The 72,089-nt window shown below is 43.7% G+C and overlaps 2 protein-coding genes across 2 annotated transcripts; one reads left to right on the plus strand and one right to left on the minus strand.

Moving 5' to 3' along the window:
* The first annotated feature begins 17,029 nt into the window (after positions 1–17,029).
* On the plus strand, positions 17,030–18,639 carry LOC124669297 (coniferyl alcohol acyltransferase-like). Its single transcript, XM_047205936.1, has 2 exons — positions 17,030–17,467; positions 17,728–18,639. Exons 1-2 carry the CDS (start codon positions 17,030–17,032, stop codon positions 18,637–18,639), a joined length of 1,350 nt encoding a protein of 449 aa, XP_047061892.1.
* A 16,673-nt stretch (positions 18,640–35,312) lies between these two features.
* LOC124674990 (50S ribosomal protein L22-like) lies at positions 35,313–38,044 on the minus strand. Its single transcript, XM_047211045.1, has 7 exons — positions 37,911–38,044; positions 37,671–37,823; positions 37,192–37,268; positions 36,768–36,926; positions 36,075–36,185; positions 35,900–35,966; positions 35,313–35,812 (listed from the first exon to the last, which is right to left on the minus strand). Exons 2-7 carry the CDS (start codon positions 37,810–37,812, stop codon positions 35,544–35,546), a joined length of 825 nt encoding a protein of 274 aa, XP_047067001.1. The 5' UTR covers positions 37,813–37,823; positions 37,911–38,044; the 3' UTR covers positions 35,313–35,543.
* Between the last annotated feature and the right edge of the window lie 34,045 nt (positions 38,045–72,089).

Raw genomic sequence — 72,089 nt, forward strand, 5'->3', positions numbered from 1 at the left:
TCATGGCATCCGTATTTGCGTTGTGATTTGGGGGTGCCATCTGATTATGTAGATATATCATGAGGTAAGAGGGAATTTTCTATGGCTTATTTTGAGTTAAGTTTAAACTTAAACTTAAGATATTTTCAGGATAAATATAACACATATTTTATTTATTCACAACAAACATCACACATTACAAGCTAAAGCACTAAGGGTTTTAAGAACCCTTTTTCCATATACTACGATACATGGTGAGGGATACAACTCACTCTAGTGCTCTCTTCCGTAGGTGTGAGTCCTACCAAAGTGATCAAGTGTGCAAAATTTTAGGTAGAATTTCAAGAAAAAGTAGAGCATAGATTTCTCATGTTTTAAAAGATCTCAAAGATAAGGGTGAGAATATATTTTCATAAATATTCCCTTAATTTGTTTTGGAAACTAAGTTTTTCAGACGTCCATTCTAACTAGGGTCTCCTAAGGTCAACAATGGCTCTGATACCAACTTGTCAACACCCGGATTTTTAAGTCCAGGTGCCTATTATGCCATTCATCGCAATCCCAGGAATATTGTTTTTGCGAGACATAATAGCTTGATATCACAACACATCATTTATTACAACACGAAATCGTCTTACAACAAAGGATCACATGATCCAGTCTTAATACAACATAGTGGATCTAGAGATCCTATTACAAAACACATAGCGGAAGCGAAGTAACGGTCGTGGTCCATCTCGTTCCACGAGCAGCTGTTGACGTCGGGAGCGGTCCTAGTTGTCGTAGACGTTCTGCTGTCCATCTTCCTCGTACAACTGTTCACCTTCATAGTCTGGCCATTTGAATAGCCAGGGACAAAGCCATGAGTACTTTTAAAGTACTCGCAAACTAATACTAGTGTAAGCATTATCAATTGTGGTAAAGGGAGACTAAGCTCTAAGTTTATTTGCATAAAGCCAAGTTTATTTCATAAGCATTTATTAAAGATGCTTGAATTAAAATAGACTAACTCAAGTGGGAACATTAGTGTCATTCCCACAATTCCGTTGTGGTCCAACTCAAAGTCACCATTCACCGGTCAACTTCAAGTCACCGATCACATGTCACATTTTTGAAAATGGTCCGATGACGGAACAATGATGGCCTTTCCAATCGTCCGTAACCGTGGACACGGCTATTCGAATAGTTCTACACTCTGCGAGAGGTCGTACACTTGTGCCACAATATTTGCAATAATCCGTCGGGGTTAGTCGGCCCCGATTTATCATACTCCGTATGCGGACTACCAACCATAACCTTTCACTTATATACTCTAGTACAGGCACCTCTCCCCATGAGCTTGGCCTCCCGGTGAGAACCAACCTGTTAACCCGGGAACTGCACAGGGCTTGGGCCGGACAATTCACCTCGTTCACGTCATTCCGCAATATCTCATATTGCTTCGGAGGCAGCCCTTGGCATAACCCCTATGACGCTTGTTTAGAGGGAACCCATACTAAAGCACATAAATTTCTAGTTAAGCCCGTACCCATTTTGGGTATTGTGGGGGTACTTTCAAAATTGGAATGGTATCGCATTCGAACCCAACCATCAGTTTTATATCAAAAATCACCATCTTCTCATGGTCATATTCACCTTCAAAGTCATTCAATGGAATGAACCATCATTCCAAGGTTTCAACTTCATTTCAAAGTCACAAGTTCCCATCTAGAGTAATCCAATTTTTTTCGTTGATTAGCAAATAGCAACTATATGAGGGGTGCTATCTAGCTTTGAGGAGTGCCAATCTAAATCAAGTATTGTTCTACTCTAGACCAAGTGAATCATAAATCAAAGGTTAAGCTTTGATAAACCAAAGTCAAAAACTTGTAAAGTAAAAACTTGGGATAGGATCATTAAGCATGAATTAAATGGGGATGAGGCCTTGCTCTTGTAGAGCTTTGCCTTAGGGTATCTTGCAAGAATATTAGCTTGCGGTAGACTAGCTTGCAAGAATGTTATCTTGCTTGTAGGAGTAATATCAATATTAGCTTGCAAGAATACTAGCTTGCAAAGGTATTAGCTTGCCTTGATTGGTGAAGTGATCAAAGTATTCTTCTTCTTCCTCTTGGTAGAATACTTCCTCCTCTTGATAGTCTCCGGTACTAGCGTCTATAAACGAATACGAGGATACAATCACCAAACAATACTTAAACACTCTTAATTAGCCTTAGTGGCTCACACAATGATCTAGCATCACTACTTAATATTTATTACAAGATTATGCTAGGGTTTCCTTATTTAGTAATAGAAAAATAATTTCCTCTCATTGAATCTTCTTAAGATTTAATTTCTCTTATGAATAATATATGACCTAGGTTGACTAAAGTCAACCTCTTCATACTTACCATTTGAGAAAATGATTTAAATGAGGTTCCATACCTCATGCAATTTAATGTTAACATGGTAATGTTTTAAGGCCACTCAATAATTCAAGATGAGGTTACTTGAATTATGATTACTACCTCATATTGTATTACTTGAGAACAAGATTTAAATGAGAGGAGTATCTCTCATATGTTTTAACACATATTTGTAACTAATTTAAAGGACTATTATTGAGTTGATTTAATATTCTTAAAATAAACAGGGGTGATCCCATGTTGACCAAGGTCAACACTTCACACTTAGTATTTGAGAAAATGAGTTAAATGAGATTCATCATCTCATGTGATTTAATTAATCTAAATATTATTTCGGTTTAGGATTTATAAGAGAGCAAGTATGAGCTTAGGAAAATAGAGGTCAACACATTACTTCCTATTATTTGAGAAAGATAATTTAAATGAGGTGAGCACCTCATACTATTTTAGTAACACCTTGTAATGGTTTACTATTATTCATTCATTAAAAGTGAATTTTACTTGATCATGGGATCTACTTCATATTACTTTGGTTGAGGTAAGATTTAAATGAGCCCAAAGTTTATTATATGATTTAATAAATGGGTTTGAAATATTTAAATACTACTTATGAGAAGGATTAAGTATTTTCAAATATAAACCTATGGGTCATTACTTATGTGTTATTAATCCTTATTGAACTATTTGGACTAATGGTTTATGTGAGAGGCTACACCTCAAATAAGTTAAACTATCATCTAAATGATTAACCTCTCTAATTAACCAAGCTTGAGACTTATTTGATCTAGGTCAGTACCTCTATTGGAATTACTTAAGATCACAATTTAAATGAGAGAGAAGCCCTCATACTATTTAAATAATTCTATGTGTATGTATTAAAATGATCTAGAAATGGTTCCATAGCTATTATTTAACTCTAGTCCATGATCATGCAAAACAACTATGCTATATTTTTGCATAAACAATTATATTATGTCAAATGTGATTTATTAGAGTTGGAATCAACTTAAAATCATTTCTAGATAATTTCTAATATTTATTCGAAGTCAGAAAAGTCCCTGCCTTGTTATTTTTATCATTTAAATTTAATTTCGAATTTGGACATGAGGCCAGTGCCATTATTTAGGCAATTTCATGAGGTTTCCAAATATATAAAATTTGTTAAATTTGGTTCAGTAGAATTTAAACTATTTAAATTTGAAGTTGGCACCAGTATTGAATTTGGACTGAATAGATTAAATGGAATTTGAATTACTGGGCCACGCGGGAAAATTTAACGGGCTAAACAGAATAAGTGCACTGGGCCGGCCCAGCTACGCTACGGGCTGGTTTGAACTGCGGACAGTTGGCGGGAGCGACGTGGCCTAATCTGGAGCGTCCAAGTGATCGGGTGGCTCACCTCCTCCGGCGAGGTTCTAACCCTACCGGCGACAGCGAGGTAGCGAGGGGAGTACCTGGGGCTCCGGCGAGGCTCGGCGAGGCGGGCGTTCGACGTGGGAGACGACGGCGAGGCAGAGGGTGGTCGCAGGAGGTGCTGCGGTGGTCGGAGTCGGCGTCCCCGTCAAGCTATGGCAGCGGCGGGCTCCGGCCAAATTCCGGCGATGAAGTGGACAATGTTGGGAGGGGAGAGGTCGAGGAGTCTCAGAGAAGAGAGGGGAAGCGAATGGTGTGAAGCAATCGTCCGGGAGTGGTCTCCTTTTATAGGGGCTCGAGGTGCTGCGGGGGTGCCGTGGAGTTCGTCGACGGCCATGGCGCTCCAGGGCGCGAAGGGGCAAGCTAGAGGGCGTAGGGCGTAGGCGTCGTCTAGGCGGAGCTGGCGCGCGTGCTGTCGCAGCAAGGAGAGGACGATGGCAGGCTGGCGTCGCTCGAGTGCGGGCAGTACGTGCGCGGCAGGGTGGCGATCATGGCGACGGCTAGGGTGTACGCGCGGGCTATCGAGCATGTCCGGGGGTAGAGGTAGGGGTGGTGATGGTGTGTGCAAGAGGGCAAGACAAGGGGAGGACGAGAGGCGCCGGGCAAGGACGTGTACTCGCGGCGTCCGGGGCGCGGTCACCGCGCTCACCGCGTGTCTGCTGGCACGGTTCGGGCGCGTCTGGGCGCGCTCCGTTTGGCCAGCACCGTGCCCGTTTCGATCCAGGGAGGGTACAAGCGTGCTTAGGGAAGTATCTAGATGCTCGATGACAAGGGGAGAGAGAGAGGGGAGGGCCAGAGAGAGAAATGCCAAAGGTGGCCGGCATGGGTACTCGGCATGCATAGTCTAGGGTTTTTCTTCTCCCTCCTCTCACTTCACTTGATCAGGGCTAGCACTAGGGTGAAGCAGGGGTCGTAGGGGAGTGCAATGATCAAAGCTAAAAGAGGTTTAGTGAAGAAACCAGTGGGTAATAGGGTGACACACAAGTCTGGATTATTGCATGAAAGGTGTTCGATGATATGGCCGCATGAACTTTTATTTGGATTTTTGCAATTCTTTTTGGTGGAGCTTAATTATATATTAATTGTGATTGAATGGTGGTGGTGGTGGTCAATTTGGTCAAGGTTTACAAGAATTCCAAAATGTGCTCATCTTCACATAGTTTCAAAGTCTCCACTTGTCAATCTTATTCTGGTCAACCTAGTCAACATTATCCATGATGGTCAACATGAAAGTTGTTGACCTTCATGTGTTCTTGGATGACATGGTCATAGTTGACCAAGTTTAGTTGAAGAAAAGTCAAAGCCGAGAGGGGTAAAGAGGGGAACATTTTATAAAGTGACAAAATGACCATTATCACATGTATGTTGAATTTGAGTTTTGCTTTGATTTAATTCATGATCCAAAGATGCAATTGTGTTAGTTTATCATATTGAAGTATTTTAGAAGCCATGGGGCAAGCAAATTTGGCCTTGGTGAAGGATTTGCATTTTGGCATATGTGTATGTGAGTGAATTTTGGGAATTCTCTCCCTATTTGATTTCTATCCATTTGATTTGACTTTGGTTGACTCTAATGTGGTTATTATGAGTTTAGAAACATTTTAAGAGCATTGAAACTAAATCAAATGGTCTTGTTCAAAGATTTGCAAATTTGGCCTTAACACATAAGGAATGAGGTGTCTAATTTTCATAACTTGTACTAGGGTTGTTCTTGCTTCACTTGAACATGGGTTAGGGTCCATTTTGTGTTATAATAGGTTTAGATAGGGTTTCACACCATTTGGTCAAGGTTTGAAGACATAGGTCAATGTTTGGTGAATTGGCTATGTGGCACATAGGCTTATATGCATATGGGGCATTTTATTTTTACTTTGACTTGGTTTGGCCCAATTGGTTTTGTTGAATGTTGAAATGATATATGGAGGTGATCCAACCATTCACAACAAGTCCTAGGGTTAGTTTTCTTAAATTCCCTTATTTACTATTTTACTCTCATATGCCTCTATGGCATTTTTAGTTTTCTTTTTATTCTTTTTGGTTTCAACCTAGAGATGACTTATGAAGTACTATATAAGGTTTGTAAAGCTTTTCCAATCCTTTAAGTAAAGTGAAAAGGTCTAGGATAAATATTTATAATTATAGCCATAGGCACGTATGCCTTTTTCTCATTTAATTTCCTTTTATTTTATTTTCACTAGAATGATGAGAGGAGGGGTGAGTCTTTAGGTTTTACTATTATTTCAAATACTAATAACAAGCAATCATGGCAAGAGCACAAGAATTATACAAGCTTATTATGTATCAATCTTAATTTAATAAAAGTTTTTTGTTGGTTCCAAAATTTGGAACTAGGGAAACTCATTTGTTTTGTTTTGAAATTTTTGGGATGTTACAATTACGCACCATACTTAATGCAATTGTCTGTTGCTTTGCAACTTAATACTGGAGGGGGTTCGGATGATAACCTGAAGGTGGACTTTTTAGGCATAGATGCAGTTGGATGGCGGTCTATGTACTTTGTCGTAATGCCCAATTAAATCTCACTATATTTATCATATCATGTATATGCATTGTTATGCCTTTCTCTATTTGTCAATTGCCCGACTGTAATTTGTTCACCCAACATGCTTTTATCTTATGGGAGAGACACCTCTAGTGAGCTGTGGACCCCGGTCCTATTCTTTACATAGCATACAATCTACGCAATTGTGTTTACTCGTTTTCTTTGCAAACATCTTCCACTCGATACGTTTAATCCTTTGTTACGAGCAAGCCGGTGAGATTGACAACCTCACTGTTTCGTTGGGGCAAAGTACTTGGGTTGTGTTGTGCAGGTTCCGCGTTGGCGCCGGAATCCCGGTGTTGCGCCGCATCACATTTCGCGACCATCAACCTTCAACGTGCTTCTTGGCTCCTACCGGTTCGATTAAACCTTGGTTTCATACTGAGGAAAACTTGCCACCGTGCGCATCATACCTTCCTCTTGGGGTTCCCAACGGACGTGTACATCTACGCGCATCGAGCAGCGAGCATCATCGATACTAACACCGGAAAATTGCTCTCTCATAACAAGATTCAGTAAAGCGAGGTTTAATTTCAAAGAATTCTGCTGTAGTAGCGAGGTGGAGCAATAGGTGTGCATAGGAAATCATTATTATTTGTGTTTGTGAAGTCACACAACTTAGTATTTTCAGGGGTATTCATTTTAGCAACGGTAAATAAAACAAACTAGATAAAGTAAATGCAAGTAACTAATTTTTTTTGTGTTTTCGATATAGAGAGCAAGACAATAAATAAAGTAAAACTAGCAACCAATTTTTTTGTGTTTTGTTTAGGTGCAGCAAACAAAGTAGTAAATAAAATAAAGCAAGACAAAAACAAAGTAAAGAGATTGAGAAGTGGAGACTCCCCTTGCAGCGTGTCTTGATCTCCCCGGCAACGGCGCCGGAAAAAGAGCTTGATGGCGTGTAACTCACACGTTCGTTGGGAACCCCAAGAGGAAGGTATGATGCGCACAGCAGCAAGTTTTCCCTCGGAAAGAAACCAAGGTTTAATCGAACCAGGAGGAGCCAAGAAGCACGTTGAAGGTTGATGGTGGCGAAATGTGATGCGGCGCAACACCGGGGATTCCGGCGCCAACGTGGAACCTGCACAACACAACCAAAGTACTTTGCCCCAACGAAACGGTGAGGTTGTCAATCTCACCGGCTTGTTGTAACAAAGGATTAACCGTATTGTGTGGAAGATGATTGTTTGCGAAGAAAACGAGTAAAGAAAGTATTGCGATAGATTGTATGCGATGTAAAGAATAGGACCGGGGTCCACAGTTCACTAGAGGTGTCTCTCCCATAAGATAAAAGCATGTTGGGTGAACAAATTACAGTCGGGCAATTGACAAATAGAAAAGGGCATAACAATGCATATACATGATATGATAAATATAGTGAGATTTAATCGGGGCATTACGACAAAGTACATAGACCGCCATCCAAGCATGCATCTATGCCTAAAAAGTCCACCTTCAGGTTATCATCCGAACCCCTTCCAGTATTAAGTTGCAAGCAACAGTACAATTGCATTAAGTATGGTGCGTAATGTAATCAACAACTACATCCTTAGACATAGCATCAATGTTTTATCCCTAGTGGCAACAACACATCCACAACCTTAGAACTTTCGTCACTCGTCCCGGATTTAATGGAGGCATGAACCCACTATCGAGCATAAATACTCCCTCTTGGAGTTAAGAGCAAAAACTTGGCCGAGCCTCTACTAATAACGGAGAGCATGCAAGATCATAAACAACACATAAGTAATAGATTGATAATCACCATAACATAGTATTCTCTATCCATCGGATCCCGACAAACACAACATATAGTATTATAGATAGATGATCTTGATCATGTTAGGCAGCTCACAAGATCCGACAATGAAGCACATGAGGAGAAGACGACCATCTAGCTACTGCTATGGACCCATAGTCCAGGGGTGAACTACTCACTCATCACTCCGGAGGCGATCATGGCGATGAAGAGTCCTCCGGGAGATGATTACCCTCTCCGGCAGGGTGCCGGAGGCGATCTCTCGAATCTCCCGAGATGGGATTCGCGGCGGTGGCGTCTCCGGAAGGTTTTCCGTATCGTGGCTCTCGGTACAGAAGGTTTCGCGACGAAGACTTTAAGTAGGCGGAAGGGCAACGCGGGGGCCACACGAGGGCCCCACACGCTAGGGCCGCGCGGCCAGGGCCTGGGCCGCGCCGCCCTAGTGTGGCGGCGCCTCGTGGCCCCACTTCCTTTCCCCCTCGGTCTTCTGGAAGCTTCGTGCAAAAATAGGACCCTGGGCGTTGATTTCGTCCAATTCCGAGAATATTTCCTTACTAGGATTTCTGAAACCAAAAACAAGCGAGAAAACAACAACTGGCTCTTCGGCATCTTGTTAATAGGTTAGTTCCAGAAAATGCATAAATACGACATATAATGTGTATAAAACATGTAGATATCATCAATAATGTAGCATGGAACATAAGAAATTATCGATACGTCGGAGACGTATCAGCAGGTGAAACCTTAACCCGACCTATTTCCATCATCGAACACAACCCCCTTAAAAGTAAACTAGATTGGTCTGATAAACTGAAGATAAAATACACTAGCAAGTCTTGTAGACGTTTCCTTCACACCATTTAGTCATGCTTACCAAGGTTCAATTAAACCTTGATCTTCTAGGAAAAAGCTTATCATACTACAATTCGTAATCCGGATAGAAAGTATCAGGTACCTCGACACTTATCCTCGGAGTTTAATCTAACCTCTACACTTATCCTCGGCATTTAATCTAAACCTCGAGGCTTATTCTCAGCATTTTATCTAAACCTTGACACTTATCCTCGGCATTTAATCTAAACCTCGACACTTATCCTCGACATTTAATCTAAACCTCGACACTTATCTTGGGCATTTAATCTAAACCTCGACACTTATCCTCGGAGTTTAATCTAAACCTTGGCACTTATCCGAGGAGTTTACTAATTAAAGCTATCAACAAGGTCTCCTTAATGCAATCAACCAAATATTTCCAAACTGTCCTCAAAGATACTGTCTTAGACACATTTATACAAACTTTCAAACTGCTGGGTTCAAATGTGAAGAGCTGAATAAATTTATGGATGCAACCAACTACTCTTACACTCAGCATGGCTTTGATGTTGCCATGGCTAACATGAAAGAGGAGTGCCTAGAGGCTTGGGAGTGGCTAATGAAGATCCCTGTTGCAACATGGGAAAGATATGCCATGGATTAAAACTGCAAGACTAATTTGGTTATCAATAATCTAAGGGAGGTTTTTAACATAATGATTTTAGATGTCAGAGGAAAACCAGTTAGAACAATGTTTGATGGCATCAGAAAGAAGGTGATGGTCAGAAATGATGACAAGAGAACTGGAGCAGCAAAGGCAAGATGTGTGATCTGCCCAACATATGCAGAGATACTTGAAGAGAACAAGAAGTGGTCAAGAATGTACATATCAAAGAAATATATTGATGGTTTGTGGGAAGTTACCGATGGAACTGACAAAACCTATGATGTGAATTTGACAGCATGGACATGTGGTTGCAAGAGATGAGACCTAGGTGGAATCCCATGCAGTCATGCTGTCAGTGCCATCTACAAGGCATTCCTACACCCTGAAGACTTTGTCAATGATTTCTTCAAGAAACCAATGTACATGGAGGCATACAATCCAATGGTTTACCCTCTACACGGTGAAGATAGCTGGACCAAAACAGAAACACCTGACATTGATCCACCAGTTTTCAAGGTGTCATTGGGTAGAAGTCAAACAAAGAGGAGAAAGGGAAACTTTGAAGTGCCAGAGCCAAAACAAACCTCTAGAATGACAAGAATCACATGTGGCAACTGTGGGAAAGTTGGGCACAAATACACCAACTGTGGTGTCCCACTTAATCCTTCCTTACAAATGAGGAAAAATAAACATCAGGTACCTTGATTATACCTTACAGAGCCAAAACAAACACCGGACAAAGTTTGATATGCTTCATCCCTTGATTATTACCTTACAGTAATATATTTCTTTATTTGAGACAAAAACAGAGAGGCGGCAAGTGCTGCACCAACAAGTGCTACACCAGGACCTGCTCCAGCTGCTACTCAATCTTCTTTAGCACATGCTCCACCTGCTACCCAAGCTTTTTCTGCTACTGCTCCTGCAGCACCATGGAAGAAGAAGACAGCTCAAGCTCCAGCAACACCTTGGAAGAAGAACACATCTCAAGCTCAGCTGCACCTAAGAGGAAAGAAATTTCTTCTTTAGCAGCAGCACCTCCTAAGAAGAAAGCAGCATCTACTGAAGCATCAACAACTACTGGAGCACATGCTCCTGATGCAACTCCTAGAGCATCTACTCCTACTACAGCTGCTAGAGCACCTGCTCCCGCTGCAGCTGCTAGAGCACCTACTGGAGCACCTGCTTCATTCAGAGCCCCCAGGCCAGCAAGAGAGAAGAAGGAGAGCACTAGGATGAAAGGATACCTGATAGCAAGCAACATTGACAACCTTACCCTCGCAGATAAAAAAAAGGTGTTCTGTGATCTCCTACTATGTTTAATGAACAAGTCACTCTATTTTGTGGACCTGTCAGTTTGTGTAATGCCTGAACAACTTATGTAATGTGTGAACCATGTTTGTAGTGTCTGAACCAGCTTATGTAATGTGTGAACCATGTTTGTAGTGTCTGAACCAGCTTATGTAATGTGTGAACCATGTTTGTAGTGTCTGAACCAAGTTATGTAGTTTCTGAACCATGTGCTACTGGTTATCTTTTCTTTGCCCTGGTACTATGTTGTCTTCTCTATCAGTTATTGTTAACTGGACAAAGAGTGGTGGTTCTCTGTCATTTACATCCACAAAAGTGGTTGCTTTCTGTAAAAAAGCTGGAAGATAACTTCCATGTCCAGTTAACTGGGAAGTACATCAGATATTCCATCAATGTTGCTACATATACAGCAGAAATATTGATAAATAAGACAAGGTTCAAATTGCACAGAGTTCTCACAGGTTGACAAATAAAACAAGGTTCACATAATGGTTCAAATTAATCTGTACCCTAACACATGGTGGGTACAGAACACATACATGCCAACCTACATCACCTGAGTTCACTGACATAGTAATTTAGTAGCACAATTAACCATTAGAAACTACCATTAGCACAATTAATCATTACAAACTACCATTAGCACATCAAATGATCACATAGAGATCACTCCTCCTCACACACTTCCCTAATCCTCTTGAGCTTGTCCTTGTTTCCATTGCTAACCTTCAACAGGTCAAAGAGCATATACTCTAGCTTTGTCTTCTCATCCTTCAATGTATCCTTCCCTTTCTTCAAAGCCTCACTTTCTATCTTCTAGGCCTCTCTTTGTGCCTCCATTTCCTCCTTCTTTGCCCTAATGACCTCAGCCCGGGTTTCCTGCAACTGTTTCAACTCACCAACTTTCTTTTTTAGATCATGAATTTCATCAGTAGCTCCTGAAGTTATCATCTTATAATTTCACTTCACCACACTTTTCTCAGTCTCTTCTGCAAATTTCTTCACATCAACTAGCAGGCTTGCATATTTCTTCTCAATCTTGTTTTTCTCTACAACAAACTCCTCAACGAACCTGACATGCTCTAACTTGTCATCAATTTTACTAGAATTGCTAGAGTAGTACATTCCTCATATTTTCTTCAGAGCATTTTGTAGTGGCTCTGGCCACTCACTATCTACCCATGCATGGAATGCTGCAGTAAAGTAGGCACAATTAGAGCAAATTTGTAAATTATGCTGCAGTAAATAAATATCAGTCCATTTACTCAATCTAGTATTACACAGACAAAATCATGTATATTATGTAAATTATGCAACATTAAATTTATATCACTCCATGTACTCAATCTACAATTACACAGATAGAATTACACATTAAAATTAGCTATGGCTGAGGCATAAAGAAAATGGTTGAACAACTGCAAAGAAATAACACTCACATTTTCAATTGAGCATAGATAGAAACGACGCCCAGTGTTCGTCCCTTCAAAGGCCACACATTTCACGGCCTCAAGGTTGTGGAGACGGCAACGTTCGTCAGATCCCATGGCTTTTCCGCGAAATGTCGGATCTTCAATTGTGTCAGGAGCATAGTCGATGTCGGTGAACTCCTATTGAGCAAGAAATGCAAACAGATTCGAATTAAATCTACCAATCCAAAGAAATCCCCAAATTGGAAACCCTAGAAATTCAAATCCGACACTTAAAGGGAGCCTCTCTGAGCTCGTCGACCCGTCGTGCCAGCGCGGCATCGCATCCCTCCCCGGCGGCTCGCGAGAATAGCGACAACTCTCCAGGAGGCGGCGATGCTCCAGTGTGTCGGCGAGGAGCAAAAGCTCACTGGCTAGGGAGGAGAGTGAAGTGGTCAACGCCATGTGGGAGATCCCTCCATAAAGAACGACCCAGCGGTGGGCCCCACTGCGCCGTTAATGGTCGTCGATGGCGCTCCGACCGCACCGTCTAAGTGGTGCCACGTAAGCCTGACAGTGGGCCCAGAACGTCAATTTCCTTATTAAAAACGGATCGAACGTGAATTAGTGCATCTTGCAATGTGTTAACCGTATAGTGGTGGGGTTTTTAACTTTTTCGAATAGTGGTGGTCTTCTGAAACATCTGCTTGATTTGTGGTTGTTTTTTGTAATTTTCTCGTCTTTCGTATAAAAGCTAGGGGCCATGCTATATTTTTCTTATACTTTAGAGTCTCTGATGTAACTTGTACTCGCACCGTTTAATATAGCATCCAGGCCCTTCTGGGGCTCTCCATGTAAAAGAAAAAAAATCAGTTCTTGCTCTTTCTGGTGAGACAAATCACACGCAGGCGTACGGATATTGCATCATCAACGTAAGCCTGACATCTCTGAGTTTTCATATAGTTTCTTACCTGCTAGCTTCTGAGATCTTGCCACGTGATCACACAAATATGGCCCATGTGGATGACGATTGTCGACCGACGCATGCTTTACACGGTCACGCCTAAACTCACTGCCACTTAGCGCGCACGTACGGATAAAAGTTGGTCGCTGCAAGCTAGACTAATGCATCATGCATGCTTATGTTACTGCACACTGAGTCACTGACACTGAATAGAGTGTAGCACTGGCTTCTAAGTTGTAGATCGATCCTTCGCACCAGTTCCGACCAAATTAATGGTTAGATTAAATTAGTGTATTGGTGTTGGTCAGCTAGCCCAATTCCGTGGCGGTGCTCACCTAACACTTGCGTGACATGTACTACTTGCTACATATGTTAGTGTGTTGCTCTCATGCGTTACTTGTATACACCCCTTCTGTTGCAACCAGAGAGATTATCGATTTCACTACCACTAATAGAACCCAATTCTTAACTAGCTAGCCAGATGAGAGTTGCTAGTGTGTGTGTGGTTGCTTGTAATTGACTTCGGCTCCTTGGCTTGCACCGATCGATCTTGCCTTGTGAAAAGAAGAAGTCTTAATCGCGATGTGCGTACGTGTAGTTAGGTGAGGGATTAGCTGCAGCAGAGCATCGCGTCGCTGCATGCAGATACATTAGGTAGGGTGTCCACGATTATCTAGACACGCATGGATCGGTTCGAGAGCTAGCGGGCCTTGGCGAGAAAGTAAACCCTTCTGTCTAAAGAAATTGAACAAAGGCTTTGTGAATTTGGAGTTTTGAGTGACTAGATCTTATGAAGGTATATCACGCTGAATTGCTGATAGAATCTGAGAAACACACAACAAAACCCTACTCCATCCGTTTTGTAAAAGATATCTCAGATTTTTCTAAATTTAAATATATCTAAATATATTTAATAAATTTAGAAAAAATTAAGATACTTTTTGTGGGACGGATGGAGTAGATATAATGCATGGCAGAAACATACTCTCGTATAGTAAAGCGCTTAACCACCATAAGTTTGTTGTTGTCAAACTTTTTTTACTTGAACTATATATTACCCTAATAAACTAGTACAGAGGAGGGGTACATCGATTGCATCTATGACCTCATAGAACATGTACATTGTACTCTCTCCGTCCCATTTTAGTATAATACATCTTAGAAAAAGATGGGCAAACTAATACTGAATTTATTGGAGTGGTTTTTTGGAACATGGAAGCATATGCTCCCTCTATTTCAAAATGCATTTTACATATATTTTGAAATTTGAAAAAATTTGAAATAAAATTTGCACGTACATCTTCACGTGCTACGCACTCACAAAGTTGTTTCATAAAAAATCGACTTGTCACGTGACATGTGTAAAAAAGACAAAATTCAGTACTAAAAATAATGCTCTTCACAAAATAATTTTTTTCTTTTTTACATAGACTACAAAAAATATTGTTTTTTCGTGAAACTTGACAAAATCACATATATTATGAAGATGTACATGTAGAATTTTTTGTCAAATTTTTTTCGACACTTAGAAATATGATTTTTTGGTAGAGGGAGCATATTCACCTGGGAGCCGAATTAAATTTCTGAATTTACTAGTATTATTTAGGTGAATCATAGTGGGAGTAATTAACACAGCGTACTAACATGCACATGTTACTAGTTTATGTCACTATCTTCATAGTGAGTAGTATGATATGCGTAGTATAATGGAAAATCATATTTATTAGATTGTACCGACTCATCTAGTATTGGAATGTGTGATGTTATGGTAACTAGTTACCGCAAGTACCTCTCTCCTTATTCGATCACATGTCATGTCAGCTAAGAGTAAGAGCAAGTACAACAAGATCTAGTCAGTTGGCTATAAGAGATTAAATGTTATACTTTTGCTTAGTTGGAGGAGTGGGAATAGGAGAGAGAAGGTAAGTAGACTCTCATGCAAGATCCAACTCTAGCACGTGCTCCTAGGCACTTTATAAGAGTGAAAGGTGAGCCATGTATAGATAAAATAGTATATTTTTATAGCCAACTATTGTACTTGCTAACTACTACTGTACTACATATAGGTTAGCTGTTGATGATATGACAGACCGCTATAGCCGGCTGCTGACTATACTATTGTTCTTGCTCAGGCATATGTGGCATTGCATGTAGTTGCAAGTTACTAGCTATATTATTCCCACTATGACTAGTCTTGTAAACAACCAATTCAAACTATATTGAAAGTAATGACATCCAATAAAGCGGGCATGATCGCTTCGTTTTCTTATGTTCTTGTTGACTAACAGATAGAATATAGATTAATATGTTTACTAATAGATAGAATGTATAATATGGGACAACAATTTAATCTAGAATGTAGATTAATATTCTCCTTTATGTTACTGCACCCGGGGCTTTAGTTCGACTGATGCCCACAATCATTTTATTTTTAATTTTATACATGACAAAATATAGCAAATAAGTATATATTTGCCAATAGGGTTATACGTAGCGCAATGCGAATATTGCTGAAGCGCTATCCGCACCAGTTGAATGCAAGATTCGTTAGTTTTATGGATAACCTGTAAAAAAAACTTTTGGTGGCTCTAGCATCGTTATACACAATATCATAGGGGTAGCCGAACATAGGATGCTCAGCACCACCAGATTTAGACTTGAGTTGCTTATTAAGCATCGTCAACCAAATTCTATAAAACTCGTCTTAACGTTGTTCAATTTTTGGGTATGTCACACCCACTTTTTTTTTAATAAGGGGACATATATTGAAAGCTATATGGGAGGAAGTGTTCAAATATTGTATGTGTTTCTGGGTTATGCTAGAGCAATTTAGGTAAAATAGTTGGTGCATGTGATTCAATACTTAAGCTAGCTTTTACAATTGAAGATGTTTGATATGAATTTTCTTGATTATCACCTACATGCATGGTATAGTTTAATCTCATGCATTCATGGATGTACATATGTATGTAAATCGATTTTCGATAAAAGGAATATGTTAATATCAGTATGATATATAGTAAGTACATCGTTATGTCAAGCAAAGTAGAAGAAAAAGGAGAAAGAACATGGCTCTGCCAAGACTATCGTGGCTCAACACTACAAAATTAACATCCACCACGAACGATAACACTTGAACCGCGAAATAGGTTCTCTAACACGACGCTTCAGGGAAAGGAATATTTCACAAGTGCCATCGTCCGATCTAACTGCCAACGTTAGATTCTCCACTCAATGCCTTAAACAAGAAAATGACTAGATGTGTGGCATCACGAGGTACAGCCAAATAATGTCAGACATAGGTTTCATCCTGGAAATGGGAAGTTTGTATATACAAATAATAAACAGGCAAAAAAACACGCTTACAACATGGAATATGTGCACAATGCAACCGTGGGTTTTTACGTATCCGCACATGTAGCCAACGAAGAATATTCATCCATAATGTAACATTTATACATAAGGAGATGCGGCATTCTGGCATAATAGTACTGCTAGCCTTGAAGTTGCATGTGACAAAAGGGCCAACTTGAAATAAAATTATGTCAATGCTGCTAGACTACTGTTGAATAAGTGTCATTTTTGTTGAACTAAATTAGCTTTGACATGTGTGACATAGCTTGAAACCTTCTATAAATACCTACCGTCACCCCTTGATCACTCACTCACTCACTAACTCCAGGGAAGTACACGCAGCTCCCTCGGCAGCTCGCACAAAGCCACAACCTACACGCGCAGCGCGCATTATGGTGCAGTATCTCGAGACCACCGGCGCCAAATGCGACGGCAGCGACGAGATCGAGGTGACCGCCACGTTCGCTCGGACCGTGGCGCCGGCGCTGCCGCTGCAGGAGCACTCCATGCCTCTTTCCAACCTCGACCTCATCCTGCCCCCCATTGACGTCGGCGTCTTCTTCTGCTATGCTGCAGCCGGCGACGGCGCGGCGGCCGCGTCGACCCTGAAGGCGGCGCTGGCCAAGGTGCTGGTGACGTACTACCCGCTTGCCGGGGAGGTCGTGGCCAACGCCGCGGGGGAACCGGAACTGCTGTGCTCCGGCCGCGGCGTAGACTTCGCGGAGGCGGCCGCGGACGGTGTCGAGCTCCGGGACGTGCGGCTCGGCCTGCCGGACGAGAGCGTGGAGAAGCTGGTGCCCAAGAAGAAGGCCGGGGTCATGAGCGTGCAGGTTCGCATCCTTACAAAACGAAACAAACGCGTCTGCATCCTATCCATGTGCTGGTTAACTGCTTCCATTAATTATATATGCATCAAACTGCATGATTATTAGTTATCTAATCTAGAGATTCCCAGATCATGAACAGTGTTTTTTGTTTTGTTTCAAAGAAAGTACACGAAAGACACGCAGATCTTAGATCACTTCTAGCTTTTTTAATACAGTAACAACTTTCACATTTAACGTGTTACACCTTACACGAATGCACGCAGGTGACCAAGTTCAAGTGCGGCGGCGCCGTCGTGGGGTGCACGTTCGACCACCGCGTCTGCGACGCCTACTCCTTCAACATGTTCCTCGTCGCGTGGGCAGCGGCAGCCAGAGGTGCACCCGCTCCGCCATCTCCATCCTTCAACCGCTCTCTCCTCGCGCCACGTAGTGTGTCGTGCACAGCCGGCACCCTCGCCGACCGCCTCTTCATCCCCGTCAGCTGCGTTCCGCCCCCTCCACCCACGGCGGAACCACCCACAGCAGTCAACCGCATCTACCACGTCGCCGCCGCCGACGTCGCGGCGCTGCAGGCCTCGGCGGGGCCCGGGCGCACCAAGCTCGAGTCCTTCACGGCCCTCCTGTGGCGGCTCTACGCCAGGGCGTTCCCGGCCTACTCGTGCAGCATGGGTGTGGTCGTGGACGGGCGTGCCCGCGTGTCCCCCGACGGCGCCATGAAGCCCTACTTCGGCAACGTGCTAACAATCCCCTACGGCGTGATCGGCGCCGGCAAGCTGCGTGGCATGGCGCTCGCGGACGTGGCTGAGGACGTGCACCGGTGGGTGGCGGAGGCTGCGACAGGGGAGCACTTCGAGGAGCTCGTGGACTGGGTGGAGGCGCAGCGGCCGGAGCCGACGGTGGCGAGGGCCTACTTGGGGGTCGGTGATGGCGAGGACGCGGCTGTGGCGTGCGTGGTGTCGTCGGGGATGAGGCTGCCGGTGGCCGAGGTGGACTTCGGGTGGGGCGTGCCGGCGTTCGCGTCGTACCACTTCCCGTGGCCCGGGGGCGCCGGGTACGTGATGCCGATGCCAAGCGCGCGCGGCGGCGGGGACTGGGTGGTGTACGTCCACGCGGCGCCGGAGCTGGTGAGGATCATGGAGGAGGAGCCCACGGTGTTCAGAGCCCCGGAGATGTGACTGAACATGCACCTAAGTATTCGATCGGGCGATCGATCAAGTGTGCCAACGTGAACGAGCCGACATGTGTGCGTACTCCAATAATTTGGTTGTCTGGTCTACGATTTCCACTGTCCGTCATGTACAAGGCGTACATGTCTACGTGCCCAGAATACATCACGTGTAATGTATACTGTTCTGTAGTGATGTAACTGGGGGCTAATTGTGTGATGACATAGCAATGGACGTGTCTGTTAGAGCATCTCAAGCCTTTGAGGCCCCGAGCGAAAATCCGGACATAACAAACATCGAATTGGATGTAAAAAGGGCGTGGGGCAACATTTTTCCAGTCGCACCCCGACGTTCGCCTATCAGCGGCGATAGTTTCAAAAAATCGTCTTCCCGCTACACAAAAGCATCGCCAAAGTTCGGCGATCGGATCAGCCACATTCCGGCGATCGAAACAGAAACTAGAGGATAACAGGCTTATCGGCGGTCCCTTCCTGAGCCTCGTCTGGCGCGGCATCGGCCGGCGAAGTATTTTGGAGGAAAAACGAAATAAATGGAGGGAACTACCTTTTCTGTCGCCGACACCGCGGGCCCGCTCGACGTTTCACGCGTTTTGTTTCGTCCGGAGTCCCGACCGGGCCTCGGGAAGTCCCGGGGATGGCCTGGGCTCTCCGGATGTATTAAAAGGCCAAATCCGGGGGAAAACAAGGAGCCGGGGGCGCGGCTGGATCGAATAACGCCGTCCAGATGAAAAAAAGGGTTGTCGGGGGCCTCATCGGGGAGACGGCTGGAGATGCTCTTACGTCACCGATGGGTAGTGTTGTGGTATCCACTATTCCAGTTGAGTCAGGGAAAGCGGGTTGGCCGATCGATCAGAATCTCTAATGCCGCTGCAATTTGATCCAACCTTATTCATAAGTAAAGATCAGACTATGAACTTCTAAATGTTAAAACAAAAGTTTTTTTTTAAACGAGGCCAAAAGCTTTGGCCCATTCGTTAATTTAAAAGAGTATTTTACATGGAAGTAAAGGCAAAATACAACGGGATTACTCTTCCAGCATCAAATCACTCAAACTTTTTGCTCTTCCGGTTACCCAAATCCGGGCCTCTTTCTTGATCTTGTCGAGGATGATCAAAGGAGGGGCATGCTTGTTATGAAAAACTCTGGCGTTACGCTCGTTTCAAATTTCCCGAGAGGTGAGGTCGGAGAAGCCAATGCTTTGCGGTTCATAGTTGAGTCACCCGTCATCTTGAACCAACTTTCAGTAGAGAGGCATATCAATTGTTGAACATCAATAGTATGTAGTCCGACCTAATCCTTGATGAAGCCCCAAAGGTGTGTGGTGTATCGGCAATTGACAAGTAAGTGGGTGATGGTTCTGGTGCTCTCTTGCAAAGGGGGCAAACTCCACAATTAGGCCAATCACGTTTTGCTAGCCAGTCAGCCGTCCACACTCTATTTTGAATTGCAAGCCAAGCGAAGAATTTTATCTTCGTGGGTGCCCAAACCTTCCAAACCATAAGGTTGATGTTAGTAGATGCCGCTCCTATGAATTGCGCTATATAATAAGCGCAATTAATAGGAGCAATTCATAACAAAGCGTGGTTGGTCTAATTGCGGAGTTTGCTCCCGTTTGAAAGAGAGCACCGAAAACCATCACTCACGTGTCAATTGCCGCGAGGCCACCGTGTATTTCCCATTGGAAGTAAATTTCCAAACAATGTCACCGTCCACTCCATGCTCAACTTGGACATGGGAAAGTTGCCTCCAAAGCTCCACATATTGGGTGGGGTGATTAATGGAGAAAACTTCACTCATATGTATCTAACTGATCCAAGCATTGTTTTCCATGGCTTTCTTAGTGCTCCATTTATTCTTCTTAGATGCCAAAAGAATTAAGGGTGCAATTTCTTTTGGTTTCTTCCAATCAAGCCACGGTGTCTCCCAAAAGGATGCATTTTGCCTACTCCCAACCGTGATTGTGGTGGCGACGTAAAAAAATTCCATGTCCTTGGCAGTGCACAAGTTACCCGAACCAGCCCAAAATTTCTCTTTGTCCTTCCATTTTAATCATGGCCACCGCAAACGGATGGCCCTTGCAAACTTATCAATATTTTGGACCCCAAGCCCACCAAGCGCTTTGGGGCAACTCACCTTTTCCCAATTTACTTTGCATTGAGCAATCGTAGTTTTGTCCGCTGACCAAAGGAAAGCCCTCTAGCGTTCTAGGGTTCCACCTTTCCTCTTGCGGCCGCCGCAAGAGTACCCAGATTTCCGTCCCGATCGACGTGAGATCGTGACTCGCGACTTCTGCAAGGATTATTGGCGGGTTGGATTTCATCTGAGTTCTCTCTGAGGCTTTTGCATGGATCAAGGTTTGGAGAAGACGGCGGAGCCGGTTGCTAATCCGAGGCCGGAACATTTTCCGTAGGCACTGTTAGAAGGATCGAAGGATGATGGCGATGCTAACGAATCAGAAAAGGCTGAAGTTGATAATGATCTCACAGATCGTTTTGAGGGTATCAATCTATGTGGGGAAGAGGAGATTGATCTGGATTTCTCGGAGGAAATTGAAGATCTGGTAGGGGAGGTTCGTTGGATTGCTATTTTTAGGGTTCATACAACTAAACCCTTTAGTCATGCGGCGATGTTTAAACAGATGCGTAATGCATGGGCAGCAGCGCAGGATGTTACTTTCAAAACTAAAGCAGCAAATCTGTTCCTAGCCCAATTTCATTGTTTGGGTGATTGGAATAGGGTGATGGAGGGAGGACCATGGATTTTCCGTGGAGCAGCGATAGTTCTAGCTGAATATGATGGGTTCTCAAATGTTGAAGACTATAAGCTAGATAAGATCCTCGTATGGGCTCGTATACAGGGAGTGCCGGAGGGTCTGATGAAGAAAAAGGTGTTAGCGGAAAAAGTAGCAAAGAAGGTGGGTGAGGAACCTATTACAGTGATTGTTACTGAAGGAAGGTTAAACCCGTCTAAATATCTTCGGGCAAGAGTGTTTCTGGACCTTAGTAAGCCTCTAGTACGGTTTGTACCTATAACCTTGAGGGAGTCAAAAAAATATCCTGTGCAATATGAAAGGTTTCCTGAATTTTGTAACTTTTGTGGCATGTTGGGTCATGTTGTGACAGAATGTGGTGATGGTATTCATGAAGATGATAAATGTGATTGGGGAGATTTTCTGAGAGTGTTGTTTGAACCAAATATACCGCCAGGTCCTGCTAGACCGGGAGGAAACCGCGGGGGATTTACAGGAAGAGGTAGAGGACGTATGAGATATCCAGGTGAAGCTAATGAAGCTGAGTTGGTAGATATGGATGTTGAGACTGATGGAGACCCACCAGGGAACAGAGGTACCAGAAAGAGGATTATTAGAAGTGATGGTACTGTTAATACAAGGGAGGATGTACCTCCTATAATTCCCAGGAAGGGGATAGTGGCAAATCAAGTACATTTATTGGAGAATGGTACAGGAAGTCACAGAGAGGAGGGACCGTTAAGTACCCCTCAAAAATTTCAACAACCAAAGAGACAGAGACAGGTAACTGATGGATTAGAAGCAACTACAGATTTAGGATCGGGGAGGAATGAAACTCTGTGGGCTAAACTGCCGCGGTTTGAAAAACCGCCGGGCAGTTCGTGCGCTCCAGGACCTGGAGAGGCAAATAAAACCAGATGTGTTTTTCCTGTCTGAAACGCATCTTGGAAGAGCTAAGGCAGATAACCTTCGTAGGAAATTGAGTTTTGATTCTCTCAGTTTGTTTGAGAGTGATGGTCAGAGTGGGGGTTTGCTAATGATGTGGAGGAATAATGTTAAGGTGATAGAGAAAAGTGTTACAAAAAATTATATTGATGTGATTATTGAAGATGATATATCTTGGCGTTTTACAGGAATATATGGAGAGCCAAAATGGGACCAAAAGTATCTGACTTGGGACGCTCTCCGTATGCTTCATGGTCAGATGAGTTTACCTTGGTTAGTTTTGGGGGATTTTAATGAAATATTATTCAATTATGAAAAGGAAGGGGGTAGACCAAGATCACAGCAAGCGATGCAAGCATTCCATGTTGCTCTAACGGACTGTGAATTAGAGGACATGGGTTATATTGGATATATATTCACTTGGAGAAGAGGGAACCTGAGAGAAAGACTAGACAGAGGTGCTGTTAACCAAGCATGGAATAACTTATTTCCAAATGCAAATCTTATAAATAGTGAGACAACCCGGTCCGACCACCGGCCTCTTTTGGTTGATACAGAATATCTAGTTGGCACACACGATCAGCATGTACATCAAAAACGTTTTGAAGCAAGATGGCTGAGTGAGGATTCGGTGGAGGAGATGGTGAAAGCGGCATGGGAGAGAGCAAAACTGAGAGGGGAGGATCCTACCCTGATGCAGAAAACTAGTGATGTGCACTCTGAACTTCATGAATGGGATAGGAAAATCCTCAAAGGACCGGCTAGAAAATTAAAGGAACTAAAAGCGGATTTGGAGCGTCTAAGAAGGGGCCCGATGACTGATGCAACTTTGGCGGCACAAAAGGAGATTCAATTACAAATTGAACTTACACTGGAAAAAGAGGAGATGTATTGGGTTCAGAGGGCCAGAGCAAATTGGCTAACACATGGAGATAGAAATACTAATTTCTTTCACAATTTTGCAGCAAAAAGGAAAAAGCAAAATACTGTTAAAAAAGACTGATTGATGATAATGGAAATATTCATGAGGATAAACAGTCTATGTGCTCTACTGTATACAACTACTTTGTGGAGTTATTCACAAATGAGATTTGGAGAACCAGAGGACTCAGCGTTTGAGGATGTTTAGGATGTTCAGAGGAAGGTTACTGATGATATGAACCGAGACTTGCTTGTGGATTTCACCGAAGAGGAAGTAAAAAAGGCTCTGTTCAGTATTGGCGATCTTAAGGCGCCTGGACCAGATGGTCTACACTGTGTTTTATAAAAGGTTTTGGGATTTACTTGGGATGATCTTATCAAGGAGGTTTTGATGGCTGTCAATAATATAAATATACCAGATGGGTGGAATAGCACCACAATTGTTATGATACCCAAGGTGGATAATCCTGATAAGGTATCTCAATTCAGGCCTATTAGTTTATGTAATGTCGTGTACAAGGTTATATCTAAAATGTTGGCTGCTAGGTTGAAGAATTATTTATCAGAGATTATCAGTGATCACCAAAGTGCATTTGTTCCTGGTAGGTTGATTAGTGATAATATTCTTCTGGCTTATGAAAGTATGCATACAATGAAGAATAAGAAAGGAAAGAAGGGATTATGTGCAGTAAAATTAGATATGCACAAGGCCTATGATAGGGTGGAATGGAGGTATCTTGAGAAGATCATGTTGAAATTGGGTTTTGCTAGAAGATGGGTAGATATGATTATGGCCTGTGTTTCTTCGGTTGAATATAATATCAGATTTAATTCTATGGAAACTGAATGGTTCAAACCATCTAGGGGGCTTCGGCAAGGGGATCCTCTGTCCCCTTACCTTTTCTTACTGGTGGTCGAGGGCCTTTCTTGCATGCTGAGAGGTGCAGAGGCGCGGGAAGAGATTGTTGGGGTGAGGGTGTGCCGTGATGCACCGATGATATCACATCTGTTGTTTGCAGATGACTCATTAATTCTAATGCAAGCTGATAATGATAATGCAACAAAATTGAAGGAGATTCTTGATACTTACTGCCTGAACTCGGGCCAAAAAATTAGTGAAGGAAAATCCTCCATATTTTTCAGCGGCAACACAAGAGTGGAGGTGCGTGCTGATGTTTGCCAAGTTCTAAATATTTTGACAGAGTCCTTATCAGACAGATATCTAGGCCTGCCGGCTATGATTGGCATAGATAAGAGTGATTGTTTCCGTCACCTGATAGATAGGGTTCTGGCCAGAATTAATGGTTGGAAGGAGAAGTTGTTAAGTATGGGAGGAAAAGAGATATTAATTAAAGCTATTGCTCAAGCCATTCCAGTTTTTGCTATGATGGTGTTCAAGATTCCAAAAAACATTTGCAAAGGAATATCTGACGCTATCTCTCAATTCTGGTGGGGTGATGAGGAAGAGCAAAGACATATGCACTAGAAGGCATGGTGGAAGATGTGCATACCAAAGAAAAGGGGTGGTATGGGTTTTCGGGATCTTCATTCCTTTAATATGGCAATGCTAGCTAAGCAGGTTTGGAGATTGTTAAGTGAACCAGATTCATTATGTGCAAGGGTTCTTAGAGCAAAATATTATCCAGATGGAAAATTACTGGAAGCAAAGATGAAGAGTGGTTCTTCTTATACTTGGCAGAGCATCCTGGCAGGTTTGGCGTGTTTCAAAAAAGGATGCATTTGGAGAGTAGGAGATGGGACGCAAATAAATATTTGGAGTGATAATTGGATTCCATCAAGTCACAATATGAAGGTGATGACTCCTAGAGGGGCGGTTTTACTGAATAATGTGAGCGATTTGATAAACCCCATAGATGGCCAATGGGATGTGGAGTTGATCAATGATATTTTCTGGCCTATTGATGCGCATAGGATTTTGCAAATACCTTTGACCCCGGATAGAGAAGACTTTGTTGCATGGAATTGTACAAAAACGGGCCTATATACGGTCAGGTCAGGATATCACTGTCAATGGGAGCACAAGTTTTTTAGACACAATCAATCTTCAGGTTTGGCTGAGACAGCTGAAAATCAAGTATGGTACAAATTATGGAAGCTAGAAATTCCGAGCAAGATTAAAATATTCGGATGGAGGGTGTTACATGGTATGATCCCATGTCGTGGAGTTCTGGCCAATCGGCATATTGGAAATATAGGGGGCTGTCCTATATGCTTTTCGAGTTGTGAAGATATCAAACATGTTCTTTTTTCTTGTGAGAGAGCTATAGAGGTCTGGAAGGGAATAGGTGTTTGGGACAAGATTGATGAAGTAAGGCAGTTGGACAGGTCGGGGTCAGTGATCGTTGAAGAAATAATTAAACAAGGGGGAAGACTAACCCACCTTGACAATGTTGGCTTTGCTGAATTGGTCTTAACTGCAGGTTGGTTTATTTGGTGGGAAAGGAGGAAAAAAGTGCATGATGAAATTGTGCAATCACTGGGCACTATCTATAATTGTTCTATCCAAGAATTATATGATATGAGCAAGAAAGCCAAAGGCAAAACAGAGAGAAGGATGGAAAAAACCAGAAGAAGGTAAACTGAAGATTAACGTTGATGCGGCTTTTGATGAAAATAATGGAAAAGGAGCTACAGGAGTGATTATAAGAGATTGTAATGGTCAGTTTGTAGCAGGATCCCAAAGATTTATTGCTCATATTGTGGATGCGCCAATGGCTGAAGCTTATGCTCTCAGAGAAGGATTGAGTCTGGCGCAACATATTGGATGCAATAATTTCATTATGCAAACGGATTGTATGCAAGTAGTTGAGACCATGAAAGACAGAGGGTTTTCGGCGACGTCCTCTGCTGCTATTTATGATGATTGTATGATTCTTTGTAGTGGTTTCAACTCGGTGATTTTTGACCATTGTAATAGGGAAGCTAATCAGGTAGCTCATGAGCTTGCTAAGGATGCCTGTAGTTTTAGTAAATCTTGTATTTGGGTCGATGAACCCCCTAGGTTTATCCTTAGCAAGCTTGCAAATGATGTAATAGTTTTATCGGATGTTTGAGCAGCAGGTTTTTTACGCACTCTTTTCCTTACCAGGGTACCTAAGGGGACTGGAAGGTTTTTAATGAGGCGGCCTGCTTGCTAATATATTATGGTTTCAAAAAAAAAGGAAAGCCCTCTCTAGCATGTTGATGTACTCGATAGTACCCGGAGGGACGATGAGTGGTGTCAAGTGCTAGATGGCTTGGGAGATAATCCCGGATTTAATAAGAGAGGTGCGCCCGACGGTGGTGATAAATTTTCCATTCCAAGTTGGCAATTTTCCCGCCACCTTGTCCTCTAGGAATTGGAAATCCCCACTTCATAGGCGCCAAACCGAGAGCGCGAGTTTTGCTTCTTTGGAATCTCTTTGCCAAGTTCTTGACATATAGAAAGTTATCATGCATACTGCTCTTCTTAATGAAGGCACTTTGCGCGTTTGAAACAAGATCATGGCAGAGAGCAAGAATCTTGGCAATGATTCTTGTGATGGCATGGATCAAACTAATTGGCCGAAAATCTGTAGTGTCCTCCGTCGTAACTTTCTTTGAAAAAAGGGCAATTGATGAGGACATCCCTACCTCACTACTACCTCCGTCATTGCAAGATGAAGATGAAGCTGTGAAGCTCAAGTCCAATGAAGTTAGGATTGGACCAATGACACGAGCTCGTGCGAAGCTACTTAAACAACGGGTGAACTTGTTCCTAAACGATACTTTGATCAATGAGAATTTTATACTACCTAAGTCGTATTACTTATGTATGATCAGGTATGAGGAGGAACCAAGCATCGCACGAGGAGGAGAGGAGCAGCTGGACAAGAAGCTGGACGTGAAGCTGGACATGGAGCTGGACGTGAAGACATCCCATGGACGCGCGAGGGAGGAGCGGGAGGAATGCGCGAAGGAGGAGTTCTTCAGGCCGGTCTCAGGCCCGGTCAGACCGGCCCTGGCGCCGGACCAGCCGGTCACAACCGGAATCCACGCCGGTGCCATCCGGGCCAATCCAGGGGCCTTAGCCGCCTCATCCGGTCCCAGGCCCGGTCCGACCGGATTCTGCGCCAGGCCAGCCGGTTTCAACCGGACACGGCGCTCGTGCCATCCGGGCACTATCCCGTAAGCTCGGGAGCTTCACCCGGTCACCACCCGGTGCCAGGTCCGGTTTGAACCGGACCGGCCGGTCCCAGACCCGGTCGACCGGCCGCCAGACCGGCCGACTCCGAGTCTGTCTCGACCAGATCTGTTCTGGGTCGGTTATTTCCGTACTTTTTCGACCTGAGGTCGTCCCGAACGCCTATATAAGTCCCTGGGACGCCCCCAAAGTGGTTTTAGACCACGTTTAAGATAAACCCTAGTTCTTAGTAGTTTGCTATGCAAAACTATTGAATACCACTCTCCAATTCGTTGCGATCTGGAGTTTTATGCTACTGAAAGTTTGTGTGATCTGCTGTTCCATTGGGGATTAGAAGATTGCAATTTACCGCTTCGTGGTCGGCGGCTACGTGCGCAAGTGTGTGGAGTTGCGAATATCTTGTAGGGTTGAGATCTGTTGCATTGGCTACAGGAATCAATCGAGAGACTTCGTCGGCGTCATACAAGTTATCTACACCATATCATCGATTCCCTCCGCTGCAATCATCCATTGTGTTCATCACCACCGTCGGCTATCGAGAAGATCGGGCAACCCCTTATCATCTTGGTATCAGATTTCCAGTTTTCCTCGGTAAGCCATCCACAATCCACCCCATAGTTGAGTTGTGAGTGTTTTCCTATACAGAAAAAGCCAAAAATATTAGGGTTAGGGTTTGCCATAGCCATAGCTTGCACTAATTTCGAGTTTTAGTTGCTTTTCGTAGTTGTTTTTGCGTAACTTTCTCTTTCATCTAGTATTTTAGGGTTTGAGTTTACTCTATCATCTTGTGTTTAGTTTATAATAGTGTGTCAGTTTTTGTTACTCCGAGTCCACATAGCGTACAGTGTGCTTGTTCCCAACCATAGACACAGCCTATCGATATCAAGTGACTAGGAACTTCCCCAGAAGAGACTAGTTTTACCGCTCGACAGGCTGCTCGTTAGGGTTTTGGTGCTTTGCATATCTTGTTGGCCGTGTTATCAAGGAGTTGTGTCATAAAATCAAAAAAAAAAGAGAAAATAGAAAAGAAGCAAAAAGAGCTACATAGCTGCATGTGTTACAAAAAGAAAAATACAAAAAGAAAAGTGTGTGCTAGTTGAATTCAAGTGAAGGCCTAAGTTTTTTTTTTTACTGCACCTGTAGTTGAGCAATCTTGTGCCTGTCTCGTTGAGCTTTGCTAGCGTCTCTCGAGTGCATTGCAACCTTTCATCCATATAGTTGCATTGCCCCATTATATCGCCTTGTGTGAGTATCATTGGTTGTCTACGGTCCGCGCTAGAGCTTGTTATTGGTGCAAATAGGTAGCCTACCTACAGCCCCACATATATCCTGCTTAGTCGTGTGATTGTTCTTATACCCTTGATATTCGCTTCGCTACATCCGTGCACTAGTCCGTCAATCCAAGTTGGTAAGCAATACTAATTCACTTTGGAGCGGTAAGATTTACCTTTCTTATCAGTTTTGAGTGAGTTGTGAGAGTACCACCAAAGATTTTGTTTAGTGCACTAACCTACTAATCATGTCTTCTTCTGAGTTTGATGTGATGCAGAAAAAGCCCGACGATACACCAGTTACTTGGCGTGAATATGAGGGTCTTCGTGATCATTTGCAACGAGAAATCCGCGTTGCTAGTGATGTGTTGGACAAGGAAATGCAAGGTGTCCACTTGAAGGTCGATGAGAATACTACAGCGGTTCAAGCCGTTCAAACATCGGTGACGACTCTTCAAGCATCTATACAAGCGTTGACAAACACTGTTGATCAGATACGTACTATGGTACAACCACAACATCCACCGCATGATGACGATGGCAGTGTGCAAGGTGACAATGCGGATGCTGCTGCTGCTCCAGGCATGGGGCGTGGCATTGGTCGTGGTCTCCCTCATGGCGTCAATCGCGGTTTTGCTGAAATTGGAGCCCGTCGTGTTCCTCTACAACAAGACGATGGTTTGGGTAAGCCCAAGTTCTCAATTCCCAGATTTGAAGGAGGTACTGATGTTGAAGAATATCTTACATGGGAGCTGAAGATTGAGAGATTATGGCGTTTACATCCTGATTATACTGAAGACAAGAAGATCAAACTTGCTTCCTCTGAATTTGATGGTTACGCATTGCGTTGGTGGGATGCTCTTGTTCAGAATCGAGAAGAAGATGGTGAGCTGCCTATTATCACATGGCGTACTATGAAGGCGGCAATGAGAGCTCGTTTTGTTCCTACCAATTACTTGCGTTCTGTGTTTGATAAGCTGACCCAATTGAAGCAAGGTGTGTTGACAGTTGATGCTTATTACATGGAGATGGAGATGCTTATGCAGCGTGCCCGTGTCCGTGAGTCTTTGGAGATGACAATGCAGCGTTTTCTCAATGGACTCAGATTTAATATCAAAGGCATTGTGCGTCATCACAAATATGCTACCATGAATGAGTTACTACATCATGCAAGAGAAGCTGAGTCACAGTTGGCCGAAGAAGCGCAACAGAGGGGCCGTGCTACAGGCGCAGGGCGCTACACGCCTAGACCGCCACCCTCCACGGCGCCATCTACGCGTCCCACGGATGTTCCTTCTTCGTCTAGCAAGCCGGTCTCCAATGTGTCTCACACAAAGAAGCCCGTCCCTGCAGCAAGTGGAACTGGTTCTAGTATGTCTACAGCGCGCAACCGTGACATGGTTTGTCATACATGTGGTGGCAAGGGTCACTTCAAGAAGGATTGTCCTAACCGTAAAGTTATGATCATTAATGATGACAATGAATATGAAACTGGAGACGATGCTGATCCGGATGCTCCGGAAGATGATGATTATGACAGCGATAGTTTTGATGCTTACCCGTCAGAAGCTCAAACTATAGTTGTTTCTCAGCGTGTTCTCAATGTGCAGCCTAGTGCATCTACGCAGCGCTGCAATTTGTTCCAAACAAAGGCACTTGTTGGTCCTGATAAAGCTTGCAAGGTTATTATTGATGGTGGCAGTTGTCGCAATTTAGCAAGCAAAGAGTTATGTGCCAAGCTGAAACTGAAGTATCTACCGCACCCGCATCCATATTATATTCAGTGGTTGAGCAATAATGGTGAGATGAAGGTGAGCCACATGGTGCGTGTTGATTTTGAGATTGGACCGTATAAGGATTCCATTGACTTTGATGTGGTTCCTATGACGGTGTGCCATCTATCGTTGGGCCGGCCATGGCTCTATGACCGTTCGTGCAACACAATGGCCGCGCCAATACATATCACTTGGAGTTCAAGGGCAAGAAAATTAACTTACAGCCTATGTCACCACAGCAGATTGTCAATGAGTCTCGTCAGAAGATTGAAGTAAACTTGGAGGATGCACCTCTAGATAGGCGAGAGAATTGTAATACCGTGAGTGATATAACGAAAAGTGAGCGAGTGCATTCCTTAGTTTCATTAGCCACCAAAGAAGACATGAGAGAATTTAGTGAGGATCCTACGGCCATGCCTCTTGTGCTTTTGTACAGGGGTACGGTTTTGGTTTCTAACGACATGACCCCTCTTCCTCTTGGTGTTTCTAATGTTTTGCAGGAATTTGGCGACGTGTTTCCGGAGGAGGTACCCGCGGGACTACCACCATTGCGAGGTATTGAGCATCAAATTGACTTGATTCCCGGAGCTTCAGCTGCCCAATAGGGCGCCATATCGCACTAATCCCGAAGAGACGAAGGAGATACGAAGCAAGTACAAGCGCTACTTGACAAAGGTTATATCCGCATAAGCCTTAGTCCTTGTGTCTGTTCCTCGTTATTCTAGTTCCTAAGAAAGATGGTACTTGGCGTATGTGCGTAGATTGTAGAGCTATAAACAACATTACTATTCGATATCGTCATCCTATTCCCCGTTTAGAGGATATGCTAGATGAATTGAGTGGTGCTGCTTGTGTTCTCTAAAATTGATTTGCGTAGTGGTTATCATCAAATTAGGATGAAAGAAGGGGATGAGTGGAAAACAGCCTTTAAAACAAAATTTGGTTTATATGAGTGGTTAGTAATGCCTTTTGGGTTAACTAATGCACCTAGTACTTTCATGAGACTGATGAACCATGTTTTGCGTGATTTTATTGGCAAGTTTGTGGTTGTGTATTTTGATGACATATTAATCTACAGCCGCAATGAATCTGATCATACTATACATATTCGACATGTTTTGCAAGTGTTGCGTGATAATAAACTCTATGGTAATCTTGAGAAGTGCACATTTTGCAAAGATAAGGTCATATTTCTGGGTTATGTTGTCTCTCAACATGGAGTAGAAGTAGATGAGTCTAAAATTGAAGCTATTCAAAATTGGCCTACTCCCATGAATGTGAGTCAAGTTAGAAGTTTTCATGGTCTAGCTGGGTTTTATAGAAGATTTGTGCCCAACTTTAGTACTATTGCTGCACCTTTGAATGATTTAACTAAAAAGGGTGTTGTCTTTGAGTGGGGCGCAGCCCAAGATCATGCTTTTGATGAACTGAAACGATTATTAACTTCCGCACCGTTGCTTGCACTTCCTGATTTCAATAAGCAATTTGAGATTGAATGTGATGCTAGTGGTATTGGAATTGGTGGTGTGTTGATGCAAGAGGGTCGCCCCATTGCATATTTTTCTGAGAAACTTTCTGGTGCTAAGTTGAACTATCCTATTTATGATAAAGAATTGTATGCTTTAATTAGAGTTCTTGAGGTTTGGCAACATTATTTGTGGCCAAAAGAATTTATCATACATTCCGATCATGAAGCTTTGAAATACCCGAAAGCCCAATCTACTTTGCATAAGCGTCTAGCTAAGTGGGTTGAGTTCATTGAGTCTTTTCCATACATTATTAAGCATAAGAAGGGAAAAGATAATATTGTTGCTGATGCTCTATCTAGGAAGAATATGTTATTAACTCAACTTGATGTTAAAATTCCTGGTTTAGAGATACTATGTGATTTGTATGCCACTGATCATGATTTTGCTGAACCATATCGCTTATGTGCTCTTGGTAAAGCATGGGACAAATATCACATACATGATGGGTTCTTGTTTAGAGCTAACAAACTATGTGTTCCAGAATCGTCTGTGTGTTTGCTCTTATTGCAGGAATCACATGCTGGAGGTTTGATGGGTCACTTTGGGCGTGAGAAGACGCTACTCATGCTAGCTGACCACTTTTATTGGCCAAAGATGAGGCGGGACGTGGACAGGTATGTGAAGAGATGCATTACTTGCAACAAGTCCAAGTCCAAGCTGAAGCCTCACGGTTTGTATACTCCTTTACCGGCACCTACCACACCATGGGAAGATATCAGTATGGATTTTGTGTTAGGTTTGCCGCGTACTAAAAGAGGCCATGATTCTATATTTGTGGTAGTGGATAGATTCTCTAAGATGTCACACTTTATTGCTCGCCACAAGAGCGACGATGCGTCGCATATTGCTAACCTGTTTTTCGGGGAGATTGTACGTCTACATGGAGTCCCGAAGACTATTGTTTCGATCGTGACGTGAAGTTTATGAGCTACTTCGGAAGACGCTTTGGAGAAAGTCGGGGACAAAGCTGCTGTTCAGCACTACTTGTCATCCCCAAACTGATGGTCAAACTGAAGTGGTGAATAGAACATTGTCACAACTGTTGAGATCCATGATCAAGAAGAATCTGAAGGAGTGGGAAGAGTGTTTGCCACATGTGGAGTTTGCTTACAACAGGGCGGTACACTCTACCACGGAGCTGTGTCCTTTTGAGGTGGTGTATGGTTTCAAACCCATTACTCCACTTGACTTGTTGCCTTTGCCCATACATGAGAGAGTCAATATGGAGGCATCCAAGAGGGCAGATTTTGTGAAGAAAATACATGTGAAGACTAAAGAGTTGATCGAGAAGAAAGGCAAGAGCAATGCTGCAAGGAAGAACAAGAAGCGCAAGGAGATGTTGTTCAAGCCTGGTGACTTGGTCCAGGTACATTTTCGCAAGGATAGTTTTCCACAGACTGAGGAAGTCTAAGTTGAAGCCTCGTGGTGCTTGGTCCTTACAAAGTGATTGCCAAGATCAATGATAATGCATACTCAATAGATCTTCCAGAAGATGAGTTTGGTGTCAGTAATTCTTTCAATGTCGCTGATTTGACACCATATGACGGAGAAGACCTTGGAGCGTCGGGGTCGACGCCTTTTGAAGGGGGGGGGTGATGAGGACATCCCTACCTCACTACTACCTCCGTCATTGCAAGATGAAGATGAAGTCTGTGAAGCTCAAGTCCAATGAAGTTAGGATTGGACCAATGACACGAGCTCGTGCGAAGCTACTTAAACAACAGGTGAACTTGTTCCTAAACGATACTTTGATCAATGAGAATTTTATACTACCTAAGTCGTATTACTTATGTATGATCAGGTATGAGGAGGAACCAAGCATCGCACGAGGAGGAGAGGAGCAGCTGGACAAGAAGCTGGACGTGAAGCTGGACATGGAGCTGGACGTGAAGACATCCCATGGACGCGCGAGGAGGAGCGGGAGGAATGCGCGAAGGAGGAGTTCTTCGAGGCCGGTCTCGAGGCCCGGTCGGACCGGCCCCGGCGCCGGACCGGCCGGTCACAACCGGAATCCACGCCGGTGCCATCCGGGCCAATCCAGGGGCCTTAGCCGCCTCATCCGGTCCCAGGCCCGGTCCGACCGGATTCTGCGCCAGGCCAGCCGGTTTCAACCGGACGCGGCGCTCGTGCCATCCGGGCACTATCCCGTAAGCTCGGGAGCTTCACCCGGTCACCACCCGGTGCCAGGTCCGGTTTGAACCGGACCGGCCGGTCCCGAACCCGGTCGACCGGCCGCCAGACCGGCCGACTCCGAGTCTGTCTCGACCAGATCTGTTCTGGGTCGGTTATTTCCGTACTTTTTCGACCTGAGGTCGTCCCGAACGCCTATATAAGTCCCTGGGACGCCCCCAAAGTGGTTTTAGACCACGTTTAAGATAAACCCTAGTTCTTAGTTGTTTGCTATGCAAAACTATTGAATACCACTCTCCAATTCGTTGCGATCTGGAGTTTTATGCTACTGAAAGTTTGTGTGATCTGCTGTTCCATTGGGGATTAGAAGATTGCAATTTACCGCTTCGTGGTCGGCGGCTACGTGCGCAAGTGTGTGGAGTTGCGAATATCTTGTAGGGTTGAGATCTGTTGCATTGGCTACAGGAATCAATCGAGAGACTTCGTCGGCGTCATACAAGTTATCTACACCATATCATCGATTCCCTCCGCTGCAATCATCCATTGTGTTCATCACCACCGTCGCTTACTGAGAAGATCGGGCAACCCCTTATCAGCAATGTTGGCCAAGTTTAGCCAATGAAGATTGGCAACTTGGAGGTCTCTAATGGTCGCCCGATGAAGTTTGGAAGACCATTGCCCCCAAGGTAGCATGCATCAAACTCGGAGACGGTCTCTAATTTGATCTCCTGCAGGCAAACAATGTGACATGTGGAGGCCGCTATGTTCTCATGTACTGTGGTTCATCTATCCAGGTCATTTAACCCCCTGGGGTTCCAGCTTATGGTGTTAATTGGCTGTTCTGACCTGGGAAACATGTAGGCTTCTAAACAACTTACAGTAGTTCATGCAAACAGGAAACAACGAACGGAGCGCACTCCAGATAGCATCAGCAGGTTTCGTCTGGAACAGACTCCATGAAACAAAATCGGACGACTTCTGGAACAGGCTCCAGGCAGATGCCCTCCGTACCAAAGCAACGTAATTATGATCTGGATGTTGGTGCCAAGACCAGACTATAAAATGTAAGTGCCAAGAATATGGATAACCATTTATGCTGCTTGATTCACAAACACATACGACGACATCTATAGGAACAGACATGCTGAACAATACACCAGAGGAAAAGTCATTCGTTGTAAAGCAGAATCGACAAGTATCTTGGAAGGATTTCATACAGATGACACAAACAGAGCAAAGACTACTCAGGCAAATGTGACCTTCAATTATTTCACTTCAGAGCCATGGTCGTTCTTCAGTAAATCCAGATAACTAGAAGACTGAATATGCAGCTACTCTCCAGCTGCAGGACCAGAGTTGAAAGACAGATCCTGGAAAACGGAAACTCATACTACTCTGTGGCACCAGCCTCCTCTTTCCTTTTGCGAGCCCACTTGGGGCTGACCTCGATAAGCCGGTGGGGCATGAGCTGCTTCTCCTTCCGGGTTAGCTTCTTGTAGTTGCTAACTCTGAGTTTAGCAATTTTTGCTTCTTCCTCAGCTGTAGCCTCTCTGACCACCACTGTAAGTCTGCACCTAGGTCTCTCCATGACACCACACCTCCCTTTGGCATGGTAAGACAACCTCTTAAGATAAAGTCCTTTCCCAACAAAGGCCTCTTCTGCAGGGTCAAGGGTAGGGAGATGAAAGGAATGAGAATCAATTTATTGCAGATAGGAAGTAAATTTGCGATTCTTTGCAATCTTACCCACAAGAAGTTTATCAGGATCCAAACCGTGGTTGTGAGCTGCATTGGCGCGAGCAGAATGGATCACCTACAGTGGTTGGTAGGAAGAATTGTCATGAAAAACATCAATGATCACTCTCCATCACAGAAAGCAGTATAGTTACTTGAGTATGTACAATTCTTCTAATTACCCAACCTGGTACAAAGTTTTCGCAGCCCTTTTAACCGTCACTTGTAACTGTAACAACGCATCTTCCACGCGCATTCCTCGAACCAGCTTGGCTACCAGATTCACCTTCTTGGGACTCTAGAACAGCCAGAAAGATCAAGATGAACTAGAGAATTGAATATATCTTTATGTTTATGGCACTAGTAAAAGACTATGACCAGTACAACAGTTCATGACGTCTCCTGGGCTGCAATAATCTCCTACATGCTCATTGTTCCAGTGACGTGAAGTAAGCAAATATTATCCAACCAATATATACATATTTTAGGGAAAACCGATATATAACTTTTGCAATGAATAAAAGACATTTTGGTGGATGTTCAAAAACAACTGCAGCTTCTCCTAAAAAGAGGAATGTATATACTGAAAACTGTATAATTTCATCGTTACTACCAGTGTGATTTGCTATGTACCCATCAACGGACCGATATGGCCATCAGAAAGCGGCAAATCTCCGGAACTCATATTAAGCACATAAATTTGTTGTTTGTACGTCAAACAGCTCAATGAATGATACTGAGCATACAAGTTTGTTGTCGGTGACATAAATAATAAGGGGAAGTTACAGGAATTTCATACTCAACATGGCTGTCTCAGAACTGTCTTTACTCAAACTTTAGGAGAATTGAAGGAATAGAACTACTAGTGAGATGCTTTTACCTGCTTGATATCCTTCTTGATGGCTTGGACTTTCAGTTTCTTTACCACTGCGCCCTTTTTGTCTGTCTCTTCTGCACTACCCAGTGGAGATGTCAAAGGAGAAGAAACGGGAACCATAGCATTATCTTCAGCAAGCAAGTTTCTTGTGGTTGATATTCCCTACATTGAAATACGAATTGTCCATGAAAACACAGATAAAATACATGTCATTATGTTTTGTGACATCAAGGAATGTGATCATAATGGTGTCTATAAGTAAATGTAATAACAGTCACTGATTATGAAACCACTCTTCAGAACTGGATCAATGGCAGTCAATTGCAACGGGACAATATTAGTTACTACCAAAAGTAAAACAGTAGCCAATGGAAGGATATGCTGTTAAGTTTTAAGAAACTGAAGAAGACCAGGAAAAGTGCATTACAGCATTGCGGATCAGCTGATGGAAGTTGGATGGAATTCCCCTGGAGGTGTGTGCCCTCAACAAATTTGTGTATTGGCCTACACGGGTACAAGAAAAAAACGTTAGAAAGCTATCAAAATATCAAGAGTCAAACTACAATTATTACTAAAAACGATTCTCAACACAAGGCATAAACAGATAGGTGTGGATCCACCTTGAAGACTAATGTTTTGATAGTATGGAGCAACATCTTGTAGCTCATCAAAGCAAGGAAACAACTAAAGCAAACAAAGATCATAGTACCAACACAGTGTGTGGGTGTATGCAGCCTGCTGACGTTTGTTAAATAAGGCGTGAATAATTACTCAACACTAATTTGCCATTTTATTCCTACATTCCGAATCCCACATTTTCACTAGCCTCGACAAGCAATTACATAAATTCTACCAGAGCTGCCCAGTTGTACAGTGAGGAAATGAAGAGTGGGGACAGGCACGCACCCAAGCCAAATGGAGCATTGGCGGTCCTGCTGCAACTGCTGCTATAGCTGGCTGAGAAAACACGGCCATCCTGCTTCTCCGCCACCGCCGCGCCAATGCGGCGAAGAACGGCACGAGCGCCCGCCGCCCGCCAGCCTACCATTGACCAATAACCTGCGAGATCACTCCACACATCACATAAGCTGAATCAAGAAGCAGAGCAGCCACAACCAAGACGGGGCATGTGGGTGAAAGCCTCACCTGTGGTTTGCAGCGGCTAGTGGAAGGGGAAGGTCACCAGAGCAGCACAAGACGGTGAAGGAGCTGGACGGGCGAGAGGGCCGGCGAGAAGGACGACGACGACGATGAGCTGGAAGGCGAGAGGGACGGTGAGGAGGACGCCAAGAGGGAGGAGCGGGAGACAGCGCCGCCGCCGCCGCAGAGATGGAAGGGGTCGGGGTCGGCGATTAGGGCGCCCAAGATTGGGCCGAACCTGGCGAATCAGGATCATTTCAACTGGTGCCGCTAGGCCGCCCCGCAAATTTCTCTCGCGCGGCGCCACTGGGCCTGGGCCGACCGCGTTGACAAAACTGCCGCGCCGCGCGGCCCGCTAACAGCCCGCAAGATCGCATTACCATCAGTCGTGTGAACAATACTTCTTACTGGAAAAATCTTACAAAAACTGAAAATTTTGTTTTTGAGGCAATCTTACTCAAGGAAAAAAATAGCGCGCTATAACAAAATAGCGTGGGTCTAAAAATACGCTATTAGCATGCTATAGCGTGCTATTAACACGAATAGCGCGCTATAGCGCCAAAATAGCGTAGCATCGGCTCTTTAGATATGCTATAGCGTACTATTAGCGTTGGAATAGCGCGCTATTTTTTTCCATAATTCTTACTGAACAATACTACTACTTCTTTGATTCCTACTACTGCTAGTATATGTGCGTGAGTGACTGCTGCTACGTGCAATGAGTAGGGGCTGTGATCCTTTGATTTGGCCGCTGTGATTAGGGAAGGGGATATATGTCAATCAAACCAAAATTAACCAGGATATTACTATATGGATTGAACAATAGTTCACTTCTCATATCTAGCCGGATAGAGGCTGTACATATTCCTTCAAACATAACCAGGGTGGTTTTATTTCACTGTAAAATTTCAATCCAGTACTTGCTCCGCTACAAGCACACAATAAGTCCAACTGAAAAGCTGAATTAAGTGCGGCAATATGCCTAGGCACAAGGTTGTGATCTTAGATTTGTTTCAGAAATATAAATCACTCAACGCTGCTACAGAAATATAAAAGGCGTTGTGGAGTATTTGTTTATGTGCACTTTGTTTCAATAATTGCTTATATAGGAGAGCAGCATTTTGTAGACTGACAGACTGACAGTGAGCCCCATATGGGCTTACAAAAATACTCCTAGGTTGTAGTTCCACAGGTTACTGTCGGTTACACCACTCTTCTATTCTGTTTATGCTTCTGCGGTCACACAATCACAGGTTGCTTAACTTTGTTTCGTATTGTTAAGCAAAGATGTTTTATGCCAAATATCTTCTTTCATTCTGTCGGCTTGTTTGCTGGTAATTTTCATATTGATCAACACATCAAGATAAATACCCGCAGAGGCCCTCCTGAAGAAAGTTTCATGTGAAGAAATAGCTGCAGCTACAAATGGAAGAACCCAAGATCCAAGCCAAGGTAGTACATGCTTGATTCTGTAATAATTCCGTAATAAGTTTCCACGATGGTGGCAATCGGCTAAACTAGATATAGTGGATGATATCTTCTTTGTTTCCTTGCAATTGTTCCTAGATATAGTGGATGTAAGGCCCGCATAAAACATAAAAGACCCGCAAAAGCCCTGCCAAACAAGAGTTAATCTGATTTTATCGGGTACCACTACCTAGAGACCGACCTTTGAGAAGGGAAAAACCCATCCCGCGCGCGTGCTGTCGCGACTACACGTGTCGCGCGCGGAACGTGTCCCCGGGAAAAGACGCGAATCGTTTTCCGGGTTTGGTTTTTTCCCTTTGCGCTCCGGTAGACCCGTTAACAATATGCGGACCCGTTACGCTTCTTTTTCCCTTTACGCGCGCTGTACGTTTTCAAAAAATTGGGCGGGACTTCCTTTTTGGCTTTTTCCCTTTGTATTTCCGGGCTGTGAGTTTTACGGGGAATTAATGGGAGGGAGGTAGCACTTTCAAATAACATTTTTTTTTAAATTCCAACAGAGTGCTACAAGATGACATACGTCGAAGCGAGTGCTACGGCTCGGCTTCGCCTCGTATCAGGCGCCTTCGGCGCATCAAACATTAATAAACATAATGAATGGCAAACATATGTCGTTGTCCCCGTTTGTCGTTACCCCCATATGTCGAAGCGAGTGCTACGGCTCGGCTTCGCCTCGTATCAAGGCGCCTTCGGCGCATCAAACATTAATATACATAATGAATGGCAAACATATGTCGTTGTCCCCGTTTGTCGTTACCCCCATATGTCGAAGCGAGTGCTACGGCTCGGCTTCGCCTCGTATCAGAGCGCCTTCGGCGCATCAAACTATTGTTTTTTTTTTCTATTTTTTTCCTTTGGAAATATTTTCGTTTGATTTTCTCTTTTATTGTCTGGAAAGATTTCCGTTTTCTCTTTTATTGTCTGGAAATATTTCCGTTTGATTTTCTGTTTGTTTCTCTGGATATTTTTCTTTACCAATCGTTGTGAAGTACATCCCCGCCTTAGAGACGAGTACAGCGTAGGAACCAAGAGGAGTACGAAGGCCGTTGTTTCTCTGTTTGTTTCTCTTGATAGATTTTCCGTTTTGTCTAGCGCAGGTACATGTTCCAATAGCTGTGAAGTACATCCCCGCCTTAGAGACGAGTACAGCGTAGGAACCAAGAGGAGTATTCTCTGTTTGTTTTTCTTGATAGATTTTCTGTTTTGTCTAGAGCAGGTACATATTCCAAAAGCTGTGAAGTACATCCCCGCCGTAGAGACGAGTACAGCGTAGGAACCAAGAGGAGTACGAAGGCCGTTGTTTCTCTGTTTTTATCTCTTGATAGATTTTCCGTTTTGTCTAGCGCAGGTACATGTTCCAAGGGTTGTGAAGTACATCCCCGCCTTATAGACGAGTACAGTGTAGGAACCAAGAGGAGTATTCTCTGTTTGTTTTTCTTGATAGATTTTCTGTTTTGTCTAGCGCGGGTACATATTCCAATAGCTGTGAAGTACATCCCCGCCGTAGAGACGAGTACAGCGTAGGAACCAAGAGGAGTACGAAGGCCGTTGTTTCTTTATTTTTATCTCTTGATAGATTTTCCGTTTTGTCTAGCGCAGGTACATGTTCCAAGGGTTGTGAAGTACATCCCCGCCTTAGGGACGAGTACAGTGTAGGAACCAATAGGAGTATTCTCTGTTTGTTTTTCTTGATAGATTTTCTGTTTTGTCTAGCGCAGGTACATGTTCCAAGGGTTGTGAAGTACATCCCCGCCGTAGAGACGAGTACAGCGTAGGAACCAAGAGGAGTACGAAGGTCGTTGTTTCTCTGTTTGTTTCTCTTGATAGATTTTCTGTTTTGTCTATCGCAGGTACATGTTCCAATAGCTGTGAAGTACATCCCCGCCTTAGAGACGAGTAGAGCGTACGCAACAACAGAATTTCAGACATACGATACTAGCATTAACATTACAGTGTCAATAAATTCGAGGAGTTTCTCAAATATTACAGCGTCCGCACTAAGAGGAGCAGAAACTTATGCACCAACCAACATGGTTGTTCGAAAGAGTACACTTGTTACACATTGATAAACACTGGTTCGAAACATATGTTTGCGGAGTTTCAACTTTGCATACGTTACAAAAGTACAGACACTAAAAAAGTTGTAGGTAGTTCAAAGCAACTTCTTAGTACAGAGGTTTGAAAAAGAAAAGTATTGCATTCGCATCTTTTATCAAACTTCAGTTGTAGAAGTAAAAGTTTCCTGATGCTTCCACTCGGGCCATCATTTTGCACCTTTAAATCAAAAATTAGGAAAACATTATTTATTTTGTAAATTCACTACAACAACTTAATAATATTACTTTATTTTGTATTCAATGAGCAAATTAAATATTATCTTTATTTTTTGATTGTACCTGAATCCTTTGTTTTGGAGAAGCAGGTTACTTCGCACCTCGTTATGATACATTAACAAGTTTAAAAAACAATTTAAACGGTTGTTGTATTGGACATGTAGTTGAGGTTAACTCACATTTTTTCCACTTCTTGTTTTTTCTGCGAGTGCCTTCTTGAGTTGGAGATGCAGCTTCTTTGTCGACCTGGTTTTTTGTATTTAAATTTTGTTAGTCTTAAATTGTTGTACTTTTAACTTTAAATTTATGATTTGTAAGCAGTTCAATTAGTTAAATTTGAACAGAGACAACAAAAAATTGCAAGTGTGATTATGTCTTTTGTCGTACCTCATTATTTGCTATCCTTTCATCTTGCTGAATTTGCTTGCAACGTTCATCCTGTGCTTTCTTGAACAATGCGAAAGTTTGTCTGAGATGAAATGTTGTCTTCTGTAAACTTTCTATAACTTTAGCTTCGTTGTCAGAAATTTCTTTGACAGTAGTTGCTTGGTTTTCAGCAGCTGTTCCATTTTTGAGTCGGTCAAATGTAGTTGGTACTTTGTGTGATAGGTCGTATGCGCTAGTCAGCAAGATGTCAATCTGTTCCAATGTATCTTCTGATATACTGGTGTTTTCTTCTTCAATGGAACCACCAGTTGGAATGCTTGATCCTCTGAAAGTACGCTTTGCCGACATCATTTGGTCTTCATGATGCGGATACATTCTTTTCAGTGGATTCCTTTTCTGGTAGTAAACTATGTCATTTGGTGCTTTCCACTGTTATTATGAGAAAATGAAAACATTGTATTAACTTATGCAGTACGAGATATAATTAACAGAAAAGATAAAGGGTCATTGTAATTTTCTTACAGGTAAGTTTCCAAATATCCAGGTATTGGGGTCTTCCCCGCCTTTTTTAGCACGATCTGCTGCAGCGATGCTCTTTAGTTTTTCATAATCCATGAAGTGTGTACGAGGTGTTCTTGTGTCCAGGTCCGAAAGGCCTTGTTTCATACAACAGATCAAGATATAAAGAACTGGTGCTATGATGCAGCCAGGCAGGGCAGTCCATTTTGATTTAGATTTTCTGTACTGGATGACTGCTCTCTTGAGCTCATCTACAAGCAACTGACACAAATCCATGTCCTTCAACTTTGATATGTCCAGATTTTTTACCATTGCTGCCTCCCTTGACACACGGACAACTGTTCCAGGGCATATGAATTTCATGTACATAATCAACACAAATACTTTCAGAGCCAAATCGTCGTTTGCTTCGTCTTTAACCAACGAGTCTTAGGAGCTTGCGAAGGTCATCAGTATTCATATCCTCATTTTTCCTAAATCCAAGCTCAATTTTCAACTCATGTAATGTTTTGTCGTTGCCACTTTCTGATGGTCTAGGAGTTGTGTTTGAACCGTCTGGCAGCCCAAACAGCAGATGGATAGCATAAGAAGTAATCTCAATTACTTTGTTTGCTACTCCTAGATTCAGAGTCATGGTTGCTGGATCTATTCTATTCATAAGGAAGCAGGCAAGTCGGATATTAATGTTTTGCCTGATCTTGCTGTCAAGCAAAGGACCCAAACCTGCATCCCGAAGCCTTTTTATATGCCGTTCCTCCAATATTTCAACACAGGTGAATAGCTGTCTAAGTGAGCATCTTACTGTCTTGTTGATCGTTCTGGCCATAAAATTTATTTTTGCCTTTTTTGCAATCCTTTTTGCCTTTTCCTGTTTCTTGCCTTTATTTTTTTTATCTTCTGAATTTTCAGATATTTTCTGCATGATTAAAATCAATTGTGTTAGACAAAAATGTTTAACAATATAATAAATGCATTTATTTTGCATCCAATGTACTAAGAAAATACTCATATTTACCTCGTTGTATTCATCGTTTTCTTCAACGGTGGTGTTGTTCTCTTCGTTGTCGTCATGCTCAGCGTGATGTTTGGTATTGCGAGACGATTTTCTTATTGCGGCGGCGTTTTCGATTTCTTTCCTTCTTTGTCGATTTTGTAGGCTGTGTTTTTTCTTCTTCATTGATATTTGGAGCACTTTGGCTAGAGCTGGTGACTACTCGTCTCTTTTGTAGATGACAATCGTTTGCTTCTCCTTGGACTTTTAGAACCAATATCGGCAGTTTCGGACTCTTTTTCCATTCTTGCTGCCTCTTTCTCTCGATGATATATTCTTGTGCTTTCTTCCTGCAAGGCTATTCAAATTGTTTCTGCGAGGAGGCGGTTTGACTCGTTGTTGCAATATTTTTAGAGCAATCTGCGCTTGTTCTTGCTTCACAATTTTTCCTTTTAGAGTGTATATTTGCATTTAATGCATTTATGTTGTCTTGATCTTCTGGGAACACAACCGCCAGTGGCTTCAAGTTTAGTGGGGCAATTGGAGCTTCCTCGTGATTTATAGTGGCTGCAATAATATTGCAGAAATCATCTATCCAAAGGTTAATACATGGAAATCGTATTTAAAATTTAATATAATAGTTTGAAGCTATTATAGTCTTATATAGACGCGTTTTAGTTGTAGAGACGTTTTAGTTAATCTTAAACTCATTGTCACGGATGATAAGTACCGGAAAATTTTTATATTAGAAATTTTGAATTTTTTTGTTTTGATATGATTTAAAGATAAGCCTGTTTGACTTCAAAAGAATCATAAGAGTAACACATTTTTGCATTGATTGATAAGTTTGTACATTACCTTCATTCAAGGACGGTGATTCCTGCTGACTTGTCATACCGGAGTTTTGCTATTCTTCCTGAAATTGAAATGCAAAAATCTGCATGGGAGGAAAGCAATTGTTTAAGTTTATCATGGAAACTATTCTTAAATTAATTTTGTTAAGATGAGTGCCATAGCGCACTTTCACACATAAAGCCGTGATTATGTTTTAATTTGATAAGGCAATATGTGCAGGGGGTTAAAGTTATTATTTAAATTTTCCTTGGTTTCTACTCATGGTTACACACATATTGCTGTAGTTTTGCCTTAGATTAATAAGGTTTGTACCCGGAGATACAGAGTGCATTACGCTTCTAAAACTGTTTACAACGATAGATTACTAAGCAAATAAATATTTAATAACGAAAGGTCTTCTTTATACGCAGATGCCATTTATTTCTTTAATTTCTATTCCATTGGAGAAGAAACTAAAGGATGAGCAATCGGTTGACTTGATCCATACTGTGCCCGAACTCACAGATCTGAGATCTCTAAAGGCACGCGCCGTCGCGGATTGAAGTGTGGCCGGCGGAGTCGGCGGAGTGAGTAGAGTAGCCACTGTAATCCCCGCAGCAACAACTCAGATCTCCACAGCTTCCGTCACCGCTGGTCGATGAGGAGGAGGGGATTGTAGAGAGGATAGGTGTTTGGCTGCTCGCTAGGGTTTGCCCTCACTTTTTGCTTGACCGGTGATGGGGGAAGAAATGGGAGCTGCCACACAGTCTATTTGTTCTAATTTGTATATAAGGAATACAGTTGTGGAGACAACGAATTCAGGCATCGTAGTGCAGTCTGTTGCTTGATGGGAAACTAACCTCGGATGGAGCAGCAGTGGAGACTTTCTTGATTCTCCGACAAGTTCTTGTACGGGGTCGGCCTGTACCGCGTCCTTGCGCTGAGTTCTTCCGTGTGTGTTTGAGTAGATTAGAGTTGAGTATGTAGGTTTTTGCCCTAATACAGTTCTAATATAGATGTAGAAGACGAATTTGGTTGATATTGTGGGACCCACCACGTCAGGTTTTTGCGGGATTTTTTGATATTTTGAACAATACCACTTATACTCTAACGACTTAATTCATTATTTTAATAATGGATATTATTACCAGGTTGTTTCTTTTGGTATTTGTTGCAGCTTTTTTTTTTTAGATCAGTTTTGCTGGGGATATTACAGATGCGGCGCGAAGATCAAATATTGTATCTTTTTGGTATTAGTTGATAGTTTCTGTTTTCTGTGATATCTAATGTTGCTGATATTATGTAGTTCGTTTGTGCTGTATGCGCGAGTACAGGCGTGGCACGAAAACGGGTACAGATTGTTGGTAAGGGTTGAACAAAGGTTGCACATGTACCTCCGGTGGCATGTGGCAGGACGCGTGACACGTTGCTAGTATCTTCGCCGCGAATGCGGAACGGCAGCTTGCTGTGGTGCCGTTGGATCTGCCTCGAGAGAGGAATCGTCGAGTCTCATCCGTCGCTCCGAAAACTGTTCCCGACTGGAGACTGTGGGGAGCTCATTCATGTCCCATCCGTCGCCTCGGAATCTGTTTTCGCTCTCTATATAGATTGCGTGGAGCTCTCCATAACTTCCTGTGCTTCTCCGTTGCTCCAATCCACCAAAGTCTTGTCTTGTTCATCTTTTTCAAGTTGTTTCATCTACGGTAGGTATGACGTCCAATTCCACGGTCAGCAACCTGAAGCGGGGACGCGGTCGCCCTATTGGAAGCAAGGACAAGGTCCCCCGGGCGTCGAGGAAGTTGAAGGCTGCCGCTGCCCCGCCTGCGGATGTACCGAGGCCCAGTGGGGGCGTCACTGCCACCGGCGAGAATTGCCTCGTGAGCGTCGCGGCCGCCGCGTCCGCCGGTGCCGTAACAACCTTTTGGGTGCCACGGGACATTCCGGCCGTGGCCGTCGTGGAAAATAAGCCGCCAGTGAAATGCTCGTGGAAGGAGGTGTCGATGACCTTGTCACCGGCGCACGAGTTCTTGGTGTTCGTCACCGTCCCAGGACTGATGAAGCTGAGGCTTCCGGTCGCCTTTGCCAAGGCGTACGCGCGGTACGATCCGGGCTATGCACTCTTGCGAGAGGCGAGTCCGAAGCAGGAGCCATGGAAGGTGTCGACTGTCTGGGAGCATGGAAGCCTGTACCTTGCTCGGCGATTGGGGCATGTTCGCTGCTCTCTACGGTCTTCGGTCCGGGAATGTCCCGTCGTTTCGCCACGGGGAGGACACTCGCTAGCTTCGTTGTCAAGGTCTTCAACAACGAGGCGTGCCGCGTTTCATTCCTCCCACTGTTGGTCTAGTATTAGCGACGTCGTCTACAACGAATCTGGTTGTGGAATCTTCTGATTTGTTTCACTCTTCGTTCTTGTATTCTGTTCTGTATTTCCGTATGATGTAATTTTCATGGTATTACTGAAGTTGCAAGGATTTCTGGGTACTTGTTTTTTTGAATTTGTACTTCTTGGTTTTGTTCTTATTCAAATGGTATACATTCTTTACGAGTACTGTGGTAAAACTGTCATAAGTACAGCTGTTCAACGGGAACGAGTAGAAATATCGTGTCTGTTGGTTTTAGATAATAATTTCTCTTTCTTGTAGGTACAAGCTGCTAAGAGGGCGGAGTACAAAAATGAAATTGACGGGAGTACATCTGATTTACGAAGAGCAACGAGCAGATTGTTTCGTTTGTTTTTGTTCATGTTTCATTTTATATAAGGTATATATTGTTAATAGCCTGGAGTAGTCCGTGGCAACTGAAAGGAGTACAGGTGCTGCATGGAGAGGGGTACGAGATTGTTTCTGTTGGTATAGTTGGTTTCTTCGGTTCTAGGGGATAGGTACAGTTAGTAATATCGTAGAGTACAGTGTTACAACTAAATCGAGGACAGTTGTGTCATGGAGAGGAGAACCAGATTGTTTCCGTTGGTTTCTTCTGTTCTATGTGATAGGTACAGCTTGGTAATAGGGTAGAGTACAGCTGATCCCGCTTGATAGTTATGGAGTACTCGTCCAATCGAATCACGAGTACTAATACATAGTATGTATAAGTACCTAACGATGTGCCGCATAGGTACATTTATGTTGTTGATGGAGTGCTAAACCAGACAGGTGCATCGTACTCGCTGTACAAAGCATGATGCATAAGTATGGTTGCATAGTATGCAATCGATGCGTAAGTACGGTTACATAAAATGAAATGGATTATTTTAATGCTATGTATTAAACTTATTTTTGGAACCGATGGACGACCCCTTGATCCTCGTGAATCGCTTTCACCCCCACTACTTTTGACGGTTTTATAGGTGTTGGCGCATAAGTGTTTTTCATGGTCTATAATTAGCAACCGCTACTACTAACTCGCCAACTCCAGTCCTTATATTCTCGAACATGAACATTTCCTTGTGTCGCTACCACATCATCCGCCGAGAAACAACAACATACCGCCGTACAGGAAAATCCACTCTTTTTCTCTGCAATCATCATCAATGGAGCAGGGTTCTTCCTCTCTCGTTTCTGAGATCGCTTCTGGTCCATTGACCCATATCAGCGCTCACTCAGACGTCATCACCGTTGCTAGAATGTCCCGAGGTATGCCGTGTATGCGCAATGCTATCCGTGAGGATGCAAGGTTTTCTTTTGGATCGCCGTGTCTCGTCGCATTCCGATCCTCGTTCATGGCCTGCCGATCGCACCGAACAGGTATTCATTGTTTTCCATTGATTGCATGAAAATGTTTGTGTACTGTATTTTACACTAGATAATTCGTAAATTCGCAGGGTATTGACGCATCGCTAATGCCACTGGACTCTCCTTCCGCAAAAGCATTTGTTCCTTTTACACAGGAGGGGCCTGGCGACAAGCACCGGGTTGGTTCCAATGGCGAATGGGTTGCGGTTGTTCGGGAGCAAGCACGGTGGTCTCTCGCTAACGTCTACACGGATGAGGAGATCCCTCTCGCCATCCGTTCGTAACGTTGGCATCGTTCCCGATGGGCCTTTCTTGTATCGGTATGATTTGGCACACATGCGGTTGTTGAAGATTCGGATAACTCGCTGAACCATACAGGGTTGGAAACAAATGGAACTACTATGTCATAGCAGTGTTTGATAAGATAATTGCAATCATGCGTGGTGGTAGTAGGGACGTGCAGTGGAGGATCCTTCGCAATGATTACCTTGCACCTTCAAGGTATGTTGATGCCATTCTTACGACTGGTAGGATCTACGCTGTTACTGCACCCAGAGGGGACGTCCTTGTTTGGGAACCTACTATTTGGGGTTAGTTTTTGATTTCTGTGCTTATAGTTTAATTTTTTCTTTATTTTTGCTCTTATTATTTTTTATTGCGTAATGTTCTTTGCATGACGTTATTCCTAGTTATGTAATATCTGATGTATCTTAACTACATCTAAACAAATAAACAGGTGCTGGTGCTGCTCCTCGGGTGATAGCTGCTCCAGAGATTATTGAGCAGCCAAACTTACATGGTGCTGTTCATGATGGTAACAACATTCCTCCCGGCACGTGGTTCCTTTCTCCGGGGCATGAAGGCACCATTCTTTGGATTAATGTTAGAGGTCATGGTGAACCCAGTGAAGGTGATCCCATGGATCATATGGGTAGGGCGCTACTGAATTACCCGTCGATGCGTTGTCATGTTTATGCAAGAGATTCTTACAATGAAGACCCCGTCACACCAAATTGGGTCGGGCTTGAAGATCCGCAAGGCACTTCGTGTTCGTTGGTATAAACTACCCTTTTCTCGCTTGGTCCTCCCGATGAAGCTGGTGTCGACGGTGTCCATGCAGCTCCGTTTTCACACCGGATCTGTGTGTTTGCTACTCACAAGCGTTTCCACCAAGTACCACAGCCTGTTCCAGATTGGTGCAGGATGTCGACCAATGGTGGAGTTGGCATTGGTTCTACTTTTGAGTATGGTGTGGCTAATCGGGGTGATATTGTGGAGTCTCCTATGTGGTTTATTCCTACTTTGCCGGTTGTAGTGTGGGGATTTGGCTTTTAGAGATGAAGAAGTGTCCGAGAACTCTATTAGTGTCGCTAGTGAAGTATTTTTAAGTCGGTTCTATTGCGGATGTGTTCTTTAAACCATGGGTTGAATTTGTATTAAAGTTTGTTTCAAGGATGTTTTATTCTTATATGTTCCTTTGTTTGTGTTGTATTGAAGAATCTTATATGTAGTATTGTAAATTTTAACGGACTTCGGTTATTCAAGATGTTGTTGTTCTTAACTCGTTTATTTATCTCGTTTATCCACACCTTTTCCGTGCCGAGTGTGGTGGAGTACATATGTTACCTTAGTACAAGTACAGCTGTGGCACCAACAAAACCATCTATATAATAATATATGTAAAATTGGAACCATTTTTGTTTGTACTAAAAGTATCATGGTTTGTTCCTCTAAACATGTTTTGTTACATTAACCTTTAAACATAGTCTGTTAAATGAGTCGCCTGTTAGAGCTGGTTCACCACCGGCACGACGACTCTTACGGCATCATCTCCTCCAGATCGTTGAGTCCTCTAACCGCCATCTTCCGCGATGTGTCATCCTCACCCCTGAGATCCAAACATTGCCCGCGCCGCCGCAATTTGCTCCTCTAGGCCCTGCCCGACAAGTGTGCCCACGATGATGCTAAACATATCTCGCAGTAGCGTAGCTTCCGTCACGGCTTCGTCCGACGCTTCTCCTCTGCCATCTTTGGCTATGTTGAACTTTCATAATTTAGATGTCTAATTCAGGACCAGGAAAGTAAAATTGACACAAGATTACCTATGGGAGTTTGGGGGAGAGGGGAGAAGCAAAAAAAACTACAGGAGGGGGGACGCTCCTGCGCTGCCGCCTTCCTCTGGATGCGAACCTCGCCGCCGACCCTCCTCCGCCCCCCCGCCGCCGCCTTCCAGGCCTTCCAAAGCGCGGCGGTGGGTGCGGATGTCGTCCCCAAGCAACTCGCGCAGTGGGGCGCACGCTCGGAGTCGGCCTCGCGAAGATCCACGAGGAGCCGGTGCGTTGGAGCGAGACCTCCACGACAACCGGGTCCGCCGCTTCTACCTCCTCTACCTCCTCCGAGCCTCGCCGGAGGAGCGCGTCGCCATGTGCGAGCCTCGTTGGCTGGCGGCCGCCGCTCCCCCACGATCTCCCGCGGCGGATCCGGTACTTGGAGGCGCGAGTGGCGGGCCGGAGAACGTGGGGAGGGATTCCTCCCCTTGAGCCCCTCGATGGCGATGCGCTGCCCCGATCCGCCCCGGACCAAGCGGATGGTGGAGTTTCGAGGCGCCATGCCCCGTTCATCGGTGGGATCGGACCGGTGAGGATTCCCGGGCGAGCCCGTACACTGTTCAGCCGCGGGAGGAGTGCCGGCGGAGTGATTTCGCTACCCCACCCTCGCCGACTAGCCGCGCCTCCTCGGTTTCTACTCCTCCGTCGCTCCGAGGCTCCCAAATCGCACCACATTGCTCGCCTCGTCTGGAAAATCTGCTCCGGCCTCTTCCCCGTGCTGCTCGCCGTCTGACGCTGGCGTTCACGGATCATGGAGATGAGGATGAGGCAGGCGGCCGCACAGCTGCGTCCCCGCATGCCTATTCCGAGCGCTCGGTCCTCCGATTTCCTGCCTCGACATCTTCTGGAGATTTGGGTTGGATCGGGCCGACGAACTCCCAGGAAGAAGAAAAGAGACCTGCGTCAGATCATCAGGTTCATTGGTTCATTGATTCCTTCTTCTCAGAGACTGGGTCAGACTGCGGTATTGGAGCACAGGATTTCCAAGCGCAAACTAAGGTCTGTGGCAGAATGCTCATTGGGGCCAGGCGGTGTTCCGCAGCCTTCCTCGGCCTCGGCCGCAGATGATGGTAGGACCAATTGCAGATGGGCACCGTTCAAAGTTGGTTCAATCACAATCAGCGGCGCCGGAATTGCGTCTGAAACTGCCTCCGTCGTTAGATCCGCGGGGGGAGTCTGTGGTTTTCAGCTTCAGGGACGCAATTGCTGCAGCAACTCTGATCGCTTTGAAGGAGGGATCAACCAACATTGGGAGGAAAACTGCAGAAAGCTTGGATTCAGAAAGTGTTGTAGACAGGGCTTGATCCCCCAAGCATGCCTTGATTGCGCGGGAAGCAATGATGCTCGGCTTATTTCAAGAAAAGAAAGGAGGCTCACGTGTAAAGGTGATAAAAGTGATAAAGGTGACAATGATGCTGATAAGGCTTGGGGATATTTCTTTGGGCAAATCTGGGATTCCACGGATGTCGCCGCTCCTAGGGTTTCTCCTCCTCCCCTTAAAGCGCCGCCACCTCCAATCCTTGTCTGGATCAGACGTGAGTTGGTCCTGAGGGGAAGTTTTGCTTCCTCAGATTGCTTTCCCATTTCTGATGAAGATGATCTTTCCCAACCAGCTCTTCGCATTTGTCTGAGCGATCAACCTTGGAACTCCCTGCCTAACCTCTCTTTCTCTAGAGTTGCTGAGATCTGCGTCATGTCAGAAAGGGGTAGAGGTCGTGGGAAGAACAGAGGAGGAAGAAGTGGTAGAGGAGGAAATTGGCAACAACAGCAATTCCCTCAGATGCCGCCGCCAGCTCCTTACAGTATTGGGTTCCAACCTCAGATGGTTCCCCCCCAAGGTTTTGCTGGAAGCTTCCCCCCTTACCAATTCCCTCCTCAATGGCAGCAGTTCCCTGGTGCTTTTCCCCTCGACGGAGTTTTCCCCAATCAATTCCCCGGTGCTTGGCAGCCCCCGGCATGGCACCTGTACCTTCGCCTCGGCAGCGACAACAGCAGCGAGCCCCTCTGAAACAGAGCAAAGAAACAAAAGCTCAGAAGAATCAGCAGAAAGATAAAGAGGTAGTCAAAGCTACAGGATCTGATGGAAAGTCTCAAGATGGAGCCTCTGTTACTTCCAATGGTTCTGGTTCCACTGCTACTGGGAAGCTGGATCAATATGAAAGCATTGAAAGCCTCTGTTCTGCTCTGATAATGAAAGCATTGATCATCTCTTTTTCCAATGCATTGTGGCTAAGCAAATTTGGAAATTCATATCTAGTGTTTTCAACATTAATGTTGGATATGACTATCTTTCGTTGCTAGATTTTGGGTGGCAAACAAGAAACACCCAACTTTGAATTCTATTTGTGCTGCCACTTTTTGGTGCATTTGGAAATTTCGTAATGATATGATCTTTAATGGACAAACATGGCTTAATTTGCACCAGATTCTTCGGATGATCTTATTGTCAGTCAGACGATGGAAGATCATCTTCAAGGACCACATGCTTCCCCTCGCCGACCACTTCTGCGACCTGACTTTGAAGGAGACGCTGGCAACCTTCAGCATCGAGGGTGGCTAGATGATGGCGGTAGTCCACCCCCTCCTTCAGCTAAGAAGAAAGCGCTGCCTGGCACCTGGGTTACCCCTACATCAACCTTGGAGGCGGCCTTATGCATCTCTCCAGAACCGGCTGAAGCTTGATGTCTGTCAACTGGTGTTCCTTCTGGTGCAGTTCCCTCTTTAAAAAGGAGAACATTTAGCCGTTATCTAGATGCTAAGTTTGTTTCTGTAAATCGGGGAGACTAAGTTACTGTCTATCTTCTCTCTAGTTTCAGATCCTTTCCTTTCTGGATCTTTTACTTTTGGCATGTAAGGAACCTCGGGGCCGTTTGTGGTTTCGTTGATTTTATCAATGGAACCGGGGAGGGGGTCCTCCCTGTTGATCTAAAAAAAAATGGGAGTTTGGGGCTCACCACGAGCGGACTTATAGTATATCGGCAATTCTGAATATCCTGTTATAGTTCGCGCCGTGCCGGTGCCGAGGAGTGGATAAACCTAACCCTAACCGTGTTTGGCGATCAGTCGAATTTAATAATGCCTTGAAAATCATCGGGAATGGGAGAATATTATGTAGTACTGGTAGTACTAGTATTTGTTTAATTAGATAAGAATTGCAACACAAAGGATGACATATCATAGTGGTTCGAAGGTGTTACGCATAGGTCGTGAGTTCAACTACTCTTACGTGTCATTTATGTTGAGGTAAAACTGAGTGTGGATATGAGGTGATGTGGGACAGTTTAGTAACAGCGGTTGTAATTGTTAGTAAATTGTGTCACATCATCTTCTATCCAACACCTGTTGTACATTTTTTTATTATTATTATTATAACAGGTGATATAATCATTTCATTTGTAATGTAAGAGCATCTGCGCCCCCGAAATAGTTGTCGGCAGAGACGTCGGCACTTCGCTCCTCCCACCACTGATGTTGGCCTGGCTAGCACCAGCGCTGGCTTGCCGCCTCCCGCCACCGCCATGCCTCCTGGCGATATAGTCGTTCCGCCTCCTTGAATGCTAGTTGTTCCTCCTCCTACCGCTTCTACTGCTCTTTCGTTGACCCCACTACTCCGCCTGCTGCCGTGCGTCCTACGAGTTGTTGTGCTTCCTTGCGCTCTCTTCGCTCCGCCTCCTAGCTCTGCCTCTCGTACGCGACATAGGCACCTACGGTTGCTCGATGGTGTCATCTCCTCCGACGCCTCATACTATGCAAGTTGTGGTTCCGCTAACACGACTTATACGGCCGTCTCTAGCGCCGCGTCGTCGCACGAATCGAACATTGTTATATTTCTAGGGTTTTTGAACCAATGAGGCGGGAGGGAGGGATAATATAGAACGTCGGCTAGGCAGGAAACCTCCCGCACCGTGTCGTGTCCGGGAGAATTTCCGCGCAATGTAGTGGATAAAAATATGTCATTTGTTAGGTATTTAATGTAGTATATGGTAGTGTGGCAGATACTACATCGGAACGGTGCTTCCTGCTAGACATGGTATGGCCGAATCAATTGAAGCACGTGTCACATCTAAAGTGCTAGGAACACAACGATCGCAAGAACAAAAAAAAAGGAAGCACTTTGTCGGTCAACGTCCTGCCGTTTTGTTGATAACCCTATAGGATAAGTAGGGAAAATTAATTATAACCATCCCTCCTCACGCCTTCCTTATTCGCACGTCCGTACGTCTGCACGTTTGCACGTATAACTCACAGTTATTATTTATTAAATGTAATTAATCCGCTTTTAGGCTATCTGGCTGTTCACATCCGAATGAGGGAATATAATTCGGCAGTGATGTTTTCTCACTCATCGTCACCACGTTAATCTTCTATAAAATAGAACCTCAAACCAAGCCAGATAAGTGTCAAAACCATCATTTGAATCATTTTCTTCTCCCATCGTTATGTCTCGCCAAGGAAGTGACACCGTATATTCGTTCGAGCATCTCTCAATGGATTTCAAGGTCACTGTAACTACAAGGTCTGCAACAATGGAGAAGTGGATATACCGCGTATCAGAAGATTTCCTTTGCGACGCCGGGCCAAAGATTGTTGGTCTTGATTGCGAGTTCACTGACAAAGTGAAAGGAATAAAGCAGAAACATCTTCCAGAGGATAGACGGCAACGTGCAGCGGTTTTGCAGCTATGTGTTGCCAATGACATCATTCTTTTCCAGGTATCACGAATTAGACCATACTTTTTTTCTACCAAATGTTCCGAATTATATTCGTCGTTCATCTTTATTTTCGATTTTCTCAGATATTTCACGCAACAAAGGTTCCAGATTTGTTAAAGAAATTCTTGAGCTCGGCGAAGGTCTGTTTTTTTGGTGCAGCAATTGATATGGATCGCAGGATGCTGATGCCGTACGGATTAAAAATCAGGTGTGCCTTCGACTTGCGAAGATGATCAATATCCATAAACTAGGTCAAGGTGTTAAGAATGTAAGAATACCATCACTCTATGACCTGTCAAATTCCGTGTTGGGGACAAGTTTGGAAAAGAAAGGTGATTCGTGCAAGAAAATAAGAGAGGAAGGTTGGGCAAGCCCCGAATTAAGGTTTGAGCAGGTCAAATATGCAGCCTTGGATGCACGGCTAAGCTTTGAAATTCCTAGGAAAAAATGGGCAATTAAGGGATACGATATTACTGGATAAATTTACAATGTATGACTGATACTGTTATCATTCATATGATTTACTGTAATGTGTTTATATACAATTATTAATCAATGTAATGTGTGTTAATGTGTGATTTGGATATTGAAATTTTCTTTTGTATATCGATCTTGGGTTGAGCGGTTGTATTGGCACGAGTATAGCTGCGATAAAGTATGAGTACCGGTTGTAGTACGTACATTCGATAAGGGCCTTAAGTATACCCGCTTTTAGTCCGGGATACGAGTGCAAGTTGTATCGAGTATAGTTGTGAAGGGCGCACGAGTACGGATTGGGAAGCAATAGGAGTACATAAGTGTTTATCTATGTTCGAGCATGTTTTTTGTTCACTCGGGCGATCTAGTACGAGCATGTTTTTTTGTAAAGATTACGGTGGTGAAAGGTGCGTGAGTACAGCTACGGTGCGAAGAGTATTACAAGCGTGTTTCTCCATGTGTTCTCGCATGATCCGTGTTCTCCGGAAAGGTACGAGTGCCGAAAATCGTCGAGTACGGTAGTGAAGGCTGCACGAGTTCATATTTGGCACCGAGTAGAATACATGAGTGTTTCTCTATGTTTTTCGCAATGATTGGTTTCGTTGTACAATACAGTTCTTTAGGTTGCACGAGTTCAGCTTTTACGACAGGAAGTGGAGTGCAGGAGTGTTTCTCCATGATTTCTTCAAGTTTTGGGTTCTTTGGCAATGTACAGGTGCCACAATGGGTCGAGTACAGTTCTGTAGGTTGCACGAGTTCAGCTTTTACGACAGGAAGTTGAGTGCAGGAGTGTTTCTCCATGATTTCTGCAAGTTTTGGGTTCTTTGGCAATGTACGGGTGCCACAATGGGTCGAGTACATTTACGAAGGTTGCACGAGTTCAGCTTTGGCACCAAGTCGAGTACAATAGTGTTTCTCTATGATTTCTGCAAGTTTTGTGTTCTTTGGGAATGTACGAGTGCCACAATGGGTCTAGTACGAGTTCGAAGGATGCACGAGTTCAGCTTTGGCACCATGTTGAGTACAAGAGTGTTTCTCCATGTTTTACGCAAATTTTGGGTTCTCCGACAAGTTACGGGTGCCCCAATGGGTCGAGTACGGATGTGAAGGTTGCACGAGTTCAACTTAAACAGCAAGTTGATTACAAGTATGTTGCTCCATGTTTTCAGCAAGAATTTGGTTATGCGTGGGAAGGTACGAGTGCCACAATGGATCGAGTACAGATGTGAAGGTTGCACGAGTTCAACTTAAACAACAAGTTGATTACAAGTATGTTGCTCCATGTTTTCCGCAATATTTGGGTTCTTTGTGAAGGTACAGATGCCACAATGGATCGAGTACGAGTTGTGAAGGTTGCACGAATTCAACTTAAACGGCAAGTTGATTACAAGTATGTTGCTCCATGTTTTCAGCAAGAATTTGGTTATGTGTGGGAAGGTACGAGTGTCACAATGGATCGAGTACGGTTGTCAAGGCCGAACGAGGTCAGCTTTGACACCAAGTCGATTGCAGGAGTGTTTCTTCATGCTTTCTGCAATATTTGGGTTCTTTGTGAAGATACGAGGTGCCACAACTTGTCGAGTACGGTTGTGAAGGTTGCACGAGTTCGGGTTTTACAGCAAGTCGGAGTACGGAACTGCTTTTCTTCATGTTTTCTCCAAGATTTGGTTTCTCCGGGAATATACAGGTGTCACAATGAATCGATAACAATTGTGATGGTTTTAAGAGTTCATCTTTGGCACCAAAAGAGGATAACGAGGACTATTTCTCTATGTTTTTCATCATGTTTTTTTGTTCACTCGGGAAGTGACGGTGTGAGCTGTATCAAGTACATTGGTGAATGTTTCGCGAGTACACACTCGGAAGTTATAGGAGTACGTGAGTTTTTTTTCATGTTTTCTACATGTTTTGGGTTCTCTAGGAAGACACAGGTGCATGGGATGAATACAGTCGTGAAGTTTGCATGAATACGGGTTTAGCACCAAAAGGAGTACATGATCTGTTTCTATATGATTTACGCAAGTTTTGTTTTCTACGATTAGGGACGAGGTGCTAGAAGGGTCGAGTACAGTTGTCAACGTTGCACGGTACATATTTGTCACCAACAGGAGTACATAGTGTTTATTCATGTTTTATCGAAGTTTTCGGTTCTCTGGGATACATAAGTACTGATATAAAAAGTACATCACTGCAGCATATTCACTAGTATGCGACTCATCAGTAAACACCAGATAAAAGGGCAAGTTCAACACAAGTACTTACTTGTAAAATGCATAAAAAAAAACTGGATTATAGTGTATACAAAGTTCTACACGATATAGGTTTACAGTACACGATGAAGGTCCAACACAAGTAGTAAGATCTAAGACCATCACAATGTTTTCAAGTTTTTGTCACCAAAACAGCATCAAAAGGTATTCGAGGAAATGAACCAGACACATACGATTCATGTGTAGTGCTCCACCATTCACCATAGGGGATGTGCTTCAAAATATAGAAGGAAACAGATGAATAACAAGTTAATAAATATATGAGAGATTTAATTGTTGTATGAAAAATCAGTTTTGAACATGTGAACATTCTTACTATGATTTCTTCACTCATATAATGAGCATGAAGGTTTTAATTCTAGGATTTCCTCTGGCAAATTGGCCTTGTTGTGCACGGTGAATATTAAGATGTACAGATACTCAGCTTTAATGTCATTTATAAAGGGCTGCAATGGACGAAGACAATAGTAGTTACTGCATATCTTATAAACACTGTATCTTACTAACAATGTGTAGTTCACTAACACTTACGTGATCATTTAGAATTGGCTGATATCCTTCCCTTTTACCCAACGAGAACCTTTCCATCGTATAGGTACGCACCCATCGAACCAGTAAAATGCGCACTGATTTACTCCTTGCTGTGGGCACTTGATATATATTGGCTTGTTTGCAAGGGAAACCCATGTTTTTGGTTGATTACTTGCATTGTATGCGTCTAAACCATATACTTTTTTGAGCAGAAGTTCCATCCTTGCCATCCGTAGGAATCGGGAAATAAATGATTCCAAACTAATGATCCACAACAACAAATATTATTATTTGAAAGCATGGAAAATTATTCTCTACTTACTATGATATCGCATTCCGTATGGTATGTGCTCCTTGTATACAGTGGACTACATCCCTTTGTGTCATCATAGTTTCTAGAGTCCAATATTTCGAATTCTTTTTTGTATTTGTTCATCACATACAAAGTATAGTGATAACTTTTGAAGTACGGCATCAATATCTGTTTTGAGATTGGACATATAGGAACAAGATGAAAAATGTAGTTCTGTATGCTGTAATTGTATTGCACCTTTAGAAGTAGGGAGCTTACAAGTTTTGCGTCAAGAAGGCTCTTTTCTTTGTCAACATATCTAGGGAAAGTGTCCAGTCGCGGTTTGCGGATCGAAATCTTTTTTGTAGTTGAATGTTTGATCCCTTTTTTTAGAGGCTTCTTCTATTTGTTCTTTTGTCCGATTCCAAATACCCACCTGGAGAACATCGTTGCATCATACGTTGCAAACATAGATTATATCGGATTATATCAGTAGTTATTGTACAATATAATCACTGTTATAATGCAACATATATTGTTGACTGCAATGCATACCATGATAAATCCTGGGCTTAACAACACTCTTTCTCCAGTAGCGTACAAATCGGAGGTACTCCTCATCTCGTCAATTATGTAGTCCAATGTAGTACCATCCGATGGCTCGACCACTACTAAATTGTCTAGCAATGTCAGCCCCATTGTTTGGTACATTGAAGTCGGGAATAGCACTTGTGCATAAGCTGGTGCATTGAATACCTCAGTTCTGCAAGGAAATCCAAAAGGTTAAAATTAACAAGTGGAGGATATGAACATTATGCAGTGCATGATAAATTACTTACGATGCAAATTTGTTTGATGTCACTAGGAGGTTGTACAGTCTTTTTGCTTTGCATTGGTGTTTGAACTTCTTTGGTCTATACTGTGCCACAGACTTGCGATGATCTCTTGCAGTATGTTTTGGTCTCTTTGTTGCCGTGGCGTCAGATGGAGAAACAAGTTTCCTCTTCTTTTTGTCTAAATTATCAGTATGCTCAACATCTACATAATTGTACTCTGAATCCTTCGTTGGAGTCTGAAAACTTTGTGACTCGGTGGTTCTAGAGTACATATCATCATCTGAACCTTTTGTAATAACTGGATCCTGGGTTTTTTGAATCGACAGACAATCCTCATACATTACAGATATAGGAATGGCATGTACTAAGTGGTATTTTGTAGTCAGCACACCCTGCATGTCTACTGAATAAACAACAGGCACTCCTATTTCAGATATAGGAATTTGTTCTTCACATTGTTTCCTGTTTATATCTGCAGGCAGACCTGATTCACCCTTGGTTACAGAAATGGAAACACATCCGGCATCCTTATACAGTTCCAGCATTTCTTCAACGTCAATCATGCTGTTGATGAGTGCCATCCCTTCTATGCCTGTGCCCTCTTCTTTTACATAGTACATGCGCTGTAACCCCGGCCATATCCGCGTATCTCTAACATTGCTAGCATATTGGTATATGTAATGTAAGATTTGCTTAGTTTCTTCTCCAAATTATCTTTTCCATCTAGGTGAAACCTAACATCCCACACTTCATCCTCCAAGCTAAGAAAAAACCACGGGAAAATCAAATCAAAATTCTGGATATTGCCAAACCCTAGATTTTCTAAGCTAAGAGGAGGGAAGGAAGCTTACTCGACGCCGCCGAGTGATGAGGTCCACCGATGGCTCTCAGCCGGGCGCTCCTTCCAAACCTTCGGCAATGGCGACGCAGCCGCCGGGGAACGGCGACACGTCGCCCTCGGCCGGGTTCGAGGTGTCGCGAGGACTCCGAGACTTTATCGCCATATTCGTCGCAATGCCCGCCGCCTCTTCCACCATCTAACGCATCGCCGTAGTCGCGGTGAGTCGCCATTGAGGAGGAACGAGAGAGGGAGGAACGGTTCGTGTCTACCTCGTGGCACGTGGCGGGAAGCGGTGTGACGATACTGCGGTTGCCATTGTCGCGCCGTCAGTGTACGCGTTGGCACGTGGCAGTACCCGGCGACAAGTCGCAGACACGTTGCTAGGATATCTGCCGCGAATGCCGAACGGCAGATGCCATGGTGCCGTTGGATGTGATTCGAGATTGGAATTAGTGTGTGAACTTAAATCATTAATGTGTGTGACCAAGTGTTCTCATTTAGGTCACGGGTGTAAGCGTTGCGCGGGAGCACGTGTCTCACCACGGCCTCCCTCTCTTTTCCGGATAAGACCCGTGACCCTCTTCGCCTGTTCAAACTGTAGCGTGGGAGACATTTTGCAAGGGGAAACGAAACGATATCATCTAGTGGGGCGGGGCGGAGGTGAGGGGAGGGGTGGTTAGATTTGCTTCGGTGGTTCGTCGCCGGGAGGATTCTTCGGGGCCACAGACCTCGGAGGCCCTCATTCCTCGCTGCCAGGTTCATCGGATACCCTCTTTCCTCTACCGGTGGCATTTTGTTCTTCTGGTAAAAAAATTGATTATCCTTCAAGTGCTGAAATAGACAGATCCGACAGTTGATTTTGATGTTTGTCCACCTAGTATTGATGTTTTGTTCATATATTTCCGCTCGTTGTATTTCCGCTGTCCACCTAATACGGATCTGTATATTATTGGTTTAATACATGCTATTTTTTTGTACCATTTTTGTCCTTGTGTTGTTTTTTGTACTCGTGTTTGTTGTATCTATGGTATTTGGGTGGCTGTATGCAATTAGTTTGTTTTTTTCTTTTCTGACTCTGTTTTCCAAGTAAAATGTACTATGTGTGCACTCATAAAATTATAGTTTAATGTTTGGTTTTTACTGTATAAATTTAAAATAAATGTGAAGGAATATAGTCTAATAAGTTTATCATTGAATGCATGTAACACCTGTGTATATTTGTTTGGACAGAAAGCACATTATGGCTCATGAGGAGACTAGGAGGCCCGTTGTTTCACGTTTTGTTTTGGAGTACACTGGGGTTGGAACCTGGTGCGATGAACGATGTGATGCTTGTGTGTGTTCGTTTCTCTTTTCGTGCTTGAGAGTTTGTTCAACGCAATACACACGGTGCGATCACTCTTCACTTGCTCCAATAAGATACATGATCAACACATCCAACAATTCTCAACTGCTTGTTAGATGCGGTAATCCATTTGATACATACTTGTTGGGTTCGAAACGAATCATGTTCAAACATGATGAAAAGTTGATCATATGTATTAAGGTTCAAACGCTTAGTTTGATGCCACCAAGTGAAGATATCTTTTTCTACGGAAATGTGCAGCGAGTTCCTTGCTATACACGAAGGGATGGATATACTCAACTATCGAGGGGATTTGGTACGTCACCTGAAGATGTGGAGCTCCATCAGAACCCAACACTGTCTGCGACAACAATGTGGATCCTTGGTGTGGAGGAAGGGCCTGCTGATTGTTTGCTCAGGGTGGAGTTGAAGTATTTTGCTGGCCCTAAGGATTTTGTGTATGCATTGCGTGTTGCAAACTTGCCAGATGTGAAGTGGGCTGTTGATGAGGAAGGCTCGTTGTACTTGAAGTTCTCCAATCGTTACGCGTTTGATTTCACTTCCATAAATCACTTCTTCATATGTGGTCGCTTGATGTTGAAGTTTTATAAAGTTGCTACTCGTAAGGAAAAGACACCACTGATTTTGATGGATCGTTCAAGTCAATTTATAGCGAGGCGGAACATCAATGACACCCGGGATGTTGTTGAGTCGAGCATAAATCTATATATATAAGTTTTTGCAATGTCGGATGAACGTGGAATCAAGTGTTTGTTGAAGGACAAGTTGAAGATATCCATTGGTTATCAATGCTAGACCGAGGCACTCCTATGTTGTACAATACTAGTTATGTCTCGTGTGAACTATTAGTTTGTTTGCTTAATCTTTTGCTGGGAGTGCGTTCCCACCTCTTTTTTTCAATGAAGTGCTGCCCTGTCAGGAAAAGTTGTAATGCTGTTTCTAATGAACACATATTTGCTTGTTTTTTTGAACTATGCCTTGTTTTAGTATGAATGTATCTGTTGTCTGCATTGTTTTTTTGCTTTGTTGGTATCAACTAAATGTTTGAAATAGACATTTTTTCATATGAATGTATCTTGTGTCCGGACGCCTTTGCGAGGGTGTACGCTCGGTATGATCCGGGCTATGCCCTATTGCGAGGGGTGAGCCCGAAGCAGGAGACATGGAATGTTTCGACCGTCTGGGAGCATGGATGCCTTTACCTTGCTTGGTGATTTGTGGCATGCAAGCTCACTACGGGCTTCATTGTAGTAGGTACGATTGGTAAGAGTGATTAATACAATGTGAGACGGATTTGATCGAGAACACTAGATAGTTCTCGTTGGTTTACGTTCAAGTTTTTTCTTGTTTTGGATACGTTCAAATGTTAATAACCTTGAGTACAACGTTAGAGCCGAGACGAGTAGAAGTTCAGCACAAAGAGGAGTACCGGGTTGTTTCGTTTGTTTCGTCCGTTTTTGCGGCTTACGCGGGATAGGTACGGTTATTAAAAGCCAACGGTACGAGCGTTGCAAGCTGGAACAGTACAGCCGGTGGAACGAAGAGCTTATAGTACCTACAACACTCTATTGCAATAGGTACGGTTGATATGGCTGTCGAGTACAGCGGTGAAACCGAACCGAGTACAATTTGGTAGGTACGAGTTGGTAAGAGCACGGAGAATAGCGTGCACTAGACGGTGAGGCACGAGTTGGTAAGATTTCCGGTTTCATCTACTGCGGTACATATGCAAAGATCTTCAAAGAGGAGTACGGGACATTGTTTCGTTTGTTTCTCTGCAAAGATCTTCGTTTTCTTCTAGTGCGGTACATATGCGGGGCTTGAGGAGTACGGCTATGAAGAGTAGACGCGTACGGCGTCCGCACCAAGAGGAGTACGGGACCGCGTTTCCCTTTGTTTCTCTATAAAGATATCCGTTTTATCTAGTGCGAGTACGGGTGCAAGGATTGAGGAGTACGGCGTTGAAAGAGAGACGAGTACGGCGTCCGTACCAAGAGGAGTACGGGACATTGTTTCGTTTGTTTCTCCGCAAAGATCTTCGTTTTCTTCTAGTGCGGTACATATGCGGGGCTTGAGGAGTACAGCTATGAAGAGTAGACGCGTACGGCGTCGCACCAAGAGGAGTACGGGACCGCGTTTCCCTTTGTTTCTCTATAAAGATATCCGTTTTATCTAGTGCGGTACAGGTGCAAGGATTGAGGAGTACGGCGTTGAAAGAGAGACGAGTACGAGCGTCCGTACCAAGAGGAGTACGGGACATTGTTTACGTTTGTTTCTCTGCAAAGATCTTCGTTTTCTTCTAGTGCGGTACATATGCAGGGCTTGAGGAGTACGGCTATGAAGAGTAGACGCGTACGGCGTCCGCACCAAGAGGAGTACGGGACCGCGTTTCCCTTTGTTTCTCTATAAAGATATCCGTTTTATCTAGTGCGAGGTACAGGTGCAAGGCTTGAGGAGTACAGCGTTGAAGGAGAGACGAGTACAGCGTCCGTACCAAGAGGAGTACGGGACATTGTTTCTGTTTGTTTCTCTCGCAAAGATCTTCGTTTTCTTCTAGTGCGGTACATATGCGGGGCTTGAGGAGTACAGCTATGAAGAGTAGACGCGTACAGCGTCCGCACCAAGAGGAGTACGGGACCGCGTTTCCCTTTGTTTCTCTATAAAGATATCCGTTTTATCTAGTGCAGTACAGGTGCAAGGCTTGAGGAGTACGAGCGTTGAAGGAGAGACGAGTACAGCGTCCGTACCAAGAGGAGTACGGGACATTGTTTCTGTTTGTTTCTCTGCAAAGATCTTCGTTTTCTTCTAGTGCGGTACATATGCGGGGCTTGAGGAGTACGGCTATGAAGAGTAGACGCGTACGGCGTCCGCACCAAGAGGAGTACGGGACCGCGTTTCCCTTTGTTTCTCTATAAAGATATCCGTTTTATCTAGTGCGAGTACAGGTGCAAGGCTTGAGGAGTACGGCGTTGAAGGAGAGACGAGTACGGCGTCCGTACCAAGAGGAGTACGGGACATTGTTTCGTTTGTTTCTCTGCAAAGATCTTCGTTTTCTTCTAGTGCAGGTACATATGCGGGGCTTGAGGAGTACAGCTATGAAGAGTAGACGCGTACAGCGTCCGCACCAAGAGGAGTACGGGACCGCGTTTCCCTTTGTTTCTCTATAAAGATATCCGTTTTATCTAGTGCAGGTACAGGTGCAAGGCTTGAGGAGTACGGCGTTGAAGGAGAGACGAGTACGGCGTCCGTACCAAGAGGAGTACGGGACATTGTTTACGTTTGTTTCTCTCGCAAAGATCTTCGTTTTCTTCTAGTGCGGGTACATATGCGGGGCTTGAGGAGTACGGCTATGAAGAGTAGACGCGTACGGCGTCCGCACCAAGAGGAGTACGGGACCGCGTTTCCCTTTGTTTCTCTATAAAGATATCCGTTTTATCTAGTGCGGGTACGGGTGCAAGGCTTGAGGAGTACAGCGTTGAAGGAGAGACGAGTACCGGTCCCTACCAAGAGGAGTACGGGACATTGTTTCTGTTTGTTTCTCTGCACGGTTCTTCGTTTTCCTCCAGTGCAGGTACATACGCAAGGATTGAGGAGTACAGCGGTGAAGGAAAGATGAGTACCGCGTCCGTACCAAGAGGATTACGTGACCGTGTCTTTGTTTGTTTATCTATGAAGATATCCGTTTCCTCTAGCGCGGTACGGATGTAAGGCTTGAAGAGTACAGCTATGCATAACGGACGGGTACGAGCGTCCACACTAATAGGATTACGGCACCTTGTTTCTTTTTGTTTCTCCATAAAGAAATCCGTTTTTTCTAGTGCGAGTACAGAGTTCATTGTTTAGGGAGTACGGCGTTGATGATTGACGAGTACGAGCGTCGGAACCAAGAGGAGTACGGGGCCGTGTCTCTGTTTGTTTCTCTGTAAAGAACTCCGTTTTCTCTAGGTATAGGTGCAAGACTTGTGGAGTACGGCGGAGCAATTGAACCGAGTACAGGTGCCGCATAAAGAGGATTACCATATTGTTTTCCGTTGGTTTCGTTATTTCTCTGTGCGAGTACGGTTGTTCATAGCCTAGAGTATGAAGTTGCAACTAAGACAAGTACAGGTACGGCACGACAGTTTCGATGTTGGCTTTTAGTTCACAATTTATATTATATGTAGTGTACGAGTTGCTAGAATTCTCGAGTACGATCTTCTCGTTGAGTAGAGTACAAGTGCGCCTCGAAGACGAGTACCTTTTTTCTCCGATAGTTTACCCACTACTCGGCATAGGTAAAGAACGATGGGTACAGTGGTGCTAATGAGGCCAACGCATGCACGGAACTGCTGCTTGCCTTTTCCAATTACTCATCAGAAACTGCGTATAAATTAGGAGCCAATCAGGGATTACGTAGGTCCCGCTGGGTCAGGTTATATGCCTAGTTAGAGCAATTCCAATAGTATAGCCAATTGTTGGCTATAACAAGATGCCATGTCATTTGTAGTCACCATATAGCTAACATGTATAATAGTTGGCTATAAGAATGGACTACTTTACTAACATATGGCCCACCTTTCACTCTCACAAAGTGCCTAGGAGCACGTGCAAGAGCTGGCTATTGCATAGTAGCCCACCTCTCTTCTCTCTCCCCTTCTCTCTCCTCCAACTCATCTAAGATATATTATTTAATGTCTTATAGCCAGCTGACTGGACTCTATTGTACTTGCTCTTATCCGGTATGGAGGGAGCATCTGAGTCAAGATGCTTTTTTATTACTGCCCGAGTCAAATGCTTTTATTACTCCGGTTTTTTTACTGCTACAGTGTTGGGGAAGTGAGACGGCTCGGATTCAATATATAGACAACCTTATCACTTTACAGCTATTCCCCCTTCCATCTTCCCTCTTCCATCTTCCCTCGTCTAGGTCTACACCCACGCCGAGAGATTCTGCTGCGCCGAGAGATTCTGCTGGTGCTGCTGGTCCATCAGACCATATCGAAGTAATCGTCCTCTTTCTTTGTCTCGGTGGGTCTTCTCCATAGCTGTATCGGGTATATATTTGTTTTCTCATATCTCTGTTGATTCCCGTTACCCCCTTGTTTGTGCAGTAAGAAATCTTACTCTTTCTTTGCCTTTTTTTGTCTCTTCGTTTTCTTTGCTATGTTTATCCTAAAACTGGTAAGTACCATGGACTACAACTTTTAAAAACAAATCATATTTGAAGATTTAACCGTAATAGATCAGATCTACAATTAACAATTAATACTTTCTATATCTATTACATGTAATCTCTGTGAGATCATCTATTTTATGCTTTTTTTGTGTGACTAAGAAACTTTACTTACGGATCTCCTTTTCCATGTGTGCAGGATTTTCTTCGAGTATGGTACTGCAATGTTTGTGGTAATCCGGATGGACCATGCAGGTCCAAAACAAGGGATTGTTCTTTTTTCATATCACAGAGCTGTTGGTTAAGTCTGAAGATTTGCTGGTACATTTTTTTACTATATTTATTTATGCACCGACGTATTATTTATATTTTTACATTATGTTTGATTTTGCATGTTTCCCTTTCTTGTAGAATGTCCCATGCTATGTTAGGAACAAGATAAACATGATATGTCTTTGGCAGAAGTGAAGTCCGTGTCTCTGATTATGTAGGCAACAATTACACTTTCAATGTCGTGGAGAATGAGTCGGTAACTAGTTTTTATGGTTGGGGGTGGAAGGAATTTCTATGCAATTCCGGTTCTCGTCCTGGTGATTTCATTATGTTTCAAATGACCAACAACTCCGATAGACCAATTAGAGTAGGACCTTGCAATTCAGCAACAACGTCCCAGATCATTAATGTCCAGGCTGGTACTTCGAGTGTTTCTTACAGTGAATCAAGTGATGAAGAACCGGATGAAGGTTATATGATTTTTATTTTTTCATATGTTTTACTTATGATGCAATATGTCTCCACCTTAAACAAACATTAGCTTATTCGGACTTTCTTCGTTTTGCTTTTTTGTTATCGGTGTATGGTAGACACGAGTGTTGTTGTTATGACAAGGCCACTTGATTGGTCTACAAACATCTTGGTTAGTTGGAGAGCAATTATCAATAGGAGAGGCATCGGGTTGGGACCATTGTTTATCCACAAACTCACCGCCACAAATATCAACGGATCCACGATGGTAAGTATGTAATATGTGTCTCTATTTTTTAAATGTTTTTCGAAGTCCAAATCATCACATGAATATATTTGTTTATATATTTAGTTTGTTTCTTTTATGTTGTACTTGTGCGAGAAAATTCCAACCATTGTTGTCCAAGGTCTTCGGCTAGAACCTTCGAGTCTTCGTAGTTTTATCGATAGATAACTCACCGGATGTTGTTGGACGGTTCTATCCTTCCACCGATGGTAGGATGATAATAAGTCCTCGACGCATGGGAATATTTTGCTACAAAGAAGGGACTAGTGGCTGGTCAAGTGGTGATGTTTCTCTTCCATCCTTATGGTGATATCATCACACGCGAGCGGGGTGTTGTTATCTCTGTTGATGTCATTTGAAGTTTGAGTGCATTGTCTTGTTTGTATTAAGCTTTTGATTACTTTATCCATGTTGGGACATGGTTTTAGCATTTGTTGCGCATGAACATTGTACGTAAACTTCGACATCGATGTGTACGTGACGTGATCACGTGAACCATGTCTTATGTTAAGCAATCTGTATGTGTGTCATCTTTATTTTTTCAGCGAACATTTTGGGTTGTTATTTCTTTTTCACGATAGTTGCCTATGCAATACCTTAATAAGCTACAGGTCATCCTCTTTCCAAAAGTGTTTATACGGCATGGTTGCTGAAAATTGTACAGACAAGGAGTTGCTAGTTCATCATAGGAAAATTGTGCAATAGAGGTAATAAGCTGCTGCCAGATGCATATAAATAGAAAACGTAGCTTGTGGCTTGGATCGGATATATGTGTACACGCGGGTCCTTCTACTTCCGGACGTGTACGGACATGGCGGGATGTTCGGGGAGATCGGACACGCGAGGTCCTTCTATTTCTCGCTAGATTTCGTTCAATTTTTATTTACGGTAGTTACAGTTGTTAGTATTCTAGAGTACAGTTGTGAAACCGAGACTAGTACAAGTGCATCTTGGAGACAAGTACCAGGTTATTTAGTTTGGTTTTCCTTCATATATCCGATTATCTGGGGTATGTATAGTTGTTAGGAACGTCGAGTACGACGGTTATACTAAGAGGAGTAAATTTGCGGCACGAAAAGGAGTACAAGATTATATATGTTGGTCTTCGTTCGTAATTTCGCTTTTTTAGGGTAGGTACGGTTGATGATAAAGCCGAGTACGGTGGTTCTACTGAGACGAGTACAGATGCGGCACGAATAATAGTACCAGGTTTTCTTTGTTGGTTTTCCTTAACAATAGTTGAAAAATCTAACATAAAGAACAAAATACATACATCGGCGATGCTCAAGGGAATGTTAAATTTACATATTTAAATACAATACATAGATTCAAGGTTCCACAAATTGAGTTAGAAAGCATAGCACACAAGCATAAAAATCACATCCTACACCTAAGTTTCACATATCTGGCCATGGCGGGGTTGGCACAAACCACATCGGTACCTCGTGAAACTCACCCCGGTTGAGGTCACGCCAAACAAAACTCGAGCCTACGGAATCCCCACCATCAAGCTGGTATGCGGCACCAATCGCGGGAACCGTAGTATATGGTTGACGTAGTTGGGTGCGGCAAAAATACTGTCCGGCTTGAACAACGGGAATGTGTTGCCGGCGTTGTGAGCTTCGGCTCGCGGGGCATCTAGCAAGAATGGGTAGTCTACGCCGAGGAACAAAGAGCTGCCCTGTAGATCTCCCAGCCTTACCCAGTCTGTATCAACGGGATCGGTAACCTGCCCATTCCTTGCATATACTTCACAATGCGGGGAAGGACAATTCCACACATCCTTGCCCTTGTAATTGGTTGGAATACCAACGAGTCGGCCTTGACCATGGATACAAACCAATATAATGTTGCCACCAAGACCAGACGCTAGGAACCAGACTATGTAATCATGGTCACCAGCATTAACGTTCAAGGGCGGCGAGATTACACGGGGACCTGATCTTGCACCTTTTATTTTTGTTTTAAGAAAAAAAATCATGAAAAATAAATTATATACGCAAAGTACATCAAAATGGGGATAGAGAAAATTGAACATACCTATATTATATTCAACATGACGAGTTATTTAAGTAAACAAGTGAATTATGAAGAAAGTAAAAAATGTAGGGGATTTTGAACAAATTATTTCTTATTGAAAGATTTTTTCATTGCGATCGCCTTATAATTGGTCTATGAAACGATTGAACTGTATTTGATGGCATAATTAACATCAAAAGTGCAATATTGTTGTAAATTAAATAGAATGCGAACTTACCATATTCCATCGGCTGCCACACAAGTACATCCCCACGGGGTTCCAGTAACGACATAGATCCTACCTTCGTCATAGATGGCATCAGCATAAAGTGACGGACGAAGGAAGTCATTTCTAAGGATCCTCCGGTCAGTGTCCGTTCCACCCATCATGATTGCTATTGTCTTGTCAAACACCGCTATAGCACAGTAGTGCCATCTGCCTTCAAACAAGAATGGTTCACCGATGAATCCGAATCTTTAGTAACACGAGACTAGCCATCTCCCAGTGATACCTGATTGGTATTATATAAGAACTGTTGGCTTAAATGAATCAAAATATGGTGAAATAGTGACTTGTCCAGCAATACCTGAAATGGTCATCCGGATGGATCCCAACATTGCGAATCGAAGGAAGTGTTATCTCCGCCTTTGTGTAGACGTTCAGCAAGGTCCATTGTGCCTGATCCCGAACAAATGCAACCCGAGTCCCCATTCGCACCAACCCGGTGTTTATTATTACGGCCGATCACCCTACATGGAACGAATGCCGGTACCGCAGCGGAGTCTAATGGCGTCAGGGTAGCCTCAATTCCCTATATAGGAATTTTGCATCATAAATCTCACAGTAGTTGAAAATCTAACATAAACAACAAACTAGTAATGAAACTACATACTTGCGAATTGCGATCAGCAGAATACTCCTGTGGCCGTGGACTGTGCAAAATGCACGGCGACCCGAACGGGAGGCTCCGGTCTTCATGGATTGCATTGCGCATTTCAGGTATACCATATGCAATGCGAGCGGTGGTAAGAATATCCGATCGCGAAGTGATGTTTGCCAGCGGACCAGAAGCAAGAACATGCGCGTGCGTGTTCGAGTTGCTGTCTTGTCACCTTGCTCCATCGCTACCGATGAGCGATGTAAGCCGCGGCGATCAATCCTTGGAATTGGAAAGCAAAATAGGGGAGAAAGTGGGAGTTAGTGGCGATGGTGGTGGTTATTTAAAGAGGAATGTAGAGCGCTAGATTACGGATGTATACGATTCAATTCCTCTAACCGCAAAGCGGTTCCACTACTCGTCTAACCGCAAGGCGGTTCATCTTCTTGCGTAGTCTGTATCGTGCCTTGCGTAGTCTGTATCTTCTTTCATTTTATAAAAAATAATAAATATTTGTTTTCAGGGAAGGGACCGAGTACAGAAGTGGAGGAGGTACGAGTACAGCTTAGGAAGCAAAAGAAATACAGTAGTGAAGGGTGCACCAGTACAGCTTCTCTGTTTTTGTGTGCAAATATTGTGAAGATACAGGTGTAATGTTTGTCGAGTACAGCGGTGATGTTAGCAAGAGGGGCACGAGGATTTTCCCCTGTGTTTTACGCACGTTGTTTGTTTTCCGGGAAGGGACGTGTGCCGGCGAGGACCGAGTACGAGCGATGAAGGGGCACGAGTACGGCTTATGCAGCAAGAGGAATACATGACTTGTTTCACTATATTTGTCCGGAAATATTGGGTTCTGCAAGAAGGTGCAGGTTTAAGATGTGCGAGTACGGCGGTGATGGGTGCATGAGCACGGCATCGATAGCAAGAGGAGTACAATAGTGTTTTCCTATGTTTTACTGCATGTGTTTTGTCCATTGGGAAGAGAGAGGTGCCAGCAGGGGTCGAGTACAGTTGGGAATGTTGCACGAGTTTCACTATATCCGTGCGCAAGAAAGTACAGGTGTAAGGTGTGTCGAGTACGAGCGGTGATGGGTGCACGAGTACAGCTTCGATAGCAAGAGGAGTACGATGAGTGTTTGCATATGTTTTTCTGCATGTTTTTTGTTCTATGTGAAGAGACAGATGCCAACAGGGGTTGAGTACAATTGGGAATGTTGCACGAGTACAGCTTAGGGAGCAAGAGGAATACATGAATGCTTTTTCTGGTATTAATAAGTATTGATACAAAAATATTTCAGTACGTGCGTACTATGTTTTTTTGTACTTACGAATCAGACTACGCCGTACTTGTTTGTATTATCCCTAGTGTAAAATCGTGTAAGTAATGCAATTA

This window comes from Lolium rigidum, chromosome 7, assembly GCF_022539505.1.
Source record: "Lolium rigidum isolate FL_2022 chromosome 7, APGP_CSIRO_Lrig_0.1, whole genome shotgun sequence".
Lineage (NCBI taxonomy): Eukaryota > Viridiplantae > Streptophyta > Magnoliopsida > Poales > Poaceae > Lolium > Lolium rigidum.

Coding starts and splice junctions, on each gene's coding strand:
- LOC124669297 (XM_047205936.1), top strand. CDS start 17,030: ATGGTGCAGTATCTCGAGACCACCGGCGCCAAATGCGACGGCAGCGAC. Junction 17,468..17,727: donor CCGGGGTCATGAGCGTGCAG/GTTCGCATCCTT, acceptor GAATGCACGCAG/GTGACCAAGTTCAAGTGCGG.
- LOC124674990 (XM_047211045.1), bottom strand. CDS start 37,812: ATGGTAGGCTGGCGGGCGGCGGGCGCTCGTGCCGTTCTTCGCCGCATT. Junction 35,967..36,074: donor CTGCGAAAACTTTGTACCAG/GTTGGGTAATTA, acceptor CAACCACTGTAG/GTGATCCATTCTGCTCGCGC. Junction 35,813..35,899: donor TCCTGATAAACTTCTTGTGG/GTAAGATTGCAA, acceptor TTGACCCTGCAG/AAGAGGCCTTTGTTGGGAAA.